The sequence below is a fragment of the Vigna unguiculata genome, chromosome 4, assembly GCF_004118075.2.
Source record: "Vigna unguiculata cultivar IT97K-499-35 chromosome 4, ASM411807v1, whole genome shotgun sequence".
NCBI lineage: Eukaryota > Viridiplantae > Streptophyta > Magnoliopsida > Fabales > Fabaceae > Vigna > Vigna unguiculata.
This window is the reverse complement of record NC_040282.1, coordinates 28,388,103-28,460,191: the sequence shown is the minus strand read 5'-3', so window position 1 is coordinate 28,460,191 and position 72,089 is coordinate 28,388,103. Positions and strand designations below refer to the sequence as shown.

The window sequence follows — 72,089 nt, the reverse complement described above, 5'->3', positions numbered from 1 at the left end:
GTTCATCCACACTAATAGTGAGTGAGCCATAAGTCAATATTCGAATAACAGTGGTGCACTTTGTGAAGGTGATAAACCTCTTCCCCCATTTTGCATCTAACTTCAGCGTGAAGTAGTCATTGTGATTACTGAGGGCCTTTACAATTCTTAGAAAGACATCCTTTGACATGTGAAACCTTCAATGATGTTGGGATTTTGTACGCATAAGATTCTTAGAAAAATAGTCAATGGATCATGAATTTGATCACAATTTCGATGTACAACCTTTGTTCTTTATTTATCACTACCAGTATTATTTCATGTTGGTGTTCAAGTATTAACTTGATGACTTCTTTCATTAGTGTTGTCTTTGGTTGTTCATGTATGCCTTAATCTAATATTGGGTCTGAATTTATGTTTTGAAAATTGAAATGTTTAAAGTATTAGAAGATCTGAGAATGAGATAATATTGCATAATTATATAGTTTCACAACTAGTTTTACAATGACTATTTTTACAACTAAAATAAAAAAATTAGTTCAATATAAAATATTTAAATTTTACAATGATAATTAATTGACGCATATATAATGACTATTGTATTTAAAATTCTAGTTTCTACCTAATATAGTCACAATATTTCTCTTTCGCTTTTTTTTCTATGCATGTTAGATGAGTTCTTTCATATTCCAAACACATTTCTTGCAATTTCTCTAAGTTAATAAATTCATCTAATTTGGTGCTTTTTTTCCTTTATTGAACTTTCTATGTCAAATAGATTAATATGGGGACTTACACTTGGTTGCCCTGTTGGGCGAGATAGTAGTGATGGTGTCACATCTTCATCAATTTGGATTAAAAGATTATGAGTATTTTGAATAACAACCCTCGATTCTTTTTGAAAATTATTCGTAAATCTTGAGTTTCATTTTGTGGTTCATATCTCAACAAAAGCCAAACATGTTCAAATTTACACTTTTCCTTTTTGAATCTTTCATGAAATTCTTATATGTGAATAACATAACATCCTTTTCGACTCAATTACTTTTTCCTTGACTAACTAATTATTTATAACATGCCTTAAACTTTTGAATTCCATAGTGAAGTTTGTTCTATTAGATTGACTCACCGTCCTCTTTTGTGAAAATGCAACTGCCATTGTCGTTGTTGTATGCTTCATCGATCATATTTCAATATTGAATTAAGATTTAATTACTCGGATCATACCCATTTTGGTTCGAAAATTTTAAAATGGTACCCACTTTGAACTTTGTCTCAATTTAGTACCTAATTTTGATTATTGCATCAATGTAGTACCCTCCGTTAAGTCTCCACAATAACATTTGTCTCTTTTTGTGCAATCACCAATTTAAATCCCACATGCTTTTGATACCTAAACCCCCCGAAGGAGTTGTGTACAATCATGGTTTTATGTCTTCGTACGATTCTTGTGGGGTGGGTGGCCTGATATTCTTTGTTTGTATAAAAAGTTCGATATAACCTGCAATTGGTGGAGTGATAACTTTTCTCCTTATTTTTTGAACATCTTTCCATCGTTGAATTATTTGGATAATATCATTGTCACACTTGATTTCAACAAGGTCGTGTAAAATTTTGTTCTTCAAAACTTTAACTGCACGTCTATAACTAATTTCTGTGATGACTTTTCGATCTCCACAACGAATTCCATGCGATAACTTGTCCACAAGCTCAGGGAAGGTGCAATTGTGGCGCATGAACATTCTCACTACTGCGTGAGATTTAAACTTTAACCAATGACCGTAAGGGTACTCTACAACAGTAGCTCGGCGAAGCCTTCCTCCAAAATAAATTAACAAGTCACATCTTTCTATACACATTGGTCTTTCGTCCGTCAAAGAATCACTTCTTTGTAACAGTTCAAGTATTTGGTTCGGCGAGCGTGTGTACGTTACAAAAAGTTCAATAATACAGTTAATTGGAAACTCTGGCTTACACTTAGCCATCATTATGACATCGTCATCACATGACAATTCAATAGCCCGATACATGAAAACTCCATTTTCATTCAAGGTTGGTTGCCTGAAGTATAACTTGTTCATATGCGTATCAATTTTCAAGTCCAGACTCTTCATAACCAGATCAGTTAACAACTGCAATGTACAACAGTATGGGATGCAGAACAAACTAGGAATGGAACCTTCGAAGTGGACCCCGTCATGGTATTCCTTCATTTTTCCATCCTTGAAAACGGCGACTAGATATGAATTGCCGACATTGTATCCACTTTCACCGCCACTGAATGCTTGCATATTTCCTTCTTGTATCGGACGTCGACTGCGAGAAAAGAAAATTACGCCGACTGCGAGAAAAAAATTATGCCATCAAATCAAACCAGTTGTATATTCAGATGGAATAAAAGTTTCCTTATATACCTCTGCATTAAGCGCACAAGAGCAGGATCATTTTGCAGCTCAGCAATGCTATTTATGGAGAATAAAAAATTATTATAATGTACGGTGCATTTCATGGACCAAAATGCCCTTATTTAACGTATAGAAGAAGCAAACCGTATGTACCCTGTTACATTGAATGCGAACCCCTACCTTTTTACTTCCTCTTCCACCTACCTAAACATCATTACACAACTCTTTATTACTCTGGCGCAACGACGAAAATGTAGTTAATCTGCGTATACAACTCACACCAACTGAAATGAATGCGCAAAGACCTTGGCGGTGAAAGGTAAAGCTCCTCATTTATAACATCTTAGTCTACTCCACCAAAAATCCTTTTTACTATCTTAGTCCACTTTCCGAGGGTTACAAGATTGGAACTTTACTTCTTTAACAATTATCACAACATATTATATCATTTATTTGAGTTAACCGATATATTTTGACCGCTACGGGATTAAGGGCCAACAACTTTTTAATTTTGTATGTGTTTGTTATTCTGCCAGAAGAATTTAGACCTCAGACGATACTAATATTCTGTTGTGTAAATGCAAATCTTGTGTTTTTAATAATATAGGGCAAAGTAAGCGAAATGTCGGCATCCGATGTACTAAACCCCATTTCACTTGACGAAATAAGTTTATGGAACGAGGATCTAGTCCAGCAGGAAACATTACCGGATTCTATTGCTTGCCAGACTCAAGAAGATGAATTAAATGAGGTTCCTATGGTTGGAATGATATTTGAAACAGCCGACAAGGTTAAAGAGTTTTACAAGCAATACGCCATCAGATGTGGATTTCGTGTTCGTGTGAGAAGTTCAAGTAAAGGAGAAGACAACGAATTATGCTTTGTCAAATTTGTTTGTAGCCATGAAGGAAATTGCATGTCCACCATCCCTCCGGAATTGAAAAGTCAACCAACAAAAACCAAGAATTGTGGTGCATAGATAACAGCAGTTAAAAAGGGAGGTCAGTGGCACATAAGGAATGTCATACTTGATCACAATCATGACCTAAGTCCTATGAAGTCAAGAATGATTCGCGGCAACAAAAAATTGAACATGCAAGTCAAGCGAACACTCGATATGAATGATGAAGCAAGTGTGCACATTAACAAAAGCTTCCAATCACTGGTTTGTGATGTTGGCGGATTTGAGAACCTTCCTTTTGTCGAGCATGACGTCAGAAATTATACCAGACGACAAAGAAGGGCACTAGGAAAGGAAGGAGACGGCCAAGCATTGATGGCACACTTCTCTCACATGAGACAAATGAACAACAACTTCTACTTTGAAATTGACTTCGATGATAACAATAGAATATCAAATGTCTTTTGGGCTGATGCACGTAGTAGGGCAGCATGCGAGGAATTTGGAGATGTTGTCTCCTTTGACACACCATATCTAACCAACAAATATGATATGCCATTTGCACCAGTTGTTGGAGTCAATCACCATGGTCAGTCTATATTATTAGGATGCGCGTTGTTGTCAGCTAAAGATACATCGACTTTTGTGTGTCTTTTTAATTGTTGGCGTAGGTGCATGTCAGATAAGTCACCTGATGGCATTCTAACTGATCAATGCAAGGCCATGCAAAATGCAATTGACATTGTTTTTCCAAATACTCGTCATCGCTGGTGCTTATGGCATACAATGAAAAAGATTCTTGAAAAGTTACAAGGATATACTTATTACAAAACTATCAAAACCAAGTTGAAGACATTGGTTTACGAGTCCCTAAATGTGCACCAATTTGAGAGCGGGTGGCAACAATTAATGAATGATCATGACTTGGATAACAATGACTGGTTGGTCACACTATACGAAGAGAGAAAACGGTGGGTGCCTTGCTATTTGAAAGGAATTTTTTGGGCTGGTATGTCCACTACACAACGCAGTGAGGGACTCAATGCCTTCTTTGATAGATTTATCAATTCAACAACAACATTACAACAGTTTGTAGTACAATACGAAAATGTGCTACGACACAAAGCTGAAAAGGAATGTGAGGCGGACTTTGCTTCTTTGAACACTACAATCCATGTGCCACCTAGTCCCTTATTGAACGACAATATTAGCAAGCCTACACACATTCCAAGTTTGCAGAAATACAAATGGAATTCCGCACGAAGATGAATTGTGCAATCAAAATGGTGGATGCTACTCCTTCGGGATGCAACTACGTGGTGCTGCAAGAGTTATTATGGGATGGGAAATCTGCAAACAAATATTATGATGTCCATTATGATGCTGAAACCGGCACAATAACATGTTCATGTCAACTTTTTGAGTTTCGTGGTATCGTCTGCCGACACTGTTTCACCGTCCTTGGCCAAGAGGAAGCAACAACAATATCCACGAAGTATATCATTCCTCGGTGGAGCAAACTTATACGAAAGAGATATACTTCAATGAGAGCAGCTTACAACACCCACAGTAAGGATCCAACAATGCAGAGGTACCGGGCATTGTGCAAGAATTTTTTTCAAATTGCTGATGTTGCATGCGAATCTGATGCCGGAACGAAACATCTATTTAAGCAATTGAGGTCTGGCCAAAACCCGGTGGAGTTCACTCCGTGCATTGATGCTCATAATGTTGACACGAGGATGACGTCTTCCTTCCCAGCCCCGGATTCATGTCAACCATCCCATGTCCGCAGCCCAAATGCAGTAAAGCGAAAGGGAAGGCTTCGTACTCTAAGGTTGAAATCCAAAGTAGAAAAGTTTTTTAAAAAAAAAGAAGTCGGTAGTAAAGACGACTAAAATATGCACCAACAGCACCGTAAGTTAATCCTTTATCATTATCACAATTATCTGGCGGTGCATTTATATAATATAACTTGCTTTTTTATAGGCAACACTAAACAACGACATGTGGAATGACATGATAGATGTATATGGTCATATAGAATGGGTATGATTTAATTACATTATCTGTGGACTAAGGTGGAAACAATTTCGTAAATGACAACTGAAATTTAAAATCCAATTTGCAGGACTTGAATGTGCCACAAGTCGGTGATGTTTCATTCAATTCGAGCGTACAAAACAAAGTCGGTGGCAAAACAAATTGCAATATAACCGACTGAAAAAGGTGCTTGTAGTGAAATAATTTTGAATGTCCAAATTAGATCCATGTAAAGGCACTACCATATAATGATTTTATTGAAATTCCGCAGGGACAACGTACAACACAATGCCTATTTTTTTGGTAGATGAGAGCCTTGGGTAGTTGGAAACATGATGACATTGCCAAACAACAGGTCTTTGTCAAGTCTTTGTTTGTCGATGACATTATACTACAACTGATCTTTTTGGGCGACGATGTACCAGTAACCGCCTTTTTATTGTACAATATATGTATTTTACATTACACATTTTGTACCAAATACAGTGCGTTCGAAAAGTTTGAGATTACAGGCAAAGTGGTTCGCAAAAACTATTTGGCTACTGAAATATGTTATTGACCAGAAAGAAAATATGCTTATAAAAACCAAAATTAATTTGGACAATCATTTGTTAAACAAAAGCACCTAACAATAATTGTTTTTTTATGATACAATATATGTGTTTCTACTTAATTCTTTTTGTACCAAGTACAGTGCATTTGACAAGGCTGATATTACAGGGAAAATGTTTTGCAAAAAATGAAAAGTAAATGCCTTTTTATGATACAATATATGTGTTTTTACATCATTCTTTTTGTACCAAGTACAGTACATTCGAAAAGTCATATATTACAGGGAAGATGGGTCGCAAAATTTTGCAGTAATTGCCTTTTTATGATACAATATATGTGTTTCTACTTCATTCTTTTGGTACCAATTATAGTGCCTTGGAAAAGTCTGATATTACAGGAAAAATGGTTCGCAAAATTTTGCAGTAACTGCCTTTTTATGATACAATATATGTGTTTTTACTTCATTCTTTTTGTACCAAGTACAGTGCCTTGGAAAATTCTAATATTACAGGGAAAATGGTTTGCAAAAATGAAAACTAAATGCCTTTTTATGATATAATATATGTGTTTTTTATGATACAACAAAAAATTTTGTGAACCCAATTTTTTAGGGGCATTCCCAGTGTAAGGGGTACATAGTGTGCAACTTTTCATCTGTACCCGTCGATGAAGCTTCATTTTGTCATACATATTGCTTTGTGGTGGAATTGGCTCCTCTGCACGGCTCACATCTTTTGACTACTCTTCATCACTTCCATTTGGGGTGTCCACATTAACTTCTCGGACTTTAACACCAACACTGCGCTTAACAGTAGTCTGCAATGGGCTCCATGCTTCATGTGATTGATGTCCACCTTTGCTATAAAATTGGTCTACAAATGTTTTAACTCTTTCGTTGTGAACATTGGTGGAAGGAGTAACAGGATCACAATCTTTGGTTCTTTCCATCTTCCTCTCATGAAAAACTCATTCTAAAAGGGATAAAGATTGGCGAAGTTCACCTATTTCACATTCATGCTTTTCAATTAGAACCTCAACTTCAACCTTCCTTGTTCCTACATCTACTCTTCCAGTTTGTCTCTTACTTCGACCAACTTCATGACCAAGCACTTCATACGCTTCTCTAACTATTACATGAAGAAGTTTTTGCTTTGACACACAAAGATCAGCAACTATCTGTGAAATAAATTAACAATATTTAAATTAAAATGAGGTACATTCACACAACAATCAACAATCTAACTAAATCAAACCCAAATTACTTACCACATTCTTCTCCAAACTAGTCTTTAAAGCACCGTCACCCACTTTAATATTCATCCTACGCAACAACCTTGAAAATTCATTGCCACCGCCTGCACCCTTTCTCTTCACAAATAGAAAGTGATCAAAACACCAAAGTTGAAAGTCCACAAATAAAGCAAATGTAAATGGACATAAATCATTATTCATCACTGCTTTGCTAATCATGATGTAACTAAATACAATTTACCTGTAATAAATAAACACAACCCACAACATGAAAGTGTTTTCTATGTCTTTCCATCTTCAACACCAATGAAGCATTGCACAAACTCCCAACCAAGTACTCGTAAACTACACGACCCTAGTTATATTGACATAAACTTTTCAAGTCATCAACAATCTTGAACAGTGTGGGGAATACGGTTCCATTCCTATTAGGCAAAAGAAACTCGGATATGCCTATTAAGATGTATAACCTGCAAAAATCATCTACTTCAACACATTCTGAGTGGTTCAAAAGATAGTTATATATCACCCCAACAGTAACCTTCTCACTAAAAATGTTCCTACACAGACTTTCAATAACGACTTCATCCAAATCCACTACATCTCCGATAATCCTCAATCCTAAGCCTAAACAAACATCTAATAACTTAAATGGCACAATTATAGAGTTAAGTAAAAAACCACCTCTTCTTTCTACCCACAAATTGCACAAAACACCAAGAACATTTTTACTTATCTTAACAGAATCATTCAACAAAGTGAACCACCAAAATGGTGTTCTTTGAATACAAAGCTTTTGGTCCTCACTTAAGTTCTTATTCAATAAAGATAAATATATGGTCCTACAAGAATGCCTGAACAAAATCTGCAAAATAAAAACATAAGACCACAATTAACAACATATTCTTTCAACTCAATATGAATAAACATTGCTACCATTGCTATATCTGAACAACTTACCTCAGTACCATCACTGAACTCTCCCACATCACCACCTTCACTCCCTTCACTATCATCACTACCATTGTTATGTTTACTTGGACCACTATCTTCACTCATGTCTTGTAAAAAAAATAAGAACGACATTAATGAAAGGTATTAAATCAAAACATTACAACACACCTCCAATTTATCTTCACTTCAACAACAAATGCGTCAAATTAAATCAACCATTACAACACACATCGAACCAACAATAAAATAACTACCGATATACCTAAATAACTGCAACGGGACCACAACGAACCAACTAACACCGACGAAACAAATCATGTATCGTTCCACCTTCCGGGTCAATGGTCTGCATTTATAAAAAAACACAACCGTCAGTTTTGGACACGCAAAACACCAACGGCTTTACACGGTCCACTAGGGGTTTGCGAATTACCACAAATTATTCCTCACCACCCTAGATTCATAATATAACACTCATTTAACGAAATAATGCACGAACGCGAAGGGTTTGGGCGAAAAGAAAATACCACCTTAAAAACGAACCGCGGACGTTAACCTCGTTCTACCATTCTTCCCTTCCCAAGTTCGGATTTTTTTTAGGGGTTCCTTCCTCCACCTATGAGCAGGCGCACGAACAACACAACAAAGTCGACGAATTAAATTTTTGCACAAACCCTCCTCGTTCTACCTCTTCTTTCGCTGCCTAAGTGCTTTTCATTCTGCTTCCGCTACCAACTTCGCATTTTTGTACAGCATTCAAGGTCGGTTTAGTGAAAATATCACCGCTTAATCAATAGTGAAGGCACTGCTTGGTACGAAAAAAACTAGGTTGAAAGTGGGTTCAAGGGTTACAAGAAAAAAATGAAATCTTTGGGTAACTGAGATGGATAGCGGCTGGTGTCTCCTCACGCGCAAGTGGCCGCAGCACGTTACCCTTTCTTCCGCAGTTGGCTTAGAAATCGTCAGAACCGTCACCTCGTGCCTTCAATTTCTATTTTTCAAAAACAATTAATTTATTTTCCACGTGTCAGTGCCACGTGGCGGGTAAAAACCAAGTTAGAGTATCATTTTCCATAGAAAAATTATAAAAGCATAATATCGGGTATGGATATCCAATTAGGAAAAAAAAATATCGGAATTCAATCTCCATAGAATGAAGAACTGGATGTTGACGTTCGAAAAAAAAAGAAACTATTGAATGTCAACATTCATGACGAAAAAAAAAGACATTAGATGTCGACATCTATAAAATAAAACAAAGAATCACATATGTCAGACACCTGTTAGAGAAAAAATTTGGAGTGGGGTTAGTTAGCATGCATTAAATAGGAGAGAGAGAAAAAATATATTTAATGAAGGGTAAAGTGGGTAGTTAAAGAAGTTTTGGAGGTAGAGAAGAAATGGTTTGAGACGTAGGGAGAAGCCCTGGATACTGACCTTCAGCGTGAGTATGCATGAAGCATACAAAATCTACATGGACTATATCTTAGTAGGCTTTGGGTATTTGTGCTTGGAGTATAGGCTCTTCGGCTTGTATTTGCACCAAGTAGTATAGGTTATTAGACTTGTATTTGGACAACAAAGTACAAGCTAAATTGTGTGTAAATTTGGCCTAGGTGCACATGTAGCCTAAATGTGTTTTAAAAAACTTTATTCAGAACGAAAAGTTTAACTCTAATTAGTTATTTAAAACACATTTAACGCATGTTAAATATGCTAGATCCAATTGTACATGGGAGAGAGAAGTTTGTGCACATTTAGCACATGGGAGGAAGATGTTAGTGCTTGAATTTGAATTTCATTCGGGACGAGCTCTCCCTATAAATACATACATAATTCATACACTTTCTCACTTTTTAATTCTATATAAGAATGGTTTTATAGATTCTCCCACAAGCCAAACTCCCCCATTTCCTTCTTTCGTTTCCATCCCCCTCTCCCTCTCATGAACCCAACCTTATATTTCCCTTCCTCCCATTTGTCAATGACTCAAAAACTTAATAACTAAAAATGTTATCAAGAAAGCTTACATGAGAAATAAAATTCTAAGCTTGAGTGTGAATTATGTTATCGGAAGAGGAAATAAAATTCTAAGCTTGTGAGAACTTTTGTTATATTCTATCTTTGAGAATCACCATTACATATGTTATATGTTCTGGTAAGTAAGAAGTGGTAGTTGAAAAAAACTTGAGTTCTTTATCTCATGAGGAGATTGAGAAGGGATAATAATGAGTGGTTTTTTTATGCACTATGCGATAAAGCCTTTGATTAATGGAACCTTTTGAAATGTTTCCCAAAGCAGAATTAGACGTAGTCCAGGAGATGAGTGTTAATTTTGAAGAAAGGCTTCAATTACCCAAGTGAAGATGATGATGCTTTGGTGATGTTTGAAGATGTTGATGCTTTTGAGTCTACAATCTAGCTTTTTTATTTGTTTATGTTTCAGTCCTTCTCATAAGACATTAACTAAGATTTTTGAATTCAACACACAACCTATAATAATGAGTCAAACATTTTCTAAGAACTAAAATACAGTGTAAAACAAAAATCAATGCTATTAATAGATTACATAATCAATTAATTTGTTCTTGAGAGGTTTCTAAGAACAAAATAATCGATTATGTAGTGAATTAGATTAAAACATGGTGCTTTTTCAGGTTTTAATGTTCCAAGTAAAATAATCGATTAGGTGATAGAGTGCTTTTGTGTTGCATAAGGCCATCAAAAATAAAACTAAGTTTCCCCCTTTAATTAATGCAGTATAGAGGTTACCTAGGCCTGTCCAAGGAACAATGTCATTGAGTTCATTGATTGAAATTTGTTTACTCTTTTTTTAAGGTTGGCGGATTTCATTGAATTTGAAAGCACATAAAATGCATTGAAGCAAAATAAAATGCAACAACATTAAAGTGCAAAATATGGATATAGAAGATGCCGAAATATCAACTAAATTCATAATAGTAAGAAAATAGAAATAGTAAATCAATTAAATGATGGAATGTGTAATTAGTTGACAACAACTTGGATAATTGACTAACGCAAATGCTAAGCTGAAATCTAGACCGTGCAAGTTGATATTTAATTGGTGAAAAGTGTGAAGAACGAAAATCGAATTAAAACAAGTCAGAAAGTAATAAACACAAAAACTAGAGCAATGCAGAATTGAAACAATATTGGAATACGTAAACTGTAGAAGTAGAAGTTGCTGGAAATGAGAAGAAAAATGTAGAAGAGATTAGAAGAACAAAAAGATGAGTCTAATATAGCATTTGAAGAACACTCAAAACAAACTTGGAAAAGAAAACTTGGAGCTCCAATAGTCACCCAAAATCAGAGAAAAAATTTGGAAGCCATCGCAAGTTAATGAAATGGATGTCGACATCCGTTTCACACTTTTCTACAACAGATCTTGACATCCATTTCAATGTTTTTTATTTTGCTTTTTACGAATGTTGCGGCGAGGCATGCGAGGCAAATGAATCACTAAGAATCAATTTGAAGTTGGAGTGCAGAGGTTGGAGTGCAGGTGGTGACAGTGTTGGTTGGAATGCAGAGGTTGGAGTGTTGTGTTTCAATGTGTTATGTGGATGAGGTAATGTGTTGTATACGTGGTGAGAGAGTGCATCGAGTGTGGTTCTAGTGTGTGCGTGAGTGAAGTGAGGTAGTGTGTGTTGTGTGCATGGTGAGAGAGTGTAGTGAGTGAGGGAGGTGTAGTGAGTGAGGGAGGTGTAGTGAGTGAGGTGCAGTGGTGTTTGTGAGTTTGTGAGTTTGTGAGGTAGTGTGTTGTGTGCGTGAGTGAGGTGCAGTGTGCATGAGTTTGTGAGATAGTGTGTGTTGTGTGCGCGGTCAGAGAGTCCAGTGAGGTGTAGTGGTGTGCGTGAGTTTGTGAGGTGTGTGATTATATTAGTGTGTGCACTTCATTGATTGTGTTGGTTTCTTTTGGTTTGTGCTAAGGATCAATTTTTTCTCATTGCATATTTTGCTTATCTACTTGCCCTTAATTAGCTTCTTTCATGTATTAAAATATTTTCTATTTATTATAGCTCATCATGGAAGATCATCATTTTAGTTATTTGAGTTTCTTGGATTCTCAAGTTAATTGTAGTCTCATGTCAGACTTTTCTGATTTCGTTCATGATATATGCGAACAAGATTATACATCTCATTTTACAAATGATGATATCTTTCCAACACGTGAAGATTTAATTAAGTGGGTTAGAGGGAGTGCTTTTAATCTTGGATTTGTTGTTATTATTCTAAGATCAGATAAATATAATGGACAACCAGGAAGAAAGATCCATATATTATTAGGTTGTGAAAGGGGTGGAAAATATAGAAAATACAAATGTGATGCAGAACCGAGTTTATCTGGGACAAGAAAATGTGACTGCCCCTTTAGATTGAGAGGCAAACCCATCTCTCAAGGGGAGGGATGGGTGTTGAACCTAAAATGTGGTTACCATAATCATGATTTTTCATCTACTCTAGTTGGTCATCCCTATGCGGGTAGGTTAAAGTTCACTGAACACTCGTTGTTTGTTGATATGTCTAAAAGTTAAGTAAAACATGCAAATATTCTTCTCACTCTCAAAGAAAAAGATAAGTGTAATGTGACAACTTTGAAGCAAGTATATAATGTAAGATATAGGTACAAACGTTCAATAAGAGGTTCAAGGACAAAGTTACAACAATTAATGTTGATGTTGGAACATGATCACTATATCCATTTTAGTAGATGTGTTGATGCATCTGATGTGGTTAGCGATCTGTTATGGACCCATCCTAATGTTGTGAAGTTGTTAAATTCATTCAATATTGTGTTCTTAATGGATAGTACTTACAAAACCAACAAATATCGGTTGTCATTGCTTGAGATTGTTGGTGTGACCTCAACAGGATTAACTTTTTCAACTGCGTTTGCATTTTTATCTAGTGAAAAGCAAAATAATTTCACTTGGGCTTTGGAAAGGCTAAGAGGTCTGTTTATGACGTCTGAGGGTGGTCCACAAGTCATTGTAACTGACAGGGATCTAGCTCTAATGAATGTTGTTGGTATTGTCTTCCCTGAGTGTTATCAACTTCTATGTCGTTTCCATATACAAAAACATGTGCAGGCAAAGTGCAAAATGTTAGTGAATTCTGTTGATGCATGAGATGTTGTACTGCAAGCATGGGAGAATGTTATGGACTATGAAGATGAGTTAAAGTTTAACGATTGTGTTAATCGTCTTGAGCTTGTTTGCCAGCCATGGCCTGTATTCTTTGAATATGTTAATGACTCGTGGATAATTTCTTACAAGAAATACTTTGTCAAGGCGTGGATGAACAAAGTTATGCATTTAGGGAATACAACATCAAACATGTATGTTTGCATCTTCTTATTAATTAATTTTTTTAATGGTTTATATGATTCCATGTATAAATTATACTAGAGTTGAGTCTGCTCATTGGAGCCTCAAGAAAGTTCTTGGAAGTAGTATGGGAGACCTTTGTTCGTGTTGGGATGGAATTCACAATGTTATTATCTTGCAACATAACGAAATAAAGACGTCTTTTGAAAGAAGTATTAATCTGATGAGTGACTCTTACAAGGCATTGAGTTATAGAAGATTAGTGGGATATGTTTCTAGATCTGCCTTAGAACTCCTTGCTCCAGAGTTAGAAAAAGTTAAGAAAATTGGATTCGATACTAGTCGTTGTGGCTGCATTCTCAGACAGACTTATGGTCTTCCATGTGCGTGTGAATTAACACGATATGACCCTGGGATGATTCCTCTCCAAGAAATTCATGTCATGTGGACTAGGTTGAGCTTCTCACATGTGTCCTCTTCACAATTCGAAGGGCAATTATCTATTCAAAGGGAGGTTGATTTGCTGCTTAATCTTTTCAAAGAAGTTGACATTGCAGGAAAAGTAACCATCAAACATAAATTACTTGACATAGTTTGCCCTTCGATGACATCGATGTTGTCGCCAACGAGTAAAATTAAGACGAAGGGTGCACCTAAAAGTCATTGATCAAAGAAGTCAACCAAACGTGATCCGTCATATTTGAGCATGTTGACACCTTCATTGAGTCATCAAGATAAGACACATGTGTTGCAAAAATAGAAAACAAGCTGAAGACCGAAGCTGTATTTCAAGAAAAGATAGTACCCATGCTAGAACAGTTCAATCCTGTTTTTCATCCTTATATAGTGGATGTTGTAGATGTAGTGGCAGATGGTCATTGTAGGTATAGATGCATTGCTGCATTGCTGGGTATGGGTGAGGAGTCATGGCCTCTAATCAGACATGATTTATACAAAGAACTTAGTCAATGACAAGATGAATATGCAACATTAGTTTAAGGTTATGATCGTTTGGAAGAACTGAGAAAGTCTTTGCTAGTTCATTCACCATCAGGGGTATGACTTCTACATACTAATGTTCAAACTTATTTATTAAAAGTTTTTTATGATTTTGTTTGATTATAATCTAATTAATTATATACAGGCTAATCGAGACAAGTGGATGACTATACCGGACATGGGGTATGCGATTGCTAATCGATATAATGTAATCCTCGTGTGCTTGTCATTGGTTCAGAATTTGACGATATTCCCACTCCGTACATCCCCACCTATTTCGCAAAGTCAACATCGACTAATTTGTATCAGACATTTTTATGGCTCTCATTTTGTGCAGGTGTATTTTTTTTTTAAAAAAAAACTTTACTCATATGTTGACTAATTACATATTTACAAGTTTGTCTACAAGAAGGTTGTCCATTACCGATGGTGGATATCATATCATCTAGCAATTGTTACCCAAAGGCAAAGGGGTGGGCATCATTTTATAGAGATCGGATGCATGCATTCGTAGATTTACACGTAGTTGATCGTAGTTATGTAGATCTTACGGAAGACTGATATTTGTTAATTGTATTAAATATTTGACTGTTGTAGTTTATTTTAGGAAATTTCATATTGTAATGTACTTTTAAAATATACTTTTGTAATTATTTTACTAATATATAAAATACTAACTCCTCTGGCCAAGGGACGAATATATTTTGGCCTTATTGCTAACAAAATAAACGTTTCAATTTGTAATCATATATCGATGAAATAACTTAATATAAAATCCAATAAAAATTTAAATTGTAACATCAAATACAAATATAAAGTAAATCGACTATCCAGACGTAGATGGTCGTCAACCTCGAACTCTACGTCCTCCTCTAGTTTCTTCCTCTTCTGTTGCATCATGAGCTATCTGTAATAACTCATGTGTGCGATCCCAAGCAATTGTGCTCTTACAATGCATTTCATGACATTCTATCATCCGTTGAAGACCGCTGACAACGTGTTTCATGGCACCTCACGATAATACCAAGTTAATGTCAAATATTTAAGTTACTAATAATATGAACAAATAAATTTGTAACATACCAACAAACCACCAAAAGATGATGACACTGACGTCCTCTGAGTTGGTATGTCATCTGGCAAAATTTCGACGAAGTTGAGGCATAATCACAAGGTTGGGTCGGTCAGCCTCAACTCCACGTAAAATGTAAGGATGGGAGACCCTCCGAAACCACTACAAATATTCATCTGAACATGAAAAAGGAGTTGGCGCGTGGACCACCTGATCTACGACAAACTGATCGTGGTCTCTCCACCGATCATCAATAGTCGTAAAGTCCAACATGGGAAGCGAAGTCGGCGGTCGTGGAATAGGCTGCATGAAGCCAAATTGTTGTAGCACACGCTCCAGCAAATGACGGTGTACGAGGATACCAAGCCTGAGGAAGCCAGAAAACATGCCAGATACAACAAGTGGTCGACCAGCCCTATGTGCTCCATATGGGTTCCAAATCACCACATCATATGTCAAGGCATCCAATTGGACTCTAACATAAGCTATAGCAAAAGTAGCACGTCCAGTGATATAACATCTGGCACGGGGTTTGGTCTCCACATATGTATCTCGTAATTGCTTCCTTCCCAATATAGGGAAGTGCTCGTATATCCAAGCTTGTATCAAATAACATTTCATTTAACTATTCTGATAAAAAAGAAAAACAAGTAAAATATTTAACAAAATGTAATATAAAATTGTACCTGTAGAAGAGGTAGATATCCAGCTAATTGCTTTATATTGGCAAAGCTGGCATCTTCTAGCTACTCATATAAGTAGACAAGAGCAACAACTCCCCAAGCATATTTGTGGTAGGTAGGGAGATCTTTAAATAGCTTGAGGTAATGAGTACAAAACATAGGTGGCACTTTTATTAGCAAATATCGTGCACCCTACGAGGTGCAAAAGATATGCACGTGCATCAAACTCCCATAGCTCGTTATCACAACAACTATCATACAACTCTATCAACCATCTAAGTCTGACCTGTCCACCACGACTTTGATTCAACTCATTGCAAGCCATGGTCCAATCAACACCAAGAAGTGTCAACAAAATCTCAACTAAATCTTCATATTCAAGATTTTCAGTGGAGCAAAACTATCCAGTGATGGGAAGATGAAGGACCGACCAGACGTCATCTAAAGTGATGGTCATCTCACCAATTGGTAGATGAAAAGTATTAGTCTCGGGATGCCATCCCTCCACGAAACCCAATATTAATCCAACATCAGGATATTGATATAAAATATCGCATAGAGGCGATAATCCAGAAGCTACCACAAAGGGGAGAACGGAAGAGTGAAGAGGTCCTAATTTTTTCCCTTTTTTAATATGGGAGACTACTTTCACAACTCGATCCTAAGAAAAAAGCAAAATAAAACAATAAAAATACATAACAATAATAAAATAAAACATTTATAAAAAGTTCTTACTAACCTGATCATCCCATATGATCCGTGCAAAATGATCCTGGTACCGAGTCAATAAAGATGTATCAGAGGGACCACCTGGAAATCTTGCACCATCGTTATCAATCTCTTGATCCTTATCATGAGGAACATCGGAAACCTCATGCTCAGCGACATCATCCTGAACAACATCAGCCTCGTGCTGACTCCTTCTACGAGCTGAAGCAGTCAGTCTCCTCCGTGCAGCACCCTGTGTAGAACACTCGGGTGCATCGTGTGAACCGCGTCTAGATAAATTACCTCGTGTCCTAACCATATCTATAATTAAAAGTATCAAATTTTCAGTAACCAAAAATCACCAACAAACAACAATATCACTCAAATTCAAATTAACAATAACATATACTAATGCATCACGCACAATTGATATGCAATTGAAACACCAAGAAAAAATTATGCAAATGTTGCTTCTGCCTCTCCGCCATTCGTCTTCATTTTTCCCAGCTATGCACGTCACTAATACCTTCCATTTCTATGCACGTCACTAACGCTAAGGTGGCAATGGAGAATTAGGAGGTGTGACCAAAGAGAGGCCATGATTGGCTGTAGAGCCAACTTCAAAACCCACAAATTCTTAAATAAATTACAAAATAAAACAGAATATAAAAAAAAAAACATGAATCGAATGTCAAAATCCGTTTCAGACTTTTCAAAACAGATCTCGACATCCGAAACGCTAAAAAAAACATGAAACGGATGTCGAAATCCGTTTCAAACTTATATGAAACGAATCTCGACATCCGGAACGCTAAAAAAACAAAAAAAAACATGAAACGGATGTCGACATCCATTTTAGACTTTTATGAAACGAATCTCGGCATCTGTTTTGGTCAATTTCAGACAAAAAAAATTTGACTTGCGCAGTTCATATTAAACATGGATCTTTGATTATATTTTCTAAATAAACAACCTATTCATGCATCTATTGCACACAACACGTTCAGTAAAATCAAATTCAAAAATACATGGTATAGAATAACTTAACTGGATTAATTCTTGGTTGTTGGCAGTGTTGTTGGCAATGGAGTGTGCAACAATGTGGACCTACAGACTCAAACGGAGAGGATAGAGGGGTGCACCAATACAAAACACAAATAAAGGTTGTGAGTGTGAGTGGAGGAAGGAAACGAGAGTGTGAATGTGGAGGCGTGGAGAGGAAATCGAGAAGCCTGTGAGTGTGAAAGAAGGAAGGAAACGAGAGTGTCAATGTGGTGGCGTGGAGAGGAAACCGAGAAGCCTATGAGTGTGAGAGGAGGAAGGAAACGAGAGTGTCAATGTGGAGGCATGGAGAGGAAACCGAGAGTGTGAGTGGAGGGCTGGAGGAGGAAGAAACAATAACTAATAAAGGCTGCAATAAAGGCTGCTACGTTTAGGGTTTAGGTCAAACTGAAAAAGCAGTGCAGGGAGGGAATCAGATTCCTTTTTGGGGTGCGTTTTGGGGGTGCAGGGGAGTGGTTTTTGGGGATGGGTTTTGCGGGTGCAAGGTATCATGCTGTTAAATGAAGAGAGAGATACAATTACTTTTACTTTTTACCATGGACAAAGATGGAAATAGATAAACTTTTGGGGGTACTAAAGAAAAACATATTGAGCTTGGGTCCATTGGGAAAAGAGGTGTCAAAGGAAATAAAGGGGAGTGAGGATGTTAAAAAACATAAGGCTATTAACTCAACATGCAAATGAAGTTTAGAAAGAAAAACAATGGTATGGATATTAAAACATGAATTGGACCTAATAAAATTAAAAATAGTTTTAAAATAAAATTGGTGGTGCTGGAATAAAGCTTTCACCCCAATTTTTGGAAAAGTTGGGCCAAACAAAATGTGTCTGGTTTATTTTGTTTATATATCGTTTTTCTTCTTGTTGTTGCTCTTTCTTTACTTATTCATTTTTCATCATTAATTTTTTAATAAAAGATTTTTTTTAATTTGTGATTAACTTTACTTAATTAAACTTTTTTGTTATCTTTAATTTTTTTTTAAAAAAAATCACCCTTTTTTATTTTTTAATTTTTAGGATTAAGTAAACTCATAGTTTTTGAATTTATTTGAAAATAATTTTTATTTATCCGGATCAAATTGGGTGTTACAAATGTAAATATTTGTATATGCATATAAAGTTTTCTATAATTATTTGACAATATGGTAAATGATATGCTATCAAATGATACACTATATTTCTTTTAGTTGGACGATTTCCTAAACGTTGTCTGGTATATGCTTAACTAGTGTAATATGGATGATATGACACTCGGTTTTGGGGTGTTAAATTTGACACTCCAAGAAATAGTCCAATAGGAATTTAAGAGTCTTGTCAAACTATCCTTAGAAGATATAATCAATCTTGAAAGTTCATGAAGATATAATAAAATGTGATGTCTAGAAATACAAAAGGGAAATCTTTGGCCTTCGGTGTCTAAAAACGAAAGAAGATTCCTCTTCCCAAAGTGTCAAATTTAGAAGAAATCAACAAGGTGAATAATTGAAGACATGAAAACTTTATTGATAAGGTTCATGTTATGATTTAGCTTGAAATATGAATTAGCAAACAATCTCCATTAACTATTTAAGAATTTTAAGATTGGAACAACAACTCAAAGATGTTTTCCACTGAATTTGAATTTAATTCATAGGATTATGCAAAAGTGATAAAGAACACAAGAAGTGCAATAGAAGAACACAAGAAAAATTCAAGGATCGAAAGGAAAAGAGAAAGTTTAGAACACTTAAATGGATGGAAGAAGGTGAGTTATAAATGAAGTCATAGTCTCTATGATAAGTTCCAATGATGAATCAACACTTGAATCCTAGTAGAACAAGATAAGATTCTAAAACTTAAGACCACTCCCTTAGAGATGTCTTAAAACGTCATTAATTTCATTAATCAACTAAAGTAAAATTGCAGAGAATGAATATGGTTATTTGTGGCCAAAGTAAAAAAAAAGTTAAAAAATTAAATAAGATATAAACGTGTCTTAAATTAAATTCTACTATAACCTAAAAGCAAATGGTGAGAGGTTTGAAAATTCAAAATTTTAAAAATGAAAATAATGAAATTCTCCTATTGGCTAAAAGCAAGAGGTACATTTTTCATGCTTATTCATGTTTGGAAAAAGGTTGTTTAACACCATTTTGACGATCATTTGATAATTTTTATAAGGGTAAAATAGTCTTAACAAAAGTTAATTTTTATATTTTTAAAAGAGAGAGAAAGTGAATAGTTATGAAGGATAGTGTCAAATGATAGTAAAAGAAAGTATGGTGTCAAAATACCAGTGTTCTTCATGTTTATCAAGCTATATTGATCAAGTTAATTTTCTCCTTTTGTTGACCCTTTTTTTTTTTGGTTGACATTATGCAAGGAGGTTTCGATTTGGTTTGGGCTTGTAACGTGTTATTTTGGGGCTTCTCCCTGCACCCCAAAGCATTTCTCCTGTACCTCCAAAACTTTCTTTATTCCCACTTTTATCCTTAAATGAAGAAAGAGAAAAAATAGTAAAAAAAATCAACTGCATTGCACTACTGCACCCAGTTAGCAAATCCGCTTTTGTTGTAGGCCTATGCACTCCCAAAGAATATCAATTCCATGTGTGTCAAAATGGATGACAGAATCCGTTTCAAGATTTTAAGAAACGGATTTCACAATTCATTTTGCTTTTTTTTTTTTCGTTTTGTAAGAAACGGATTTCACAATCTGTTTTATATAAATTAAATTAAATTAAAAAATACTTAAACTTTAAATTGAAAATTTATTCATTGTATTATAACTTTTTCTAATTTATTTAAAGTATATGATTTTTAAATTTTAAATATATTTTTAAATTTTTGTTTTGTTTATTTATTATGTTTTCATATATTTTAATATATATCTAAAAATAAAGTAATATATATATATATATATATATATATAATTTTTGAAAAATAAATATAATTATAAAAATAAATAAAACTAAATGATAATTAAACTTTAAATTAGATAAAAGAACGAAAATTTTAATTTTATTTTAAATATAATGCTTTTTGAATTTTAATTATTTTTTTAGTTTATTATTTTTTATTTTAATCATATTTACATATTTAATGTATATTTTAAAAATAAAATAATATATTAATATTTTTTAACAAATATTTTAAAATAAATATATGAAACGGAAGTTGAAATCCGTTTCAAAAATTTAGAAATTTATAAAACGGATCTTAATATCCGTTTTAATTTTCTTTTAGATGACCATATGTGAATATTTCTGCATTGAAGGTTACACCAAATTCAACAGAACCATTAGGAGTGAAGGTGTTGAAGTCAAGAGGGATATTCCCTGAAGCATACTGGTATTGGATTGGTGTTGAAGTCAAGAAACCAAGCTTGAATCAATCTACATGAATTTGCCAGTGCAGTTGCAGTTTATTAACATAGGAAAACAAAACATTGAAGCTAGAACAGTGCTTACTTGCCACATCTTGAAAATATAGACAAACGAATTCCTTTTCATAAGTAGCGGGCTAGCTTGGATGGGTTGTGGTGGTGGAGGTTCAGGGAGGATGTGGAAAGTTTGGTGGTAATGGTGGAGGCGAAGAATTGTGCCCTCTGTCATCTTCATAAATTGCCATTGTTGGAGAGGTTGAGGAGGCGGAGGGCAGAGACGGACGAGAGCGCCGGAGGGATGGGGCCGGAGAATTTATTGTTGGCGAGCGAGAGATTGGAGAGGAATGGAAGGTGAGCTATGTCGACAGAGAGTCCCGGAGAGGTTGAGTCCGGTGAGGTTGAGAGCGACGACGTGGAACTTGGTAAAACGGATTTCAAATTCCGTTTCACACCTTTATGAAACGGATTACGTAAGCTGTTTCAAGAAAAAAATTAAAATATTTGGGAAACGGAATACGAATTCTGTTTCATAAAATTGTGAAACGGATTTTGTAATCCGTTTCAAAAAAAAGTTCGAATTTTTTTAAAACGGATTACAGAATCCGTTTCATTATTTTATGAAACGGAATTCGTATTCCGTTTCCCAAAAAAGTTAAGCTAATATTAAGGGTATAATAGTAAATTTTAGGGGTGCAGAAGAGCCCGTTATTTTCTACTTGCAATCCTTGACTTGAACACCCTCTATGTTTCCTTTGTAGAAGCCCGTCTAGATCTTTACTATTTGCACCTCATGAGGTTTTATTATTTACACTACCGAAAAACAATATTTCATAATACAATTCTAAGAAATACTAAACAATTTTTAGTTACAAGAGTATTTTTCTTGTTTTTCATTCATGAACTCATCATTTTACCCTCTATTGAAAAGTTCTCTTAGTATAAGACCTAAAGCACAATCTACTTACCATGAGTAAATTGTGTGATATTGGGTGTGATGTTGCTTTCAACAAGACCAATATAAAGTAAAAAAAAAATGTGATGGAACCAATTAATTTATCCTAATCAAAAAGGTAATTTAAGTGAGATCAACATGAACAAGTTCTCATCTCATAAAGTCTCGCACCTCATGACAATTAAAAAAGACTTAGATTTGATATAGAAAGTGTGGTTAAACAAGTCTCAATTTACTTTTAAAACTCAAAAACACAATCTTATAAGGAGTTTGTCGTTAGTGTCAATCAAAGACAATATTTTGATTGATGCATGTATAAAAGGCAAAGAGGTTAAAGTATCTTCCAAAATTATCTATGTAGTTTCTAGACAAAGATCTCTTAAAGAGTCGTAAAAGTGTTAAAGAAGTTCAACTCCTAAATGGTAAACTCATCACACTCTAGGTTGCTTCTAAAGTTGGTAAGGAATGATAAATCATTCCTCAAATGATAAAGCTCTCATTATTAAAATAAATATTTTAATGCATTATTATGTTGGTGGATTATAACACAATACCTTATCCCAATCTCTACGTGCAATAATCGTCATTTATTACATTATGTAGCAATCACACTCATAGCCTTAAGTTTGTTTATAATACTAAATTTAAAACTAAAAATAATCTTATCAACTACTTACATTGCAAAAGTGTATAAAAGAGTGTAATTAAAATGCCTTGAGGTGCATGCACATGAGCTTCTATGATGTTGCACTTAGCTTACATTTAATATGTTATATCCAAAATAGACACAAAAGGCATAAGAACGTTACTAATTAGTGTACATCCAATTATGTAAGGTCAACACAATAGACAATAAATAAAATTTACAAACTATTCTACTATTTATTTAAAGTAAACATGAGGTTTCTTCTTTAAGTAGCAAAATTATGCAACAATGTGATCAAGCAATGATATAACAAGTAGTTATGATTGATGTTTGCATTCGAAAATGTTTATTGTAATATCTTTGTTAATTAAGTGTAATTTGTTTAATAAAATTTGGGCTACTCATGTATATATATGGAGAACAATAAAATTGTTTCCTCATTCGACCAAGCTACTAATGGCGTATGTTTGCATTTCCACTTGTTTTGTTACCCATGGGATGATTGAGTTGAATATCCTAAAACCCATACGTGTCATGTTCACCCTCATTCAAAGAAAATCCAAAGTATACTTAAGTTATTTAAGGCATAATAAATTAATGAGGACACAGATACACATATATGAGTAATGAATGAATGATTGAAAAACCAAACATACATCATCCATATTGTACAATAGTATATGTTTATGCAATCTCCAACACACCAAACATATGTATATACAATGGTATGTCACCTTCCTTGCAAAAAATAGTGGCATCCTCTTAACACCATGTCAACATTGAAATAAAATTGATTTATCGATTCATAATATATTTAAGGGTTAAATATGTTTTGTATCTCAAAATTATTTTAAAGAATTGTATTTCGTTCCTAAACTAAATATATACATATTTCGTCATACACTTTATAAAAGTCATGTAAAACATCATTTCTTGAAAATGTCACTTGAAGATTATATTATAATTAGCTTCATTTGTCCACTAACATTCCCCGAATTATTTATTAAGAATCATACATGTTTTTCATAAAGTGTATGGATAAAATAACTATATATTTAATTTAGAGATAAAACACAAATTTAAAAATAATTTAGAAAGAAAAGACATATTTAACCTTCTTGGATTTATTTATTCAAAATTTACATTATACAATTTTTACTAATCTCCCTTAAAATTTATGATTTTTTTATTTTATTTTTTTTGCTTTGCTATGTTTGCTTCCAACAAATTGAGGTGTATTAATTTGAAAAACAACTACCTATTAGCTTATACTTTTGAAAAACTTGGATCAAAGCTTTAAAGTAGTCTTTCATGGATATAATGTTAGATCGAATATAACCATTTTAAGTGTGGTTAGACTCGGGTTTATTAAATTTATGGTTAGCTCGACTTGTGTTTGTACTGATATATAATGTAATGAATACTCTTTTAGTAATTTAATACAAAATTCTTTTTTCAAATAAAAATTATTTCTAATTTGACTTCTTATTAATTATTATATTTTTTTAGTTAAAATATTATATTTATTTTGAAAGGTCAATAAATCAGTAGTACATATATTGTTATTCTTCATATTTGGTTGAGAACCTTACTCTTAAATTGAAGTTTGTGAGACAAATGAATTATTATTCAATGTCTACTTTATAATTTAAAAGAAAAGGTGGAAGTAAAGAATAAATAATTCCAAAACTGAAAATATGTAAAGAAGTCGATAATATGTTCAAAAGCAGAAGATAAGATATTTTATTAAACTTTTATTTAGTTAACTGAATCAATAAATATATAGTGACTAGGTGTATTGGAAATATAAAATAATTTTAACTTGGAAAAATTTAATGTTGAATAATCAAATTTAATTTAGTAATTGTAAGTATTTAAAAGTTGTTATCAAATATTTTAAAAAAATAAACCTTAACAAATGTAAATGATTTATTTAATGTTTGAATTGTTGACATTAAATAATTAAGCTCAAATTTAATAATTTTAATTTTTTAAAATTATTATTAGTAATGATGTTTTATATTTTAAACATTGAAAAAATTATGAATGTTTTTAGAGAGTGAAAATATCATGGGATCTTATTAGTAATTATAAATGTATTAATTTTGATAATAAATAAAACTGAATGCTTAAGACTTCAAAATTATAAGAAATATACAAACAAATTTTTAATCAAATAATAGTTGAAATTAAAGAATCAAATTAATGTTTAATAATTCTAATTATTTATATTTTTCTTCATTGTTACATAAACTTTTTCATAGTACTGGTGTGAATATAATAATTTAATAATTTTCTGTTTTTAAGAGTTTTTTAATTCATTGTTATAATAATTTAATATATTTTCAATATCTTTATTTTTTAATTTTATTATATTTAAAACTGATTTACATATTAACTTGTGTTTTAATTATTTTTAAATAAAATAACCGGTAATTTGTTGACAGAATAAAATTTATTTATTTGACAATGATTCAAACAAAAAATATACAATATATTATTATTGAATTAATTTAAAGTATCTTAAACACTGAGTGAAATACAAGATGATATTTTATACATTTATGAAGTTAGTTTGAATGTCTGACCATTGACGGTATACATTTTATTTATCTTTTAAGTACAAGGATTTTTAGAAATAAAGTAGATAATTACTTGAAACTATAAATAGGTTGCATATTATTATTAAATTAAAAGCTTAATATGAAAATCAGTTTCAAGCATATTTAAATTAAAATTGTTAAAAACTTAATGGAATGAAGAATAGTTTTTCTAGTAAACATTTTTAAAATATTTTACCAATTTATAGGGTTGACGTGAAATGTAACCACAATAATATTTCGATATATATTTGACACATTTACTTATTAGTTATTTTTTTAATTAAAAATTCACTTTTTATAAGTGAAACACTTTTTTTTCTAGAAGACTTGTATTAGCATGTTTGATAGAGATTAACACTTAAATATTAGAAATGTTATTGGTAAATATTTTATTTTGTATTATTATTTGTATTTGCTATAAGAAAAGAATACTATAATATGCTTTAGCTTCTTACTATAAGAAATCGTCTCGTCTTATCTAGGTGAAATATATAATAAATGATTAAAAAAATTAAAATTAATTTTAATTGTAATGTAATTGTTACTTTTATGGTAAACATTATTTATTTAGGTAAATGTTCTGAACATTACTTTTAAGAGTGGATGACAAATAGTTACTCCAATTATGTAATTTTAATTAGATTTATTACTAGCTACTTTTATTACCTATAAATACAACATATCTAAAATATATAACAAACACAACAACTCTTAAAAAAAGTTGAGTATGTTGTCCAATGTATATTCTATACGTGTAAAAATTTATAATTTTAAGCCATTAAATGGATTAAAAAATCTAAATTGAAGTTGTATAGGAAAAAATTAACAAACAAACAAATTTCGTGTTTCTGTTTAAAATTTATTTGCAGGTATATATTTCTTATGGACAAACCAGAAATGCATAACATACACATAAGGTATTTGAATATGAAAAGGCAAAAATGTATATTCATAACTTACCTTCTGTGTATAGGTACTTAATCCAAAATCTGTAATTTTCAGAACACCATTTGAATTCAGAAGAAGATTCTCTGACTACAAAATACATTGAGTATTGAATATGAGTCTCACTCAAGAAGAAAAATAATTGATTCCTGCTCACACTTATATGAGTTATGAATCTGTTAATTAAATTAGTTTAGTGGAGAGGATTGTGGTAGATAATGATAGATCTTCAAATCTCTGTGGTACACCCCTCTACTATGACAGTAATCAACTGCATTGATTAGTTGGTGGAAATAACTTCTTGCTTCATCCTCTTTAAGTCTTCCACTTTGAGATTATGCAAGATGCAAGGAAAATCTCAATGTACTAACAATTATTATTCTAATAATATCACCTCCAAGAGATAAAAAAAATGTGAAAACAGTACGAATATATATATATATATATATATATATATATATATATATATTCTTAAAATCCAGCTTCATCCATCTGCAACAGTTAGTAAGTGTGTGGATTAATCTTTATTCTAATCACAATGTGAAATAAACCAAAAACTCAATAAGAAAAAAACTTATAGTGAAGAAAAAACTCAGAAATTATTGCAGTGCAGCAATGCTACATGTGTAAGTCCTAGTTAGTAAGGCATAGATGGGGATGGATTAATCTTTTATTTAATCAATTTGTTGTAGCAATTTTTTAGTGTCCATTACATTTTCAATAAATGAAGATTAGGGAAACGACATATTCCCTCTGCTATCAAGTTTCCATATCAGTAAAATGTGAGAGACTGTGAAACACCTAGCTATTCTAATGTCTCAAATAATAGCAGCAAACACACAAGTTCAGACTTCTTTTACAAGTTTCCATATCAGTAATATGCTATTCAAAAGTCAAAGTAATATGCTATTCAAAACCCAACTTAGTTACACACCTTAATTCAATATTTTAACTCCCCAAAAGTTATTTACCTCCACTTAAAACGCTTAATGACCAACACCAACCAATTCTGAATCTTCACTGGACAATACAGCCTTCACTCTTGGTGTTCAAATTAAAGAGCTGCAGTTGAAAAGCATGTCTTAAACATCAACAAAGCCTCCCAGAACGTGCCTACCAGAATGTGCATCAGGCAGATAGAGAAAGCAAGAATGACACAAAATCAATCGAATTTAATCATCCCAACACACACAAAAAGAAATCCTAATAGGAAAAACCCAAAACTAAGAAAGAGAGGGATAAGGAGTTACTGGGAATTGAAAATGGAAACCGAAATCTCTTTGCTCCCCTTGTTGGCTCGTGGGGTGACTGGAACGGAGAAGTGAGAGTGTTGCTGGAAGGGGCTTTGAAGGTGAGAGCAAAGGCGATGCTCTTGGACCAATGTGGTGTGCGATAGGTCGTGGAAGAGTGTAGAATGACTTGAAGAAGCCCTTACAGTGAATGCAGAAGCAAACTCACAGTCACAAACGTTGTTTATGGTAGATTGGGGAACGAGCTCGCCTTCACATGAACCCCCGATTCCGCTTAACCAATTCCAAACCTTCTCGCACTCACTATAGAAAAGAGATGCCAAACACTGAGAAATGATGCAATGGTTGTGGCACACTGTGTTGCGAACGAGGGGGCAACGAGTTTATGTTTGACAAACAAAATGGTGGAGCCAAAATAAAATTGAGAAAAGAGGAAAACTTCACCGTGAAACATAACCTAATTAAAGATTTTTTTTATTTTATTTAAGAGATGTATGCGTGGGCCAGTCGACGCCAATTATTGAATCCATATGCGTCGGCCAAGCCGACGATAAAAGCAATTACTCTTTTTTTTTATATAAATACTATAGAGTGGGATGTGCATAGGTTTAGCCCACGCTCTTTCGAGTCTCCATTATGGCTGACGTCATTTTTGGAAGCTAAATAGTGACATTCTTGTAGTGTTTACTGATTCTTGTAGTGTTTACTGCTTGCATTGTGTTGTTTTTAATTTGTTGTACTAATTTTACATAATTATTATATTTAATTAATTTGGTTCATGGTCATAAGAATGAAAAACCCTGCGATAGGTGATTTATTATAGTTAGTAAGTAACCATACCAAAATTGCAGTATGTAAATATATAAATTGAGCTAAGTCCAAGAATGTTTAGTCACCGACTTGCTTGAGAATTAAATTAATATATTGTATAATTATACTTTTTTTTTATTGTTCATTTGGCTATTTTTAATTTTTGGTATGTTCGTATTATAATTATGCCACTAAAATTTTGTGAACAATGGAATTTTAATCGTTCAAAAGAAAATAGTATTCAATTAACTTTGTTGTACACAAACTTTTGGTATTTTTGTATCATAATTTTATGCTACTAAAAATTTTGTGGAGAATGGTGTTACTTGAACGTTTGTGTTGGCACTTGATATCAACTAATACATGTAATCATGACTGGTGTTACTTGAACTATAGACCATTTCTTGAGTGAAATCAGTCCAAATAATAAATTTTGAGTTCAAAACATATAACATGTACTTAAAATCAATAAAAAATATCCACTTCTTAAATTTATACCCATAATTTACAAATAATTACCATATTATTCTCAAGGTATACTTTTAAACTTCTAACAACTTAAATAAACACATGGATAATCATGATCCAATAAATACAATTATACATTCACCTTGCATTTCACATATGCATATCAATACTCAACTATAGTAAATACCAAAATTAACTCTTCTTACCTAAATATAACATACTATGAGCATGTTTCCTTACACAAGAAATCTTACTAAACTTCTAGTGAGTTCCAAATATCAAATCATACACCTATAACATATTTTAATAACAAACATCAAAAGAGAAGAAAAATAGATTAAATTCTTAATAGGGAGTGGACTACTTAGCCAAATTAAGAATATAATAGATTCAATCCTCGTATAACTATCTAGTTAAATATATACTCTCTCATCACAACAATACCCTAATTATCTCCTAATCTTAGAGAGAGAAGAGGAAATAGGGTTTACAAAAAATAAATTTCTTGTGAAATACATAATAAACATCTATTACTTATTTATAGACTAAGTGTTGTAGTTAATTGGTGCAAATATTGTTCTTAAATTTATATTCCTTCATTCATCTACTGAATCTGTTTTCAACGTATTAATACAACACTAAATTAATAAATGTTTTTTAACTAGAATAATATGTGAGTTTTTTTTCTTTTATTTAAATTAGTTTTCCTAATTTTACATGTTTTCTAATTTAATTTAATTTGTGTATGAAATCTTTTTGATTAAAGACATTGAAATTTCAAATTCATTGTTGTATTTAAAAATACTAATCACTTGTCATTTGTTTTTCCTTATAAATAAAAAGTTCATATCTTATCCTTTCATAATAGCACATTAAAGTAAATCTTTCATCGAGAAAAATTTAGTTTACTTCAAATACTTGGAACAACTTAATAACTACAAATATTATAATAATACTTTAAAAGTAGTTTTCTACATCAAGTTTAGGCTTAAAATATGTTAGATAAAAGTTCAACATGATGCGACAAATACAAAACATAAAGTTCATTTATGTCAAACTTTTTAAATGATGTAAAAGAATTATGTTAGATAATATCAACAATAGACATAAATGTTTGGTGTGAAAAATATACGTCTTAAAAAATTTCACATAGTCTTGGAGAATAAGTGTTGGTGACTATATAATGAACTCTAAGTCCATGGTGTGTTTTTTTGCCTCATTCAAAAATATTTTAAGATTGTATTTGACTTTTATTATTCTGTTGTAGTAGAGTGTTGTGAGGGTTGGGTTAAATTATTGTTTTAGAGAGTGTAGGTGTACTTGGGGTAAAAGGGAGAGTGGTTTATGTGTTATACAAATTTTTACAGTGTTATTCTCTATTTGTCTTTAGACAATGATCGTGGTTTTTCTTCAGTTTTGTAGGGGTGGGCAAAAAATCTAATATTCTTGATCCAATCCACTTTTGCTCTGATCTAATCTATTTAAAATTCATTTTATTAAAAATCCAATCCATTTAAAATTCATTTTAATGGATCTGGATTTCAATCTAATATACATTTCATATATCTTATGGATTCGATATCCATTCTATAAATCAAGATTTTAAAATATGGATAATCCAAAAAATCCAATCCAACTTTTCAATTTAAATTTTTAGTTGGGTTAGGCTAAAGGTTGAGATGAACTAGGCTAAATTCACACTCGGACAGACCTTGCTAAACAATCTAAACAGACCAAGCAAGCCCGACGACCAAAACGGGCTGACGGGCCTAAATACATGAACGAGCTAGGCAAGCCCTACAAACCGAACGAGTCGGTCGGGCCCAACGACCCGAAAAAGTCAAGTGAGCCCAATGACTCGAACGGGCTAGTCGGGCCTGGTGACTCGAACGGACCAGGCAGGCCCGATGACCCGAACGGGCTAGGTGGGTCCGAAGACCCAAACAGACTCCATGATCCAAACATGCAAGGCATACCCGAAGACTCAAACAAGTCGTGCCCAATGACTTATACGGACTAGGCAGGCTCAACGACCTTGATGGATCGAGTGGGCCCGACGAACCTGATGGACTGAGCGGGCTCGACGACCCGGACAAGCTGAGTCAGCCCGATGGCTCGGACGGACTGTGCCATATGACCCGTACAAACCAGGCAGGCTTGATGCCCGAACGGGCCAGCAGGCCCAAAGACCCGGTTGGGTTGGGTTGGGTCGGCCCTACGATTCGGATGGGTCATGCCCGACGACCTGTACGGACTGAGCAGGCCCGAGACCTTGATGGGGCGAGCGAGCTTGACGACCCGAACAAGCTGAGTTGTGTTGGCCTTAAGGACACAAGTTTTAGAAAAATCAATTTAAATTTCTTTTGTAAAAAATGGATTCTAGATTTTGAACTTGATCAAAATATTTGGACTAGATTTAAATCTTGATCCGAATATTTGGATCTAGATTTTAAAAAAAATCCAAACTAGTTTTGCTGAAAAAATGAATTTGGGTCGAAAATCTAATCCAATTATTTGGATCTAAAATGGATGTGGATTGGATCATTAAAAATCTAATCCATGCCCACCCCTACAGTTTTGGGGTTTCCACGTTATATTTTTATGTATCCTTAATTTTATCTTATTTCTATATTAGTAGGATGATTCTTGAAATTAAAGACTATAATGTTCTTAATTGATAATGTATTTTCTCCAACAATAGATAATATCAACAATAGATGTAAAGAATAATGAGTGTTTTTATGTTGAATTATATTCATTTATTATATATGGACTTCCAAAAGGGGTTAAGTGCCCACTTATATCCAATATGGTCAAATTTAATGTAATTTTTTTGTCACCATAATCAAATTCAACATAAATTTATGTCAACTATATCATATTTAACATAAATTTAAATTAACTATACATATATAATTAACATAATTTGTTGTATTATTAAAAAAAAAACTTATTATTGTTTCAATATCAAGTCGGTTGACATAATATCATTAAGATCAATAATCCTATTCAAATCATTTTTCACTTTGGTTTCTAAAACTCTTTCATGATTTTGTCTTCAAATATTTCTAGCAGGGTCAAAGAGGAAACTATATTTAAATTATCCTTAGCCTCAACTTCTAACTAATATAAGAGTGTTGGAATAAGTCCCCTCAATCGAGAGCTAAGGGATTTTTCATCCTCATAAACGACACCAAAGTTTCCTCCTCAAGTCATTAAGATACCATGTTTAAGATCAATCACCGCATTCGAGATATTGTCTATTCTGAAGTCAAGAACTTCTTTACAATTTTGTCTTTAAAAGACACATCAGAGGATTATACAAAAGAATGTGTATTCAAGTTACCTTAACCTTAACTCCAAAGTAACGTGAGACTATTAGAATACCAAAACAATTATATTTTGACTTAAATGTAAAAGTTGAAATATAAAAAATACTAAAAAGTTATATCAATCCAAACTTATAATATAAATTATAATATAAAATAATGTTGGTTTCAATCAAATTACACTAAAAAGTCTTTTAAAGTTATGATTAAAAATAGGTTTTGAAAATGATTATACACAAGTATTTAATAAAGGTGTCATGTAAATTATATCGTTCAACAATAGTTCCACCAGTCATTGTTTAAAGGACATTTAACGATTATTTTTGTTCCAACCATTGTCGTGAGTCTTTTAAAGTGATAGATTAGTATAAGTTGTCATCATAAAGAAAAACAAGAGTTATTGAAAGTAAATAGGAGTAACATTAGGCTAGTGAGGGTGGTGGCAATAACAAGTGTGATGTCAAGTTCAACATTTGTAAGAGTTGCAACAAAGGTTATGGCACGATATGATAGCATATATAGCTCAACATACATTTTGTAAGTTTAAATATTCTATCTTTAAAAATAAAAATAAATTTGGTTTATGTATTTTTTTTATCTTTCAAAAATTAAAAATAATTATTTTTTTATCTTTAATATTGTCTAACACTTCATAACTACTCAATGCATCTTTGGAGTAAAGTTACCTTAAAGAACAATTTTTTTTTTTTTTCTAAAAGCAACATAAGTGTGACTTCTCCTCTGTAATGTAATATAATATCAACAAGTGCATAAAAAATTAAGATCAGTTTCTTATTTATCCTGATAAATTATAAGGACAAAAATAATAACGTCAAGTCATGAAAAAAATACTAAAAAAAAGTAAAAGAAAACTTTTTTTTATGAAACTAAACCCAAAGTTAATTTATAAATAAGAACTAAAAATAGTGTTTTTTAAAAAGTTAAAATATGAAAAAAAATAATAATAAAATCACATTGCAAACGATCATTATTATAAAAAATAATGGCAAAATTAAAATGAATTACACTAATTAGCCAGTGTGATGGCATTAATAGCTTCTTTATTTGTGTGTAATTAGAGTCAATAACTACACTTGGCATAAAGGCAAGGATATTGATTCACATGCAATGTTGTTTCCTCTTTAAATATATGTATTAACATAAATATTTAATTAAATTTATTCACCTTATACATATTCTTTGCTGGCATTTGGCCTTTTTTGTTGACCCATTTTGTTTAATTAAGGGTAATAATTATATTTTGTTGCAGATACTAAAATAAGAGGATGAGTAGTGTTGTTGGAGGAAGAAAGAACAAGAACAAGAAAAAAGCAGAAGATGGAGAAAAAGTGACATCCAAGGAGGAAGAAGAGGCCTTAAGAAAGGATGCTCAAGAGCTTAAGACATGGGTGTGTACATATATTTTCCTAAATTCTCAAAACAATTTTTGTTTCTTCTTTATAATGTTATCCTAATTTTTCAAAACAAATGGGATGTACAATACTTTTTTTTATATAATTTATTGTTTATTCAACATATAAATTTGTTCTCAAAAGAAATGGGTATCTACCTACCTCCTCTTTGTTTCCTCATCATATAATTTTGTCCTAAATTTTTAAAATAATTTGGTATGTATATACCTTTTTTTTTTCTTCGCCATATAAATTTACCCTAAATTCTCCAAACAACAGATATATACATACCTTTTTCTTTTTTCTTCACCGTATATTTTGTCCTAAATTCTTAAAATATATTGGTATCACATTTTCTGCCAATTTTGTTTTAATTTTTTTTTTAGAAAATACTTATAAATTTTGTTATGAAAAAAAATTTGCAGGAAATTGTTACCAATTTTTTTGTAAAATATTTTATATAAAATACTTTTCGCAACAAATTTTGTAGAAAATATTTGTAAATTTTATAATTTTGTAGGAAATGATTATCACGTAGGAATTATCTATCAATTAAAATTCTGAGAGAAAATGGCAGAAGAAAGTCTTTTTCTTTCTTGTAATTTCTTTTAACAAATTTACAAGAAAAATCTCATATAATATGAGAATTTCTAGCAGTGTATACTTTTTTCTTTTTTCACCATATAAATTTAATCTAAATTCTCAAGAGAAATGATATATATACCTTTTTTTTTTTCTTTTCACCATATAACTTTATCCTAAATTCCCAAAATAGTTGTATACACTTTTGATATTTCTTCAACAATTTATTTTTTCTTTATACTAATTTTTTTTTTATTGTTTGATAGATTGATATGATAGAGACCATGGACGACCAGCAGCTAAAGGGGTATCTAGAAGATCATGCTGGAGAGATTAAAGTGCCAAAGATTCAAAAGCCCAAGAAGAAGGTAATCAAGATTTCTTTGATCTTGTTTTAATGATGAAAACAAAATCCATTGGGAGCAATTTTGAAAGAAAACAAAACTGTGCTCAAGTCAAGTTTTTTATTTTTATTTTTGGTAAATTACTGTTTTTGATTTTATATAATATTATTCTTAGTTTTTAATCCTTGTAGAAAAGGCTATAATTTTTTTTAAAATAATTAAGAAACATTAAAATGATTAAGAGGCTTTCCATAGGTAAGGGGAAAAAAAGGACTGTTGGAGAAAATCTAAGGAAAAGATAGGGACATAAGTTCAATTTACTCTAATTTCTTACCCTCTATTTGAAATTTTAATAAATGGGTCGATTTTAAAATAATCTAAACTGAAATACAATGAAAAAGTCAATATTTTCATTCTGATTACTTTTAGTGGGTCTCTTCTTTTAATTATACTTTTATTTATTTATCGGATTTGAATGAGAAATACTATTTTTTTTCATTTAATGATGTATCTTATTTTATGATAATATATATTAATTATTATGATAGTTATCTTTAAATTGTAAGAAGATATATTTTATTGGTTGGTATATTAAAAGAGTAGTTGATGACAATTAAAATCATTTCAAAATAAAATTAATTGTAAAACTATTTATGAATTTCATTATTTTCTTTTATTGTGGGGCACTTACTCCCAAGTTCATTAAAAGAAAACAAGTTTGAAAACTGTGGCATGTTTCATTACTTTGAAAATAATAAATGAAAGTAATTAAAGTCATTAGAATGATGAAAACGGTTGAAAACACTTCTAACATTTTAAAAAAACGTTTCTTTGTGTTTGTTTATCAATAAAAAAACAACAAATATAAGATAATTTACATTAATTTACACATTTCTTAATCAAATTCTTAATTGTTTATTGATATTTGAACTATCTAAAATGATAATAAAAAAAAGTTCAATAATAATAATAAGTAAAATTTAAAGTTTTTGTTTTGGTACTATGTTGTAGGTTCAAAGCACTAGGAAGCCGAATTCTTCGAGCACTGGGAAGCCGAAGCCTTCTGGGATTCTGGCTTCAGTTTGGAGGTTTCACAAGAATTAGTACCAAAATAATTTCTGATTAGTTTTTTAGAATATATTTCATCAGAACCTGTCACAAAATCTGTTTCATTTTCAATCTACAATTTTTATAAACTCTTCTTAATTTATCTATTCCTAAGTTTATTTCGAATAAAATATGTTTCAATTTCAGAAATTCTGAAAATTTTAATTACAATAAAATTGAAGGCGTTTTATTAATAATTTTATATATATATATATATATATATATATATATATATATATATATATATATATATATATATATTAAGAACCTTCTTTTTGTGTAGACTTGCTCGTTTTTTTTTCTGTGCGAACGTTTCCATTGAATATATTTATGGTGTGTGACATGAAATAGTGAATTGGTGTTTTTTCTTTCATTTGACATGGTTGGATAGTGTTCCATGTTTCATCTCAAATTAAAATAAAAATAAATTAGTATATAAACAATTTAACGTCATAACTAATATATTAATTATTTGTGTCTAACCTTTTAATTCATTAATGTATTTGTGAGCCATTAAAGTTCACAATTAAATATATAGTAGTAAAATAATGGACAGTTTATATTATACGTTTAATTAGTAATTTACTTGAGATAGCAATTGTTACAAACCATTCCAAATCAAAGTTTTGCAAGCAAACACACACACACACAGATCTTTCGATATTTGAATCGTCTTGTGAGTGTTTGTCTCAAATATCTAAGTTTTTCCCCGAGTTTTGTAAGAACACATATCGTCTCATTCTCTCTCAACTAAAATTTGGATTTACATTTATGATATTAATGTTGATGTTTTAATATATTAATTTTTTTAATATATCAAATTGTAGAAAATAATCTGTGAGTTGTCTATCTATCAATGAGGAATATATATAAAATACAAGAAATAATTTAGGTTGCCATTACAATTGACAAGCTATGATTTTGTCTGACCTTTAGGCAATTGACACTACAAAATATTCTCAAAATAATAATTTATTGGACACAATAATATCTATCACACCCCTTTAGTCAAAGCATGAGATTGACAAATGTTTAGACTATTCTGAAAATCATCAAAAAAGTATGTATGGAAGGACTTTGGTAAAAATATCAGCAATTTGATAGCGGATGAAGAACATAGATTTCTCCATGAGCAACTTTTTCACGTACAAAATGGATGTCCATTTCAATGTGTTTTGTTCGTTGATGTTGTACAAGATTACCGAATATATAAATGACACTCACATTGTCACAATACATTATTGTAGCTTTTTGAATTGAGCAATGAAGCTCAAGAAGAAGGTTTCGAATCCAATAAGATTCTAAAACAACATTAGCTACTCTTTTATATTCAACCTCAGCGCTAGAACAAAATAATGTAGGTTTTCGTTTAGATGACCAAGAAATCAAGTTATCGCTGAGGAAAACACAATGTCAAGAGGTAGATTGTCTAGTATCCGAACATCCACCCCAATATGTATCTATGTAAGAGAGGAGGTTGTCAATATTGGATTTGTACAAATGCAAGCCAAAATCAATAATACCCTGGATGTAGTGTAAAATAAGCTTGAGAGCATGCATGTGCTCTTCCTTGGGATCATGCATAAAAAGGCATATTTGTTGCACCACATAAGAAATGTTAGGCCTCGTAAAAGTAAGATATTGCAATGCTCTAGCAAGATGTCTATACTTAGTAGGATCCTCACAAGGAAAGTCATTAGACGCACCAAGTTTGGGTTTTGTGTCAATTGGTTTGGGACAAGTTTTGCAATTAGTTATCCCTGCTCTTTTCAAGAATATCTTCTGCATACTTTTTTGTGAGAGAAACATATTGGTTGTAGTACGGGTAACGTCAATCCCCAAAAAATAACTAAGTGGACCAAGATCCTTCATAATAAACTCTACACTCAGGAATGACATAATGTACCTTCTAAGAGAATCAGAGGAAGCCACTAGGATAATATCACCAACATACAACAAAATATAAGCAATATCATATTCCTTATTATATATGAATAAAGAGTGATCAGATTTACAATGTTGGAATCCAAGTGTGGCCACATAATCTGCAAACCATTGATACTAAGCACGAGGAGATTACTTTAGGCCATAGAGTGACTTCTTTAATAAGCAAATATAATCAAGATGAGATGAATCCTTAAAACCCATGGGTTGATGCATATAGACAGTTTCATTAGGATTGCCATGTAGAAACACATTTTTGACGTCCAACTGATGAATGTGTCATGATTTGGACAAAGCAATGGTTAAAATTGTTCGAATTGTCGCTGGTTTCACTACCAGGCTGAGCGTTTCGTCACAGTCTATGCCTTTTCTATTGTGACCTGCCATCACCTACAAGGCGAGCTTTATGCCTCTCAAAAGAATCGTCAGAATTGCGTTTATGTTTAAACATCCACGTAGATTATATTTACATTAAGGGGACATGGTACCAACTCCCATGTCTTGTTTTGAATTAGAGCATTATATTCAACAATCATGGCATATTTCCAATTTGAGTTATGAAGAGCACTCACTGAATTCTTAGGTAAAGGTGAAATAGAGTTGGTGGTTGAAACACTCAAATTATGTGAATATTTTCTATTTGGTTTGACTTTGCCTTGTTGACTACAAGTGGTCATGGGATGGGACCTAAGATTTGTAGGCTGACAGGTTCAGGTTTGAGAAGATGGAAGATTAATTGGTGAGGTTGAGAGGGGATTGATGTGAGGGGATGGTGGCGAGTGAGGAGAAAGTGAAGTTGGCTGGGAGCTTAGGCCTGCATGTGATATAGGTTGTGGAAGAGGAAGCAATGTTGTGTTAGTTGATTTTGCGTTACACTATGTTGACAAAATTGTTTAAAAGAATCATTAGCAAATTCCTTTCCATTATGACATTGTAAATTTTTAATGTGTCTTTCAAATTGTGTTTTAACTTGATTTTGGAAAGATTGAAAAATAGAATAAACTTGTGATTTTTCAGAAATGGGAAAAGTCCAAAAAAATTTACTAAAGTCATCGAGAAATAAGACTTAATATTGATGGCCAAACAAGCTGGGTATTAGTGATGTCCAAATATCACTATGGATAATATCAAAGGGAAATTCAATAAAAGACCAAGAAGCACTACATGGAAATTTCCCATGTTTACCAAGAGGAAAAGAAGACGATCAAAAAATTCCCAATCATGGTCCTTACGGATCGGATCATCCATATAATATACAAAAACGATCTGACTTTATTATAATTTATAAAATTTTGATGACAAAGAGAGTTTAAAATAGTAGCTCCGGGATGACTTAAAGGATTCTGTCACAAGGTGGAAGACAAAACTGTAAAGGTTGAAAGAAAATTTGATGGAGAGATTCTTTGATACCATGTAGGAAATCATCAATGAGTTGTTTCTCTATTGATGAAGAATATATATATATATATATATATATATATATATATATATATATATATATATATATATATATATATAAAATACAAGAGATAATTTAGGTTGCCATTACAATTGACAAGCTATGATTTTGGCTGATCTTTAAGCAATTCATACTACATAATATTCTAAAAATAATAACAATTTATTGGACACAATAATATCTATCACAAATAAGTATAATTTAAAAACATGAATATCAACAAAATATGAATAGAAAATTTGAACTCCAAACAAGAATAAATTAAATTTGGATCATTTTATTGTGTTTTATTATTTTAACTCCTTTTTCAAATAGTTTCCAACATATGAACAAGATTTTGCTAATGAGTGTTTTCTTTAGACTTGGATTTCATCAAAATAATATTTAGAAATTTACTATTAATGTGTTTGGTTCGGTGTTGGAATCACTTTTGGAGATTCGTGTATAAAAAAAAGCAATAATTAGTCGTTTCTTTGTCCACAATTCAATTTGTGTAAAATCAATTTTAGAACGTGTATTTCGGAAAAAAGATCTCTTGTTATCGTAGTTGACTTTTGAAGTCCATTTGACACAATTCGTTTGACAGGAGAAATAATATTTTACGTTGTTATGGACCTTGACAAATGAAAATGGAAGCATTTTTATAAAAGAGAAAGAATTAAAATGGAAGCATTTTTATAAAAGAGAAAGAATATCAAATGAGAGTGTTCAAATATGTGGTGCCAATGTACTACTATCTATGTATTTAAGAGAGATATCACGTGTCAAAATCAAACAATTTACAAATTTCAGTTCTTAATTATCAAATATGATAAGTAATTTCTTTTGTTTTCCAAAATACAAATATTACTAACATATCATTATTGATAAAAATGATATAAAATTTCTTTTCTAAACATTGTTGTAATATCTCATGTAATCCCAACTTCAAGTGTCAGAAGTTTGAATTCATAATACTTTTTGTTATAATATTGTTGACCTAAACTTTGTTATTTCTCTTAACTCTCAACCTTCCTCAAGAATTTCTTATTTACAATTGACGATTTTCAAAAGAAAAACTTGTAAAATAATTAAAATTGTGATGCTATTCAATTGTATTATCTCATGCTTAAATATTTGCTAACTTTTCAATAATTGTATTAAAAATCATATTTATTATAAATTTTTATCATTCAATCATTTAAAGAAAATATAAATTAGTGTATAGAAATTAAATTCAATCTATATAAATTAAACCATGTACAAGTTTTATTATTTCTAGTTACAACTTTTTCTTTTTATTTTCAATACCAAACAAAATTAAATAGTTTATAGTTTATAGTTGAAAGAGTGTGAAAGAGTGAAGAAGATAACAGAAATTGAAATGGAGAAGTTAAGCGTGAGCCACATGAACGCTCGTTTCGCATTTCCCAATCGCTCTTTCGATTTTCTTCAATTTAAGCACTCGATTTTCTTCCTCAAGTTCCCCAATACGAACCAGAATCCGAACCCAAACCCGAACCTCCTTCGATTGCGCAGGCTCAATTGCTCAGTATCCGACGGCACCGTTCCGTGTAAGCCTCGTAATTGTATTGTATTTTCCCCGCTGTTTCTGAATCAATTTGGGCAGTTATGTAAAGGGTTGGGTTGTGTTTGGATAAAGTTTTTGTAAAAGAGAAGTTTTTATGTAAACTAACTTAAAAATGTGTTTTTTAATGAAATTAGTTGAGAGAATTTGTATAAATTAGTTTATGTATTTGTGTTTATTTTGAAATTAATATGAATAGGTTCTTAATTAAACAATGTTGTGTAAAAAAATAAAAATTAATAAAGGTGTTGATGTTATGTTGTCATTCTTGTTATTCAGCTTCTGTTGGTGCCACGGACTCGACTCTTGTGGTGAAGGTGAGACTGATCGAGATTGTGATATGAAGACTATGGGGTTGTTTGGATATGAACTGAAAGTGCTTTTGAGAGCTTTTGTACTGAAAATGTAGAGTTTTTTTTTTTTTTTTGGGTACAGAAACTTTAAAAGATCTTTCTGGTTTTGTATCCAAACATACTCTAAGTGATCTGCGTAGACAGAATAGAAGATTGTTTTAACTGTTTCTTTAGTTTTGGTTCAGAAGAAGGCAGCAGAGGTGTCTTCTGACCTCAAAGGGACCTCCATATTTCTGGTTGGTAAGAATACCTGTCACTTTTCAGTTAAGGACCTTGGATTGTTTATACTATTTTTTTTTTCTCTTTTGAGGTTATTTAAAGTTATGTAATCTAAAAAAAGAGTAGGTGTATAGTAGCAAATCCTTCTGAAGTTTGCTAATATCCACCTTTTGGAATGATTATCTTAGCAAGATATAACTTCAAGGAGAAAACTTGGATACAGATACAGTTACTCAAGTGTTTGTATTGTTCTCCATACAGAATTGGAGTTAAAAGTAACCTATTGTAAATCTTCGTAATAAAGGTTTGTATTAAAAGATTATGTAATTACTTACTGAAAAGAAAAACTTTAATTATGATTGAAGAACAACAGAAGCAATACCTAAGAGATTGTATCTAAGTTTTATCTTTATAGTATCTCGTCTTTAAATTTAAAAGAGATAAAGTAAGACAGAGGATGGAAAGCTTGGGATTGAAAGATTTAAGAACTCCTCCATCTAATATTGTTTAGAATTTTTTTCTTCTTTTATAAAAGTTACACTGCTTAATTTTTTAAGAGCTTTTTCAGAAATGTGTTCGAAAACCAAGTTCTCTTTTTATGGATAGAGAAAAATTAGAAATAAAGTTGGATCCAAACAGTACTTTATGTGACATTTAGTAAGTAGTTTTATGGCTAACTCAACTTCAAAAATTCTATATTTTTGGCAAAGGAATGAAAAGTTCTCTCAAAACCAGTTTGGGAAAGCTGCTGGCTGATGCATTACGGTATTATTATTTTGACAGGTATGTATTTGTTTGTTATTTAAAAAGACGGAGTTTCCAGTTATTGGGTATAGTTGATGATTATGTACTCTGTCCAGTGATAGTTTGGTGGAAGAAGCTGTAGGTGGTGCTCTGGCTGCAAAATCCTTTAGAGAGAGTGACACAAAAGGCTTCTATGAGTCTGAGGTGATTGTTTGCAGTTTTTACTGTCTATATATGGTGAATTTTGATTTTAATCCTAAAACAAAACTCATTGGTTTTTGGTTATCATAGATTCAAAATGGTCTTTATCTTTTAAGGATGACAAAGCATGTAGTATGAGTGATTATTTTGAATGATATGAGATATGACACATCTAGATACGTGACACGCCATTAGAAGAACTACAAAAAGAACAAGTTATGAAGATAAAAATCAACAAAATATGTACTGTTACTTTGTAAGAGCTAACAAACATGCTAGACTTTGATTGTGTGTGACCTTAGTATGCCAAAAGGGTTGACATCTTTCGTTTCTAGCTGAGTTTTCTGGATACAGATGCTCATTTCCATCACTTAACTGTTGAGTTGGAATATCAAATGCTTACGTTTTACATTTCAAATGCAGACTGAAGTACTGAAGCAATTATCTTCCATGGGTCGACTAGTGGTTTCTGCAGGCAATGGAGCTGTGATAAGTCCAACTAATTTGTATGGATTTATAACTACTAGCTATTTGTGCTCACAACCCATAATCACTGTAGTCCATTTTTTCACACATACATGCAGTGAGCGATTAAGAATTGTTGGGTGAAGATCAAGCAACTCATCTTTCCTTGGTAAATCATACTGATATCTTGCATTTGAGATTTGATCCACTTGATCTCCATCCAACAATTTTTATTATTGACTGCATGAATGCATGAAAACACCAACCACAGGATAAATAGTAATCTGCCGAACTCCATGTTCACCTCTTTACTTATAATCATCATCATTATTATTACTATTATTATTATTATCATGACTTGCTCTTAAATTGACAATAGGGCACTTGTGAGACATGGAATTTCGCTGTGGATAGATGTGCCTCTAGATCTTGTGGCTAGGGATGTAACAGAAGACCAGAGTCAATTTACTCCATCTGAAATATCTATTTCAGGATCATACCCAGAGGTTTATTCCCTGATGTGAAAAGTGTTGTTACACTAGTTTACAAATTTTCTTTCATATCTAAATCCCTGATCATCAATGCCTCTGAGAACTGATGTTAGGTAAAGGATGAACTAGGTGCTCTATATGATAAATACAGAGCTGGATATGCTACAGCTGATGCTATTATTTCAGTTCAAAGTACACAACCTTCCCTCACTGTTTTTGCTTACAGTTTTTGTGTAGAAAGGGGAGATGGGGGTGGTTTGCAATGCTTGACTGAAGTCCTAACATCTTCTTTCCTTTTACAGAAGTAGCATCTCGGTTGGGTTGTGACAACTTAGATGAAGTTACAACAGAAGACTTGACTTTGGAGGTTATATTTTTTATGTAAACAATTAGAGCCATGCCATGCTAACTGTTTCCTTATAGGAACTACTAAATGAGCCTAATTTTTGTTACAATGAGTAAGCATTCTTAGATTTTGAATGGAGTGGTGAATGAGCCTAACCATTTTGACTTGTCCAACCGTTATCACTGAATCTTGACAACAAATTTGGCAACTTTTTTTTTTCTGGTTGTGTAGCATTGTTCTTATTAGCTATTGTTCTTAACCAATTCCAGGCTCTCAAGGAAATTGAGAAGTTGACCAGAGTAAAGAAGATGATCGAAGAGGCTGCAAGACCATTTTAATCAACCTTCACATTCTACCTTCCTTTACCTGTAATCAAACGGGTCAATATAAAACATTTTTGAATCTGCTACCCTTGGTTTAGCATCTCAAATTTCAGTTTTCTTCCATGAAATTTGTGTCTTCATTTTGTTGTTGTTTTAAGATTGGCACTGTAGAGTGTTATTTGAATATGAAAAAAGTTTACTCCTTTCTGTAGCTAGAATGCAGCTTTTTAAGGCTGCTATCATTTTTTCTTATCAATGATCAGTTGAATTTCCAATTCACTTACAGCTTGAAATTGAATCCAATAAAAAGAATATTACAAAAAGGGTTAGTAGAAATTAATGATTCAAAAATCAATTATAAAAGATTGTATTTCAATTAATATCACTGTATACTGAAGTGCGTGTTTTGAGAAAAAAATATTAGAAAGATCTAATCATAATAACATACTAGTAAAATTTACATGAGAGAAAATAAATTAATGTTGTTTAAAATATTCATTTATATCCTATGTGAGTTTAAATTTATACTTGGATTTTCATGTACAAATAATACAATTATATCAAACTATACTTTGTTGTTGTGAAGTCTAATTCAGTATTTTAGTTTATTACAATATTTTATTTTTTTTTACATTATTGGTTTTTGTTTTACTATTATTTCACTAAATATTAGACTAAGAGTTTTACTTCGAGTACGCATCATGTCTAATTAACATTTATTCTTTGTCTTTCATTTCTTATTCTAATTAATTCAACAACTAAAATCAAACATTATCTACTCATTATTAAAAAAGAAAAAACTTTCAAAAAGATATTGAAAAGAAGGTATGTTCGTAAACGATACATAGTTACAAAAATAAAGTTTTTCTTTTTAGGGTTGAAACAACTGAAAAAGTTTATGATGAAATTAAGAATTGGGAACAGAATTTAGCATGCAACCAAACAAAGAAAATATTTAATATTCCCCTTTTCACCATCTAATTACTTCTATTAAGGAAGTTCATTACTTCAAGATTAAGTGATTAATTTGAACCCACACATTCTGAAAAAGACAGCTAGAAGTCAAATTTCATATACTAAAGGCAGGAAGAGAAAACAGATAGAAAAAGATGGCATAGATCCTAACGATAATTAAAATTACTAAACCAATGCATTATTAGAGTAATTAAATTTTGTTACATTTTTTTCTTATGTATTGATATTAATGTTGTAACTAATATAACTGTTAGTTATTCAATAAATTGAATTAATATAAAAATTTGTCGTGCCATTTCACACTTTTGCTGATAAGAAACAAAAAAGAGACAATTTACTTTTCAAAACTAAAATCGAACTGTCTTTTTACAAAATCTAAACATATATTTTGTACTGTATGACCCATTGGTCAGGCGGACCAAGGTCAAGTGGCCGCAAGCCGTCCGCTACAGGTGGATCTCACTTGGAATGTTGATGTAGCAATCTCTCTAGAGTATTTTAAGGGAAGCTCACGACCAAGGTTCCCCGTTCTCCGGATGAAGTCTCAGTTCTGAACACACTAAATCGGCTACCCGTCGGTTAGACAGACTAAACATCCCCTCCGTTTTCATTTCCAGTTGCACTTTGTCTCCACCTCTATGGAGACCGTCATTCGTAAGGGTAACCGACAGGACACACGACCCCCGGTCAGGCGGCCATACCAAAACCTGGATCAGTAACTTAGAAGTAAATTAAGATAATAAAGTCAGTAATCAAGTTTAAAAAATAATTTGGCCATGATTAAAAACCCTAATCACGGGCCCATACTGAAAACTATAAATAGAGACCAAGGTAGGTTGGTAAGGATCTTTAACTCGCATTTATTACAATATTTATTGCTACCCGCTGATCGACCTTAACTTAAGCATCAAAACTTTTTAGACAGATATTTCGATCGCCCTACTGACCAAACGGTGAAGGAGAAAGATTGCACTAAACGAAGGATTTGGTCAACCAACCGAGAAGAACACAGAGAAGAAGGACTTGAGGAAATTTTTGACTGTTGATAATCGGTGTTTTACTCTTACACCGGAAACATATTTCATTATTAAATCTAATACACACGTAATCTAAAAATTGCAACTATAATGATAACAACATTCATTTTTGTTTCTATTATGATTATAGATTATTTAACTACACAGATATTTCAATAACTTGCATACAAAAATAAATCACTTCCACTAATTGTATATAGAATTCAACACTCCTCTTTTATTTCATTTTTACTTAAACAAATATATAGTTTCACTCTCTCGCATGACTTGTGTAATAAAAAAGTCATCCAAAACTTTTATTTTTATAATTATTTTAATGATAGAAAAGTTGGTTAACTATCTTTAACAAAGTGAATCATGTTTATTTGATCTATTCCAAAAGTTTACTTTTAAAAAGAAATCACATCCACTCCGATTAAAAAAAAATCTCAAATTAACTAATAATTAGTGTTTTATTTTTAATAATCAATTTCTAATTATCCTAAACCCTTAAAAATAGCTGTTTCCTACCTGTCTGGGGGTCGGTGGTTGCATTTCCAAACTTCCCTTCTGACATAAAAACACAAACGAAACAAAGAAATAAAAATAACATAAAATAAAAATAAAAATATATAAATAAAATGTTTCAAACACACTTTTTCTTCTTCTTTCTTCTTTCTTTCTTTCTATGTGATGAATGAAACTCTGGCCTGGTTTGTTGTTAACCAGGTCCTCACCAACTCTTAAAATCTTAACACCTTTTTCCTAACACGTTCCCTCTTCCCTTTGAATTTCTCGTTTTCTTTCCACAATGAACGACCTTCTAACGGTAACTTGCATTTTCTATCTCATTTTTTTTTTCATTTCTTCATTTTTGATTCAACTTGTTCTTCGTTCTTTCTCCTTTTTTTTTCACGCATTATGGATTTTCTTCATGTGGGTTTTTGTTAGATCTAGCTTTGTGCACAATGTGCAAACTCAAGATTTCAACTTTTTTTTTTACTTGTATCCTCTGTTTGGTTTTTTGCTTGCCGAGAAAAAAAGAAAGAAGATTATTGGGTTTGGGGAATGTGGATTCTGAAGCATTTTAAAAATGGGATTTCATTTTCTTCATCATCATTTGAGTTATGTTGAAATGCAATTTTGGTGAGTTTCATGGAGGAAATTTAATTTAATAGCTCTTTGCCTATGATGTTTTAGCGTTTACGGTTTCGTGATCTCTAGTTATCTGTGTTGCGATTTGTTCTGTTTTAAAAGGGAAATAATAATGAAAGAGGTTGCCATGGATGGTGACAATTAAATTAATCTAGAGTTAAACATGCAATTGGTTTTAATTTTCAATGGTCAACTATCTTGGAATTGTTTAAAATAAAAGAATGAATTAATAATGTATAAATGATTTACGATATTTCAGTAGCCTCTTCTTGCCATTGACAGATTCTCATTAACTAATCAGATTAAAGTGGAGGTTCTTTATGGTAAAACAGTAACTTAAAAGCTATTCCTTTAGGAAGTGATGTCAGGGGTCTAGGCTTATAATTATGTTGCTAGCAGATTAAAAATTTTATACTTGTAAAATCAGCACTTTTGGTGAAACATTTCATGCTTTCCCAATCACCAGAATTTTATACCTGTAAAATCTGCACTTCTGGTGATGTGAAGGGTATATAGGCTTATCTGATTTTTTTCATTCTAATACACAATGAGTTTGAAACTATACTTCACTTCTCTCCCAATCCCCATAATTTTATTTTTATGTTTAAGTTATTCCTTACAGCTTATATAAAAGTCAACATCTTAGAGACACCATGATGCCTATAGAATGTTCTCTGATTTTTTCATTCTGATATACAACGAGTTGAAACTATACTTCACTTCTTTTAGCTATAAGTTGAAGTGCATGCAACCATTCACATACAACTTAAATAGTTGATATGCTGCCCGCAAAAGCTGCATTTTCCACAATGAATATCATTTAATAATCCAACTACATGGTAATAATTAATTAATTATTGCCAATCCACACAATAAATTATGTAAAATCTGACATTCTTTTCTTGCATCTGGATAGCATTAGTTCCATGTTGTTCATTGGGGATAATGTGTTTATTGGCTTGGAGGACTCAGTTTGGTATCTTTGAACTTTCTGGGTTACATGCTAATGCTCACAAAAGTTCCATTGTTTTGCCCTACATAGAAGTTGTTTTCTTTTCGTTACATCACAATTTTCTCAATACAACAATAACGTTGTTCTATGCATGGATGAAGTTGTGGAAGTGTTTAAAATCTGTTGTTGCAAACTTGCTGATTCATTAATCCGTTGTGGAAGTGAATTCAGTCTATCCATTGACTGTTACAGATTTTTCACGGGTCAATGCATGAATCCATCTCGTGTTAGGTCTTAGAATGACCTGTCACTACATAGATCTTAACAGTAGTATAATATACTTAATAGTCACAACGTCTTGTAGGTAGACCATATTCAAATTTTGAGATTATTTCTGTTTGTTATGCTTTGAATTTTAAATGCATCTAAGCTCAATACTACTTTTTTGGCATGTAGAATCTTGTGTTATTTTGTCTATGCGCTAATTGTTAATATAGCAATAACTTTAATGGCTAGTTTATTGAGGATGTGCTGATTGCAACTTCATTCTTAGGGTTGAACCGTTCATAGTAATTTGATGATGTATTTGTTCTCTCAGGAATCATTTGACATCCCACGTCACAGAGGTGGTGACATTGAGTTAGGAGAATATGCGAGGAATTCAGGAGAACTGGGCTTGGAAAGTTTCTTCAGAAAGGTGTTTATTTATATATGTGTGTGTGTGTATAAAAACATTATTCAGCTCATCTTTCATTATTTCTCTCCGTTCCTTAGCTTATTGGGCCTAAGCATTCATGTTCAATCATGTTGCTAATCTCGTCAATTGATTGGTTCTTTCTATAGGTTCAAGAGCTTGATAAGCATTATGCTAAGCTGGATAAGCTTTTGAGAAATCTCCAGGTAATTACAAACTTGTCTAGTAATTGTTGGCTTTTGAAACACTTGAAGAACCAGTTTTGATCCTGTGAAAGTAGTATGCAATTGGATGCCAGTATAATGAATTTATTAAGTTTCACTGAAGTATGATAATTATAAATAAAGAAATGGACAATAGCGGCTTGATATGTTTTTGTGTAGATGGCCTACTAAAATCAAGGTTAATTTCCTTTTGCTAATCTAACAGCAGAACCATCTTTGTATACCCTACTTTGATACCTGAATTCTTACTTCCTGGTGTACTATTGTGTAATTCATAAGGGCTGAAGAATGAAGAGTCTAGCTGATCAGAAAATTGAACTCTATTATTTACCCTTGTTGGAAACCACCTACTTCATCTATCTCATAAGCACTTCTAAGCTCAAATATAGTATAATCAATTCTTTTCATCTAAGAAATCTGGCAAAGTGAAAAGTCTAGATAGTGTGCCTCCATGCTTCTTTATGAGATCCTCGTACTCTACCTTATATCTACTTCCATGTGATTTCAAATATCCCCTCCACGACTCCATTTTAGCGTTTATTTCGTCTCTGGATTCTCCAATAAGGATCAGATCACATCTACAAAAAGCATGAATTTAGATAATAGTTCCTTGATATATTCTATAATTATGTCCAAAATCAAGGTATGGAGAAAAGGAGCCCACAGTTGACCCTTGATGTAATCATATTCTTAAAGGGAAATCCTCTATTATACCATTGTGTATTTGTGCACTAGTTTTGAACCCATCATAGATTTCATTGATGGTATGAATATAAACAACTTGAATTCATTTCTTCTACTGTGCGCTCCTTAAGGCATTTCGAGTCAATTGGTTGGCAGAAAAACTTACGTAGATTTACAAGTTTAGACTAAGGGACAAGAGGAGGGATGGGATGACATGGTCAGGAAAACCATTTAAGAAGGATAAAAACTATGTAAAACTAGAATGACTAATGTTGCCTATCATTTTGTAGTTTGTGTAATGATTTTTTCTAAGATAGTTGTGTTGAATTGTAGTCAGCATCCGTAACAAGTGAATTGAGAAATATGAAAAGGAATTAAACAAAAAGCCACTTTTGCTTCTGTTTTGGAATTTGGTAAGAGTCCACCTTAGCTAAATAAATGTTACATGTTTGGTCAAATTACTAAAAGTCATTGTGCTTACTTGTTGGTTTATACTATGACAAAAATTACTTGAAATTTGTCCTCACCATTTTATTCAAACCTTGTATGCAGGATGCCCGTGAGGAAGCCAAAGTTGTGACTAAGGCTTCTTCCATGAAGGGTTAGTATAATCTTGTTATATTGTTATTTTAAACAATCTTATGCATGTTCCATTGCCCTTTTGATTTTTTGTTAATTAACATAAAATAATTAAAGAAAAATTATGGAGTCATGCACCCCTCCTTTAATATATTTTCTTAAAAAATATTACAGTGAGACTGATAGCGAACCTAGAAATGAAAAGAGGAAAAAGAGTAATATTCTTTATTGAATAGACGGAAAAATACACAAAATAGGAGAGCACTCTCTCCTCCAAGGGTTTTCCCTTCACAAAAAACACTTCCTACCTCCTCTCCTTTCCTTCTTTCCATTTATCTAACTAGCACTAACTAACACCTCAAGTATCTGATTCTAACTATCTTAACTAATTTCTCTTTTCCATTTGTCCTAAAAGAGACACTCTCTAATGTGGAAATTACTTATACTTTTGTGACTCATTGAAACTTTAGAGGAATATTTCTTGTAGGTGTTACTGAAATTTTGTATTGTAAAATATAAATTAAATATACATGTAGAGAAATAGTTTGCAGGTTATAGTCCGAAATTATGATATTGATATGAAGAATTTGCTGAAGTGAGACTATTTCTAGATGTTAAATTGCTCATCTGATAAAAGGACAGATTTGAACTTTGTTGTTCTGGGGGATCTAATGAAGTTCATGGGTGTTAAACTAATTAATGCGGCTTAATCCAATGATTATCTGCAGCTATAAAGGAGAAAATGGAGAAAGATGTTGATGAAGTTAAGAAAACTGCATATTTCATAAAGTCCAGAATTGAAGAATTGGACAAAGAGGTGTCTACTGAATTCCTTTTTATCTGTTTTATTCAATCCAGTGATTCTTGGTGTAAATCTACTCATTCATTCTGTGTTGTAGAATTTGACAAACAGGCAAAAGACTGGATGTGGAAAAGGATCAGGGGTTGACCGCTCAAGAACAGCAACAACCATGTCAGTAATAATCTGGCTTTTTATTTTATTATTGCTGCCTCGTAACTAAGACCAACTTTGGAAATGGAGTTTCTCTTTTTATTTGTAGTTTAGTATATAGTTCTCTCTCTGCTTTCATAACTTTCGAACTATTCTTTTCTCATATTCTCTTGCAGCACAGATATATGACCATTTAGATACTGAAAGTTCTACTTGATAAATACAAGTCTACAAGAGACTCTAGGACGTCAATATTCCTCCTCCAACAATTTCTGTCCCTTTCGAAGTTTAAAATATTCTCTTGTTTTTCATCTTGGATGATATTCAATCAAATAATATGAATGTACGTTTCTTAATGTGATAAATAAACCTGGAAACTAAGTAATGCTTAAAGAGGATAAACCAAAAGTACAAGAAGACACTATCATCACCTCAATCTAAATGCAGAAAGTCAATGTAACATCTTTATATTATGAACCAAGTTTGTTATAGGTTACTTTTGTTCAGGAAGTTGTGATACATAATCCTTGAATATAAGTGGAAGTTTTTTTAATTTGGTGTGCTCGGCTCATGGTCTATCTTAACTATAACTAGAGACTACGTGAAATTTTGCCATATATTTCATGGCTTTCAACTTATATGAATATGCAACCTATGCTGAATCATAATGAGTAAACCTGAGTATTTTTCCGACTAGGATTATACTGTTAGGCTTCTGAATCATTACATTTCGTTTAGTGTTTTATTGGACCCATCTCATCTGTACTTTGTATTATATTATTTTGCAGTTCTTTAAAAAAGAAACTGAAGGATAAAATGGCAGAATTTCAGGTGGGTTTGTCTCATTTTTTGTGATGTTTTTATTCTCCTGTCCTTTGAATTCATCTGAATCCATTTTTGAAAATCTTTGCAGACCCTAAGAGAGGTCATCCATCAAGAGTATCGTGAGGTTGTTGAGAGACGAGTTTTTACAGGTTTGAGTTGTTTACTCATTAGTGGTTGCATTCAATTTTATGCAATTATGTACCATTAATTTCATTGAAATGGAGTTAATTTCTTCTTGTTCTTTGCTTTTCATGAGTTCAGTTACGGGCGCAAGAGCCGATGAAGAGGTGTTTTTCTTTTCTGAATTTTTGTTAATAGATGGAAATGTCTTTCAGAAAATTTTCTTCTAATCATTTAACGATGTACAGACAATTGACAGATTAATTGAAACTGGAGATAGTGAACAAATTTTCCAGAAGGCAATTCAGGAACAAGGACGAGGCCAGGTTCATATATCCTTCCTGCTTTCTCCTTCAAATCCTCCTCATATGCCTATTTAACTTCTTATACTATCCAAATATCAACATCTAAACCCACAAACCAACAAGGAAGATCAATGTTCCTCAACATGTAATTTTGCTTTTGGGGTTGGGAATGGGTGAGGAACATTGATCTTCCTTGGGATATACGCAAATTACATGATATCAGGAAATCTACCCTGTCACCTTACAGTCCTCATACATGAGTTATCTTTGTAGATAATGGACACCTTGGATGAAATACAAGAGCGACACGAAGCAGTTAGAGATGTTGAGAAAAAGCTTCTTGATTTACAACAGGTATTTAATCAGTTTATTCAATTAATCTGAATGTGATTAGGACATTTGATATCCTGATAAGTACAAATTACATAGTTAAGTCCTATGCTGCAGAACCATTATTATATCACTAAAACAAAAGGGGAGGTAGTGGGTTGAGATTATTTTGAACTTTGAAATATTTATCCTATGTTCATGTGATGATGCATTTAGTCATATTGCGCTGTAAAAACTGATGTTATCACTTCATTTCTGAATGAATTTCCGGTTACAGTTTTGCTGTACGCACATTTTGGTCTTTATTTTTATTTTTTCATTTCTTGATAAATTCACATACGTGTTGCTAAAGTGAGTCGTACATACTTTTACGACACGCATACATACTTTTATGACACACGTGCCAGTAAAATGTCCAATTTGAAAGACAATTTTTTGTCTTTGACATGATTTTGACATGATTCCAACACAATTTTAATAACCACAAATTCAATGATTTTCTAAAAAACCCATAAACTTGTAAACTTATCACATAAATTTCTATTATGATTATAAAAATAAGGAAAAAATCTTATATTGTCACTATTTTCCACTTTTTTGGATATTTAAGTAGATAGATTAAATTTATTTTTGTGTTAGTTGACAATGTCCTAGTTCAAAGTTTGAAACTAATATGTATATACATGCCGTGTCTCATGTCCTATGTTTGTTCAATTTAGCTGTATTTTCGTGTCCATCTCAGTGTCTGCAACCAGGCTTCATAGGTGGGAAGCTAAAAGTTGCTTTTGCAAGCTTATTAGGATGCCATTAAAAAATAGTTTAATTTATTTTTAAAAGTGTGTTTAGAATAATGCTTCTAATGGACACACCTATATGCCTACAAAATATGTGGAACTAGTGATAGGTAGTTCGCACTTTAACTTCTTTGTCTTGGCAGATATTTCTGGATATTGCGGTGTTAGTGGATGCCCAAGGAGAAATGCTTGACAACATTGAAACACAGGTATTTTGTTCTCTTTTCATATAAGACCATAGATATAGTATTGTTAATTTATATCAGTTTTATTGTTAGTAGGATATTAAGTATTAAGTATACTACTAGAAGCTGTTAGAAATTGTTAAAAGATTCTTGACATTTCTATATAATTATTATTATAGGGTTAAAGTTCTCTATGTATAGAGGCTGATGTCCTGTTTTAAAAAGAATCAACTGAATAAAATTCTTTTTTTATATTAATCTTTTCATGTTGGTATCAAAGCCATGAGTCATATAAGAGAGAGCTTGAAGATACCTTCAATCCAAAATCTTAAGACACCGACTTTGTGGGCCTCTTTTCTTATATAGTACTGATGCTATTCATTTTTATTCCTCGCTTGATTGAGTTTTATTTTAATCGAAAACCATTCATCCAACAAGGTGAAGGGTGCACTAGAAAAGACCTTAATTTTTTTTTAATTGGGTTTGAATTTTGTGATGAAAGTTGGTTTGTGTTCTTGAATCAGGTTTCAAGTGCAGTGGATCACGTGCAGCAAGGTAACACTGCCCTTGTTAAAGCCAAGAAACTTCAAAAGAACTCTAGAAAATGGATGTGTGTTGCAATCTTGATACTTCTCATTTTTATTATAATCATCGTTGTCTCTGTCATCAAACCATGGGTTCACAAAAATGGTGCATAATTGCATAACTTATATGCCATCATTTTCTTTTTTCCTGATCCATTCTTTTGCTTTGTCATGTTTTAAAAGCATTCTTTCCCTGTCTGTCTACTTGAAAGAAAGAAACATTTGACCAAACATGTAAAATGATGAATTGAGTTGTACATGAAAGAAAATATATCGATTACTATCTTCTATCACCTTCCAACAAAAATAATTGTCTTTCATTTATGTCATTTTAAAAATTTTAGATGACATTTATCATTATTATTTCCTATTTGTACCCTTGATAGAAAAGAAGAAATACTGTTTAAAATGGTAAAGTAATAAACAACAAAAATAAATAATAAGGTAGCCTTAAATTACTTGCTATAACATTAAATCACAAATAAAGAAGGCATGCAGCTTTGTCCTGCACCTTCATAAATTTTTTTCTTGCACCTTAAATATTTTTATTCTTGTGTAATGAAAATGTAAATTTTTTATTTTAAAATGTACAATGTATTTTTTTATTTTATATTAGAAAATGTGTAACTCAGAATATAATTTTTTCGGAAATAATATTATTTTAATCTTTAAATTTTGACGTGAAATTAAATACATTTTAATTTCTAAATTTTAATGATAAAATAAAAGTAATTTTTTAAATCAAATTATTTTAAATTTTTTTATATATAATAACACGTTTTATGTTAATATTTAATTTATTTATACTGTTATATATATGTTTTTGTTTCAAATGTCAAATCAAAAGCATATTTTATTATAACTTTAAAATATAGTTAAAAGTAAAAGAAAAAATCATTTATACTCACATGATAAAATTACATATGTTTTGATTGTAGTAATAATTTGTATTTGTTGGTTACCACTAAAATAAATGTTTACATTATCAATAGCAGTATCCATCTTCGTTATTCTACGCATAGTTGTTATATAGGAAAAACAAATATAATGTCACAATCATAGGGGCTTAGAAAAAAATAAATAAAAACAGAAAAAGTAGCTTCAACCGTGTTTATAACTTTATTGGAAAGGGTTTTGAATAGGTGGAATGAAGTTAGGAATTAGGGTTAGGGTTCCTTTGTTTTCATTATTTATACTTCACCCTGATTCAACATAATTGAAGCAAAAACATGTATTGAAAATTTAGATCTCAATACAATAGAATCTATCATAACCTTAATTTTAGGAATATTAATTAAATGCATTTGCTCACGTTTGCATTCACATCTATATTATGTTTGTTTGTTTGGATGGGTAATGAACTTTTATGAAGAATTTTAAATGCTTGAAGATTTAATAAAAAAAATCTTACAAATAGTAATTGGAAAACATTTTAACGAACTTTTCTTCATCTTTACATATTCTATAACATTATTTTTATATTGTGTGAGAAAATATTATATACACCACCTCTACTGTGTGATAAGATTTAAAATATTTGTTCTAAAATTCATTAACTTGTGTGTAACCTACACTTTATGATAACAACCTTTATGGTTTTGAATAGATTAAGAAAACATTGTTGCAGTGTTAGATGGGCATGTTGTTGAATATATTAATGTTTATGTCCTTTTCTTTGTATATTCTTCATTTGGGTCTAACATGGAATTCAGTGTAAGCACTTAGGTGCAGGCAATTACTTAGTTTTTCTGGAAAAAAGAAAAACAAGAACTGTGTTGATTAATTAAAAGTGAAAAAGTTTTAGGTTGGCTTCATTGTCTTTCTTATCCAATTAAATAAACAAAGAAGACAATGACAATGTCTTGTGTAACACAAACATTATTGGATTGGTTGAAAATGGTAAGGACATGAATATGAATATAAGATTGAGGAACAACGACATTTTGTCACTCACATCAACACAACTTACAATAAACGTAGTCTTAACGGCATTATATATATATATATGAGATATTTAATTCAATTTTAAGTTTTTTTTTCTTAATTGAATGTTTTTATATTTAAATTGAGTTTTTGTTATTTAACTATTTTTTATTTGGATGAGTTGATTGTTATTTTGTTTTATCTTTTGTTTACTTGTTTTCACATGTTAAAAAAATGTAATGTTTTGGATTAATATAAAATTAATATTACAATTAATGTAAAACGAGAAGTAAATTTTATTATGTTATTAAATAAAGAAAATTATAAGAAGATTTTTTATCCATTGTAGTGATGGGTAGTTCCTGGTCACTCGTTGTTTAACCATATTATCATCTTATATATTATCATCACATTTAAACTCAATAGAAAATACTTAAATATATTAAATTAAGTAAGTTTGTATTAAATTATAATTTATTAAAGTTACATAAAAGTTAATATATATATATATATATATATATATATATATTAATAAATCTAAATTTAAAATTAAAACAAACATTAGATTTTATTTTATTAAAATAACGTAAATGTGAACACATAATGCAACCATGCCTGAGTTTTCTTTGGTATATATAATTGTGTTATAGTTATATATCGAAATTTGAAGAATAGAAAATTGTTAATATATTGAAAATGAGATAAACACTGAAAAAGAAAAACCCTTATTTTCTCATATGTGATCGTTGGGGAAGTTAAAAAATAATAACTAAACATTTTTCTCTTATAGAAGACAGAACAATTAATTATTTGTAATATTACTTGAAAACAATTGAACTCTGAATGAAAACATCTTATTATATGAAAAAATGTATAAAATATAGATACAAAAAGAAGAGAAAAAAGAGAAATCAATAAGATGATTAATTTAGCAGAATAACAAGAGGAAAAACAACTATTTCAAAGAGAGTTATAAAACTTTTGGGACAAAATTGTGATTTTTTTCTATTTTATTTTAAGATTCAATTTGATTTTTAATTTTCAGAACTTTTGTTGTCTTGTTCCTCTAACAAACAATAATACCATCATTGAGGGCTAAATAGAATAATTTTTAAATGAGACTTCGTTAATATTTTGAAGGGTTAATTACTAGGATAGTCTTTCACTTTGGTAGGAATATCTCTACTTAATTTTTGCTTTTATAAAAATTTTAAGTGTGTTCAAACTTTTGAAAAAGTATTTCAATTATATTTTTTTTTTCAGAAAAAAATTATTAATATTGTTAACGGCATATCACATGTCAATATGTGATTTTTTTAATTTTTTTTTTGTAAAATATTTTGTTGTCATGTGTCAGGTCTCTAATGTGACACATTACTACCATGTGTTAGTGCGACTGTCAATGACGCTGACACGTATCGTCCTGTCACATGACACTAACAATGTCATGTGTCACACTAGGGACTTGACACCCTAACAACAAAATTTTTTTTGAAAAAATAAAATAAAATAAAATAATTGCATATTATCAAGTGACATGCCCTTAACGCAGTTAATAATTTTTTCTAGAAGAGACTTAATTGAGATATTTTCTCAAAAGTTAGAACACAATTGAAATTTTTTTAAAAGCAGTGATCAAGTTGGCACACCCCACCAAAGTGAGGACTATCCAAGTAATTTAGCATATTTTAAACTTAAAAAATATAATAAAATTACAATTGACGAAAAAAATAACTTTAACATTCTCAAAATTTTCTATTTTTTTTTAAATCACCACATAAATGCTACACTAGAAATTGCAAAGCTCACGCAAAACAAAACAAATATAGTATTGATTTTGAAAACTAAGACATCAAATTGATTTTTTTTTAATGTTAAAAAAATAAGATGAAACAAATTAACAAAAAATTAACCAAAATTATATATATTTATTTGGATTGTGATGTTGGTAAGATGACCTAATAATGACTTGGTCCACTTGCCAAACATGACCTTTTGGAATGGTAGTATATGGATGCATTTCAAGAATCCTTTAGGAGGCTCCATGTGGAAGCCATTAAGGCCATCATCACCATCTTTCAACTCCTTGACCTAGCCAAAGCCATGGCAAGAGGGGACAAAAACTTTTTTTTTTAATATATTTTCATCACTTGCTTTTCTCTCATGCTTTGTTTGGACATGCTTCCATATTCCTAATGGTGAGCTATGATCATTGTCAAATTGGGCATTCACAAAATGCCATATTTTTATTCACCATCTAACATGAAAATGACTTTTATATACAAAGACAAAGTGAGACACATTAAAATAAGATGCAAAGATTGAAATAGTAGGGTGTGCAAATAGTTTACCTTTTTTAATCATATTATTGATCCAAATCAACTTTGTCTATAATTTGTTTGTGGTGGAACTAGCCAGGTTCTTATCACATTATTTTTCATCCATAAATCATATACAACTTGAAAAATTGCTTTTAAGTGAACCGAATTTGTTAACTCTTGCACCAATTCTTGCAAAATATGCTAAATACTCAATCACCATCACTAGCCATTTTATAGTATTTTTTAAATTTGGAAATTTATTCGACTATGTTATTTATGGTGTGAAACTTTTACAAATCCGAAATTCATAGAGATAATACTTATAAAACATGAATTCAAACTATATAAAAATTTAATATTATCTCTAAACCAAAATCTTAAAATAATTTTTTTTATTCAACTTTTTTTATCTTAACATAAATTTATACAACATTTACTATTTTACTCTTCGATCTCTTTTTTATAAATACAAAAATTAACTTTTTTTTAATGATGAAAATATTTCTTAAAGTGAGTTATCAACTAGTAAAAATAGAATGACTTCAGAAAAACATTTTCCTTAAATTAATTTATTTGTGAGGATGCAAATTGACAACAAACGCGACAGGAATAGCGGTCATTCCGAAAAATAATGATAAATTAATTTATTCATCATACATTATTCTAAACATTTTTGAAACTAACTACCAACAATAAAAGAAAATACAAGACATGTTCATCATGTAATTAATATACTAAGTCAACTTGCGAAAACGCTTTTGCAACTTTCTTCAACCATATATTGTAATCTCCGAAACTTGCAAACAACAACAACATGAAAAATTGAGGAACCAGACCAAAGAAAACCCGAACCTGTGTTTTTGTGAGGGCTAAGGAATCATACTTTCCAATGGAAATTCAGTTCCAACATCCAAAGCATCAACACTTGAGACCAAAAGGGGTGAAACTCAAAGGCAGAAACAACAAAAGCAAGAACAAGTACGTTGGAGTGAGGCAAAGAGCATCAGGAAAATGGGTTGCAGAGATCAAAGAAACAACACAGAAGATAAGAATGTGGCTTGGCACGTACGACACTGCAGAAGAAGCAGCTAGGGCTTACGATGAAGCTGCATGTCTCCTTCGTGGATCCAACACTCGCACCAACTTCATCACACGTGTGTCCTCTGATTCCCCTCTTGCTTCACGGATTCAGAACCTTCTCAACAACAGAAAAGGAATCAAAGAACAAGAACAGCATGGAACAAGGGTCAACACCGACCAACAACATGAGTTGAGTCTATCAGAAGAAGGGGTTTCTACCCTACAAGATGAGGAACCAAAGTTCCAATCTTTGCTGGAACAAGTGTCTATATTCAGTGTTCTCCAACAAGATTGTTTTGTAAAGAAGACATGTGTGAGAGATCAGGAGAAAAAAAGGGTTAGCAGCACAACAAGTAGTGGTAGTAGTACTAACATAAGCAATAGTGAGACAAGTGAGAACTCACTTTCTACAACAACCCAGAACACACAAGTGTTTGATGATGATTATAGACCTGATTTGAGCAATTTCATGGGGTCTGAGTCAGATTCTCAGGAAAATCCTTCATGGGGTTGTGAACTTTTTTGTGATCATTTTCCCTTTGGCCAAGTAAACCTGCCTGATATAGGTGGCTTGGAGCTTCCAGAGTTTGAAAGGATGAAGGTTGAAAGGCAAATTTCAGCTTCACTTTATGCAATGAATGGTGTGCAAGAGTACATGAACACAGTTCAGGACTCTAATAGCTGTGAAGCTATCTGGAATCTTCCTCCCTTGTGCTCGTTTTTATGTTAAAAGTATGATCCTGCAAACTTTTCTTCCAATATATGTATGCAGATTTTGTTTTCTTCTTTTAAACAGGAAAGAAATAGGTTCTGAAGATTGAAAATTTCATAGGAACTTGAGTCTTTATTGACATGAAGTTATCAAGTTGAAACTACTTTAAACTTCAAACTAAATACACTAAATGTTGTTTAAATGCTTTCCAAATATGAGGAATCTTTTTCAGTCATTTTGTGTAAGAAATTTAGGCTTTGATGGATATGTATTTGGCAAAGCTATCACACAACTCACTTTAATTGGATTGTGAAATTCGAAAACTTTTTTTTCAGAGAAAAATAACTTTCAAATTGTATAATCTGGTTTTTACTTTCAGATTGCACAGTTCAAAAATGCTCAGATTATATAACGTAGAAAGGAAAAACTGAGATTTATTTTTTTGAAGTGTGGGAAGAAAGTTATGGAAGTGCAAAAAGAAACTCCCATCATACCAGGATTTGTTGGGTCAATTCGCATCTTCAATTTCCATATATGCACTAAAGCTTAATATTTTTTTCTTCCCGCACTCCAATCATTACTAAAAGCACCCTATATTAAGAAAAATACTATAAAGCCCTCTCTCACAGTGCACCACACCGCTACTCTGTTGTTGTCATTGCGCTATCACTGTTGTACCTCCATTCTCCACTATCCAAAATTTGTTTCACAAAATCGTTTTGGAAGATATTATATACTTTTAAAAGACTTGTTCTAGAAATTATGTTCACTTTTCAGAGTGAAGTTTAAAGTTTTGTAGTTGATGATAAAATATTATTAAGTACACAAAGCATTAGCCAGTGCAACATCCAACAATTGATTTTGCACAGAAATAAGCATGAGATTTCAAATGCCATGATAACTACACTACATTGTACATGAATTAAACAATTCTTCTCAAGTCTGAAACACTGTAATTTGAAACAATCATAAAACTGCAGACACCATACAACAAAAAGAAGCATAAAACAATTAAGAAGGACAACAATACTACATATGACAAGACATAAAACATAGTAAGATGTAATTGGATTAGTTTTTCAGTAACCTTCAGCTTCATCATCAACACCTTCATCTCCAACTTCCTCATAGTCCTTTTCAAGGGCTGCAAGATCCTCCCTGGCTTCTGAGAACTCTCCTTCTTCCATGCCTTCACTCACATACCAATGCACAAAGGCCCTTTTGGCAAACATAAGATCAAATTTGTGGTCAATGCGTGAGAAAACCTCAGCCACAGCTGTGTTGTTGCTAATCATACAAACTGCTCTCTTCACATCTGCAAGGTCACCATCTGGTACAACTGTTGGAGCCTGGTAGTTTATACCACATTTGAAACCAGTAGGACACCTGAAATTAGTCATCAAAACCATTCATTCAGATCTTGTGAAAGACAAATACAAGTATAAAGGGTTAAATATGTTTTTAGTCCCTAAACTTGAACACGAAATTGAAATTCGTCCTTATTTCAAACTTTGATACACTTTAGTCTCCAAACTTTAAAAATAATAGATGCAGTACTTTTAACCCAACAAACGTTAATATATTTTAACTTAATAAACAATGTTTCAAGAATGAAGAGATATAGTCCTTTTAATATAATGATATTAATTTTTTTGGCTTGTCAAATGGTGTTTAGGCTGACATTTGAGCTGGAATGTGTCATATGGTGTAAACAAACAGTTCATATGTCAAACTGAAATATCGTTTAATCAAAATATAAATAAACATGAAATCAGAAAATTTGATCGTACTGATAACCATTTTGCATCTTAATCTATACAAAATCAAAAGACTCAAGTATGGAAGGAACTAGAAAGACTTGCCAGAAAAGTCTACATGAATGATCATAATCAGATAGTGATGAGCACAACAGAAAGAACAGAACAGACAAATACATATATAAATAAGCATCATAGTATGATGATGTTCTTCTAAGGAAATGTACTTACCAGTCTACAAATTGAACTTGTCTCTTTGTCTTGATATTTGAGACGGCAAGGTTTACATCTTTTGGCACAACATCCCCACGATACATGAGGCAACATGCCATGTACTTTCCATGTCTTGGATCACACTTGACCATCATGCTTGTTGGCTCAAACACAGCTCTGGTGATCTCAGGCACTGATAGCTGCTCATGGAAGGCCTTGGCAGAAGATATAACTGGGGCATAAGATGAGAGCATGAAATGGATGCGTGGATAAGGCACAAGATTGGTTTGGAACTCTGAAATGTCCACATTGATTGCACCATCAAATCTCAAGGAAGTGGTCAAGGAAGATATTATTTGAGATATCAAACGGTTCAAGTTGGTGTAAGTTGGTCTTTCTAGTTCTAGTGATCTTCTACATATGTCATATATTGCTTCATTGTCCAAGAGCACAACTACATCACTATGCTCAATAAGAGCGTGGTTGGAAAGAACAGTGTTGTAAGGTTCAACCACTGCAGTAGATACCTGCATGTTAATAACTAGTTAACTCCATGCCACTACAATAAGGACAATAACTTGAAGTGTCCAAAGCAAAATCTCTTGGAGCATGGAACAAAATCATTTGTTATTGAGATAAATTTGGAATTTGCATCATTTACTTCTCTTTAGCACTTTCTGACAAACTCCTCCTATCATCTCTGTTAATCCCCTTATGAGTCTTTCGAGGAAATTTACCAGAAAAATAAAACATCATTGAGATTCACATAAATGATTAATAAGACTTCCAACTCAAAATCTTGAGAGAATGAATTTATGAGTTTTCTTCCTTATAAGGTGTTCAACCTTTTTATATATATCTTACTTTGTGACAAAAAGGTTAACTCATTTATACAAGGAAACACAATTCCTTAACAAACGTTACTATGATACCATTGTTATGAAAAAGTTAACCCGTTCATACAAGGATACAAAATTCCTTAACACACTTGAATTTCCAACCATATAAGATAAACAAAGAGGATTAATATGATTAATTCTTAAGGTTGTAACAGAAGGCCACATGATAAGTTTTAGAGTAAAAAGAAGTTTGATGATCCAGAAGTAGAAATAGTTAGTTTCACTACACCTGAGGAGAAGGGTAAATGATGAAGCCAAGTTTAGACTTTTTTCCATAATCTACAGACAAACGTTCGAGAAGCAATGATCCCAAGCCAGAACCAGTGCCACCACCAACAGCATTGAAAACCAAGAATCCTTGCAAGCCAGTGCAATTGTCAGCTAATTTTCTGATACGCTCAAGGCACAACTCTTCAATTTCTTTTCCAACTGCAGCACAGACACCACACCAAATTAGTGATATAGTTCCAAATAGATAGAACAGCATACCCAATTATTTTTTTTGATGATGCTGATGACCTGTGTAATGTCCCCTTGCAAAGTTGTTAGCAGCATCTTCCTTGCCAGACATCAATTGTTCAGGATGGAAGAGTTGTCTGTAAGGACCACATCGTACTTCATCAATTACCGTAGGTTCTAGGTCAACAAACAGTGCCCTAGGAACATATTGCCCACTTCCAATTTCACTGAAGAAGGTGTTGAAAGCATCGTGTGTTTCAGTAGACCCATCACTGCAAACACAAGTATATGAATTAGTATTACCACAAAGAGGAAAAAAATATTTGAAGCAAGGAAAATGTTTTCTGAAAATGGAAATCTTTGAATTAATACATCGAGGAATTTTTTTTCTTATTTTGGTTTCTGGGTTTGGAAGGTGAAGTTCATATCAACTTCACGTTTTTAGAAACCATTTCATTGACACCAAAATGCCATTGGTTCATGTATAATTAGACTTGGATGAATGCTCCACTCTTATTAATTCAAATTATTATGAATGTTATGTAAATGGAGAACTGTAGTAGATTGTATAGAACGAAAAATTGAATGAACGGATTGTAAAATTGTAGAAAATAGCAAATGCAATATGGATAACATTTAAGTGAAGCAAATGATTCAGCTTAACTGAAATGTTGAAGTGCATAATAATGTTAAACGTGACTTTCATAAAAAAAAGAGAAAAACATTTGATGGAGGAAAAAAAAATTCAAAAGTAAAATGAGGAGCTAGAAAAAGACATCTTCTAAGATGAAAAACATGAATGAGGAGATAATGAAAATATATATGAAGGAGATTATAAACAAAGAAAATTTAATTATTATGCATATAAGTAAATAAATTAGAAGTAATTACAAAAGAAATTTGTTGTGCAATATAGGAGGAACATGGGAAAATGTGGGAACATAGAACGACAATAGATGGAGCAGCTGACATACTAACATGTCGGACAATACGAAGTTTTAAATGTGAAAACAAATCATTTGAATTCTTTGTTGGATATTTTTGACTGTATTTTTACTATACCTTCGAAATAAATTGATAGACATTGATTTTGATTTTCTAAAATATATAAAAAAAATTAATATATCAACATTAGTATACTTTTAATATTTAGCAGAAAATAACACAAAAAAATCAAACAAACAACTGTATTAAGAAACAAGCTTATTGGTAAAGGATTTCTAGTTGTTTCAAGGAAATGGAAAAAATAACAATATCCCAATAATAGTTATGAATGTGTATTGATCATGGAAAAGAAAATTGTGGAAGGAAATAACCAATTTTAGAAAAATTGATAGAAATAATAGAAAATTGAATCACATTCTGAGATTGATTTTAAAGAAATTGGCACATATGTTATTTGAAAATTGAAAAAAAAAATGAAAATAATGTAAGACCTGGGCATTGTTCCATCAGGTTGAATGCCATGTTCAAGGCAATATAGCTCCCAGCATGAATTACCAACCTGAATTCCAGCTTGTCCAATATGAATGCTTATTATTTCTCTCATATTCCAATACTTTCTTTTCTTCTATGATTGTGTTTAACAATGGAAAACACTAATCAAAAACAATAATCACAAATTTCAAGGGAATTAAACTGTTAATTGCTGGTGGGAAAATAGTCCATAAATCAAAGAAAAAGAAGAAAAAGGAGAAACTCTGATTTTTATCCCTTCCTCTCTCTCTCTCTCTCTCTCTCTCTCAACGTAGATGTAATTAGGGCATGAAGTTCCAATCAAATGCTATAAGCATTGAGTTTTACAGATGATTAAATCCTCAAATTAAAGAACGGTTTTGATTAATATTAACTGGGAACCAGTCATTTGGCACCAATTGATTGAATGAGTTCAATTTATTTTTATTCTAAATATTCAATTTTATTAACGTATTTTTCATTCATTATGGTTTGCGTTGGTCTCACTAATTCGAGAACAAGGAGAATCAAACTTATTCATTTAATGAGATTCAGATGAGTTTCATACAAACGAAGAGTAGGTCAAATACAATCATTAAATTATTTATATATTAAATATATTTTTTCATTTATGATGATAAATTTGAAAAAATGACAATTAACTAAAGTTATTTAGATAATGTTTCTAAATATACAGTAGATATTCGCTTAAGTCTGCACTCATTTAAGTTTGTATCCCGCATAAATCCGCATTTGAAAAGGGAAAATTTCGGATCAATAATTTTGTAATTTTATTTTCAGAAAAAATACATACAGTACTTTGATGACTATTTTTATTTGTTTACATGTGATTGTCGATTGATCATTTTGTAAGATGTGATGAGGTGAAGAACATACCTTAGCTTGATTTAATTGATCCAATGATAGATAAGGAAATCTTTCAACTCACTCACATTGACTGACATCAAGATTGATAACACTTTCTAATGATTTGAAGATAACATTGTGTTGGTTAATTTCAACTTTGTCCAGACCAATTACTTATATTTTATATTGTTACATTTTTTTTATATAGAGAGAGTATATGAATAAAATACAATAACAAGTTCCTCAACATATCTTTTATATCTATCACATATCTCATATTTTCACACTCTCTAAAAATTTCAAATACCTATAATATTTCATATTGTTATTATATGATTCGTAATATTCCATATCGTAATATGACTATTAAAATTTCATAAATCCACATCCCAATTAAGTCTGCATCAAACTCTCAAGATCAAAATGCGGACTTAAGTGAATATTTACTATAGTTGTTATATTGTACTGTATAACGAATTATAATTGAATGATAATGTTGAAAACATTATATGCTATATTATGATTAAGTAATAATATATAAATTGCATAATTAATTCATCCAATTAAATTCATCTTAAAAACAAAAGTATGTGTTTGTTTTATTTGTAAAATCTTACATAGTTAGTATTTTCAACAAGTATATGTTACCAGAAAAGTCTAGTAATTGTTCGGAGGAGTATATTTTTTTTCTCATAAGGAAAAATCTTCTTTTTTTCATCTATTGATATATGAACTTTTAAAATTTTAAAATTTTTAAGTTTTAAATATTTTATAATTTTAAATAGTTTTAATTGAATTTTTATTTGTTTTATGTAAGGTGGAAGAACCCAATTTTGATCTTATCAGGTGACCTGTGACAATCATACTCTCATGACTTATCACTCACATTCTTATATTTTTTGAATGTAACATCAATATCCTTTCCTAAACTTATATCAAAACGGTATATATATATACTTTCAATTTTATTTGTATTTTTTACACTTATGGTAGGTACTGGTATTAAAAGTGTCCATCAATTCAATGAATATTATAAATTGTTTGTTATTGAGTTTGTTTCATAGATGGAGAGAAAATTGAAAGAGAATTTTGAGGAAAGAAAAAGGAGAGCAAAGACATAGAGATGAAAAGAAAATGTTTAATGAATATTAGAAAAGAGATGCTCAAACTATAATGGAAGAGACATAAATAGAGAAAAAGAAAGAGAAAGAAATTAAAGAAAATGAGTTTAGAGAAAAAGAAATTAAAAAAAAAGAGTGAGAGAGCAAGAAATTGAAGAGGAGTTGAGAGAAAATAATTGAAGAAAAGAAGTTGATAGAAAAAGAAATGGAAAAAAAGGTGTTGAGAGAAAAAGAAATTCAAGAAAAAAATATAGAAGAAAAGAAAAAGAGAGATTACATTTCTTTGGTAGTCTATGTTTACATCCGGGTATTTAGCTTTTCTTTTGGGTGCCTTTTCCTCTTCTTTAGACGTGAAATTTCCTATATCAGGGAGCCTATGCCCATACTGTAAAATCACTCTTGAAGAATACTTTGAAGTTCCTTTTGTTAGCTTTGAAATGGTTGAAATGCCAAGAAGGGGGTTGAATTGGCTAGTTAAAAATTTAGGCTATCTTTGAAAGCTAAAAACCACCTTTAATTGAATCAATTAGATCACCAAATTAGGATGCAAACACTACTGAACTGTACACTTTCAATCGGTCAAAAACATTGTTAATCGATTGATTTTACTAAACAGATTTTGTTGTGGTATAATCAACTGATTGAAACAGAAAAATAGTCGACTAAAATACTGGGAAAAGTGCAGAAATGGAGATTCGAGTTTTAAACCAGGAATAGTGCACAAGAATGATCAAGACAGGTTCTAAATGATTATGCAAACATGCTCAATGCTGCAGATGTCATGAAAACATGCAAGAACATGAAAAAGATGATTAAAGCACAAGTTCTTTAAACTTTAAAATGAATATGCAAGAGAGAAAGGTTAGAGAAGAGAAAAGACCACGAGATTTTTATACTGGTTCACTCAAACCTGAGTTACATCCAATTTATCAAGGCAACCTGAGCTTGACTTTGCACTATTTCAAAAGATTTACAAAGTATCCACCCTTACACATTCAAAATATGCAAAAACCACACAAAAGACTCTTGAATCACACAAAAGTTGTGACACCCCGACTACTACACTAAATAATTATTATTTGATAAAAAGATATGGAATTAATTTTTTTTCCATAAGATTATCCTTGAGAGAACATTAATAATAACATAACTTCATATTCATATATATAGTATACATCTCTATAATTGTTCATGAAATGTTACAAAAATATGTATTTGTAAAATATTAAGAGTTCTACATCAAAATAGAAGATTTATCTATATCTTTAATATCTCCTAAAGATATTAATAGAAATTATCCATGAGTTAATCTTCAGAAGATCCACCAACAATATCCCGAACAACTCTCATTGAGCAGGTTCCTCTTCTGCTCATGCAACGGGTACATATGAAAGAAAAATATGAAAGGATTGAGGTCTTTATAAGCCTTAAATATCAATCTTAATAAACTCAACAAACAATGCAGACACCGGGGGCCTAGATTTGGACCTATAACCACCAAACTTGATCTTGTTTTACCAGACATATGGATCCATATTCCACTTCTGATGATCCAATCTGAACATCAAAAGTTGCTTTGGGAAGTGATTAGGTAGTTGAGTATTTCTCATAAAATATTGGTACAATCATAATTATTTCTTTCTCGAGAATATTAGCCATTCATCGGCTCACAAAAGAGATATATACTCACTACCTAACCTTGGCGATGCCGAGCAGGTATCGGATAGTCCCAAGTTTGGCCTATGAATATCCTAGTCCAGGGCGCTATTCTAAACTATCCAGATATTCACCTACTTGGTAAAACTTTCTTAGACCCCACCATGGTCCCTGCCTTTCATCTCGCAGTGTACCAAACTGTGACTTCCCAAATACAAACACTTTGACACTGGTTTAATCTCAACTTATTGAAACCAGACTTAACTCTTACTTAATTGACATACTCTTGGATATTTTCAAAGGTCATAAAATGTGATGACTATCAAATCATGTCATTGTATAAACTATACACAAAGAATATAAAACAACGATAAAATGTACATGCAATTTTTCTTCTATCAAAACTCACTAAAAAAAATAATAATAATATTTACTTTCACTTCACATTTTTTTTTATTATAAAATAATGATAAAGTAAGAATCAAAGCAAGAACTTTAAATTAGATAAGGATTATAACGTTATAAATAAATAAAATAACAAAATATAAATTAAACGGGACCAGTGCGTAACTGGAGATATATTAATTGAAATAAATAAACAGGACCAATGCATAACTGGAGATAAATACAATAAAATAAATAAATAGGACCAGTGCGTAACTGGAGATAAATAAAATAAAATAAATAAATAGGACTAGTGCGTAACTGGAGATAAATAAAATAAAATAAATAAATAGGATCAGTGCGTAACTGGAGATAAATAAAATAAAATAAATAAATAGGACCAGTGCGTAACTGGAGATAAATAAAATAAAATAAATAAATAGGACCAGTACGTAACTGGAGATAAATAAAATAAATAAATAAACAGGAACAGTGTATAATTTAAGATAAAATAAAATAAATATAAGAGGATAATAAATGAAAATAAGTTAATAGAATAATATATGAGTCAAAATAAATAAAAGATTAATATAAAACCCATGAGTTTATCAAGATTAATATAAAAAAAGCTTAACCTCACTCCCCCTTACCTTATTGATTGAAGAGCACACTAATAATATTTGTAGAAGACTAGGATCTCTTTGAATCTTTGCTCTAAACTTTCTTTCCTTATTTTTCTCTTTTTCTTTCTCTCTCTTCTTTCTTTCTTTCTCTCTCTTCTTTTCTTTCTTTCTTTCTTTCTCTCCTTCCTTCTCACATTTTCTCCTTTTTTCTCTTTCTCACGTAACTTCTCATTCCTTACTTGATTTCATCTCCAAATACATGTATTTATAAGCCACACATGTGCTTATCCTTTTGAAATCATCATTACTTTAATTAATGAAGGGATAATGTTTATCTCTTCATCTTATCCTCTCTCTTTTTTCTTTTTTTTTTCTTTTTTTTCTTTCTTCCTATCTTCTTATCCTTTCTTCTTCTTTTCTCTTTTTTTTTCTTTTCTATATTATTTTTTTTTATCTCTTTTAGAAAATTCTTCATATATTATTATTATTTTTACACACAGCTATTTAATAATATTTTTAATGCTTAAACTACATCATAATAAAATACAAAACGTTAGTAAAAATAGAAGATTTTCTAATTGTTTTATTTAAAATAAATAATATAGTTTATTTAAAAAAAAGGGATGTTACATTTTTCCTCTCCTTTTAGGAATTTCGTCCCTGAAATTCACGTGATTGCAAAAAGATGGGGATACATCTCTCTCATATTACTTTCTAATTCCCAAGTTGCATCACCTTCATCTTGTTGACTCCACAATACCTTTACCAAAGGTATGTCCTTTCCCCGAAGTTGTTTAATCCTTCGATCTCCAATCCTTACAGGAAGCACATCATAAGTAAGGTTTTCTCGTATTTGTACTACATCAGGTTCTATCACATGAAAATGGTCATGAATATATTTACGAAGTTGAGACACATGAAAAACATTGTGAAGTTTTGAAAGGTTTGGAGGTAAAGCAATTTGGTATGCGACAGAACCAATTCTTTTAAGAATTTGATAAGGACCTATGAATTTGGGTGTAAGTTTTCTAGATTTGAGAACTCTACCAACCCCAGTTACAGGCGTAACTTTCAAGAAAACATGATCTCCTTCTTCAAACTCAAGGGGTTTTCTTCGTTTGTCATAATAACTTTTCTGCCTATCTTGAGAAGTTTTCATATTTTCCCTGATCATTTTAATCTTCTCAGTTGCTTGTTGAATTACCTCTGGACCCAAAACTAAGGAATTTCCATTCTCATACCAACACAACGTGGTTCTACACCTTCTCCCATATAGAGCCTCATATGGAGCCATTCCTATGCTCGAGTGGAAACTGTTGTTATAAGTGAACTCTATAAGTGGTAGAAATTTCTCCCAACTTTCAGTTTGTTCTAAAACACAGGCTCTCAACAAGTCCTCTAAAGATTGGATAGTCCTTTCTGATTGTCCATCAGTTTGAGGGTGATAAGCTGAACTAAGCCTAACTTTTGTTCCCAAGGCTTTTTGTAAGCTATCCCAAAATCTAGATGTAAAACGAGGGTCTCTATCAGAAATTATGCTAGAGGGTACTCCATGCAGCTTGATAATTTCTTTTATGTACAAATGAGCTAACTTTTCTAAGGAAAATCTAATGTTAATAGGTAGAAAGTGGGCAGATTTTGTTAATCTATCTACAATGACCCAAATTGCATCATGACCTGACACAGTCTTTGGTAAACCTGTCACAAAATCCATGGATATGCTTTCCCATTTCCATTCCGGTACATCTAAGGATTGTAGTTCCCCATAAGGCTTTCTATGTTCAACTTTTGTTTTCTGACACACTAGACAACGTGCAACAAACTCCACCACTTCTTTCTTCATCCCAGACCACCAAAACATTTTCTTTAAGTCTTGATACATCTTTGTAGTACTCGGATGAATACTTAAGCTACTCTTATGAGCTTCCTCCATTATCAACTTTCTCAACTCTTCTTTTGCAGGTATGCAAATTCTATCTCTAAACTTGATGATTCCATTTGAATCCTTGTGAAATTCAAATTCCTTTCCTTCAACTTTTGCTATCAAATTTTCTTGTAAAAATTTATCTATTTCTTAAGCTCTTTTTATTTCTTCTAAGAATTCACTTGATATTTTTAACATTCCTAAGCATATGCTATTAGGTCTAAGTTTTACAGCTAAGTTCAAGTCTCTGAATGATTCTATCAGATCCAATTCCTTCACCATCATCATGGATGCATGTATAGACTTTCGACTCAAAGCATCTGCAACAACATTTGCTTTCCCAGGGTGATATTGCAACTCAAAGTCGTAATCTTTAAGAAATTCCATCCATCTACGTTGTCTCATGTTTAGTTCTTTCTGATCAAAAAGGTACTTCAA

General features: G+C 31.6%; 7 protein-coding genes across 10 annotated transcripts; 5 read left to right on the top strand and 2 right to left on the bottom strand.

Moving 5' to 3' along the window:
- Positions 1-3,501: 3,501 nt before the first annotated feature.
- LOC114180676 (protein FAR1-RELATED SEQUENCE 5-like) lies at positions 3,502-4,554 on the top strand. The gene has a single exon (XM_028066978.1). The coding sequence runs from the start codon at positions 3,502-3,504 to the stop codon at positions 4,552-4,554; it is 1,053 nt and encodes a 350-aa protein (XP_027922779.1).
- Positions 4,555-13,070: 8,516 nt separating this feature from the next.
- Positions 13,071-14,103, top strand: LOC114180675. Its single transcript, XM_028066977.1, has 3 exons — positions 13,071-13,137; positions 13,255-13,447; positions 13,518-14,103. The coding sequence occupies exons 1-3, from the start codon at positions 13,071-13,073 to the stop codon at positions 14,101-14,103; spliced, it is 846 nt and encodes a 281-aa protein (XP_027922778.1).
- Positions 14,104-15,669: 1,566 nt separating this feature from the next.
- On the bottom strand, positions 15,670-17,217 carry LOC114180674. The gene is made up of 5 exons (XM_028066976.1): positions 16,930-17,217; positions 16,653-16,851; positions 16,477-16,559; positions 16,194-16,253; positions 15,670-16,092 (listed from the first exon to the last, which is right to left on the bottom strand). The coding sequence occupies exons 1-5, from the start codon at positions 17,215-17,217 to the stop codon at positions 15,670-15,672; spliced, it is 1,053 nt and encodes a 350-aa protein (XP_027922777.1).
- A 23,283-nt stretch (positions 17,218-40,500) lies between these two features.
- LOC114181406 (probable inactive shikimate kinase like 1, chloroplastic) lies at positions 40,501-44,011 on the top strand. Of its 3 annotated transcripts, none has more exons than XM_028067854.1 (10): positions 40,501-40,727; positions 41,021-41,058; positions 41,283-41,334; positions 42,024-42,096; positions 42,174-42,261; positions 42,682-42,764; positions 43,103-43,229; positions 43,328-43,406; positions 43,517-43,581; positions 43,830-44,011. In XM_028067854.1, the coding sequence occupies exons 1-10, from the start codon at positions 40,538-40,540 to the stop codon at positions 43,896-43,898; spliced, it is 864 nt and encodes a 287-aa protein (XP_027923655.1). In that variant the 5' UTR covers positions 40,501-40,537; the 3' UTR covers positions 43,899-44,011. The 3 variants fall into 3 exon arrangements, with proteins under 3 accessions (XP_027923655.1, XP_027923656.1, XP_027923654.1); XM_028067855.1 differs by having other exon boundaries at positions 41,280-41,334; positions 42,180-42,261; XM_028067853.1 differs by having other exon boundaries at positions 41,280-41,334.
- Positions 44,012-46,525: 2,514 nt separating this feature from the next.
- Positions 46,526-54,411, top strand: LOC114182432 (syntaxin-132-like). The gene is made up of 13 exons (XM_028069298.1): positions 46,526-46,703; positions 48,580-48,678; positions 48,825-48,881; positions 50,136-50,184; positions 50,891-50,979; positions 51,062-51,135; positions 51,903-51,945; positions 52,028-52,088; positions 52,201-52,226; positions 52,308-52,385; positions 52,638-52,718; positions 53,632-53,697; positions 54,198-54,411. The coding sequence occupies exons 1-13, from the start codon at positions 46,686-46,688 to the stop codon at positions 54,369-54,371; spliced, it is 915 nt and encodes a 304-aa protein (XP_027925099.1). The 5' UTR covers positions 46,526-46,685; the 3' UTR covers positions 54,372-54,411.
- A 4,836-nt stretch (positions 54,412-59,247) lies between these two features.
- Positions 59,248-60,528, top strand: LOC114182355 (ethylene-responsive transcription factor ERN1-like). The gene has a single exon (XM_028069220.1). It carries the CDS (start codon positions 59,391-59,393, stop codon positions 60,309-60,311), a length of 921 nt encoding a protein of 306 aa, XP_027925021.1. The 5' UTR covers positions 59,248-59,390; the 3' UTR covers positions 60,312-60,528.
- Positions 60,529-61,163: 635 nt separating this feature from the next.
- On the bottom strand, positions 61,164-65,266 carry LOC114181541 (tubulin alpha-3 chain-like). 2 transcript variants are annotated; one of them, XM_028068016.1, is made up of 5 exons: positions 65,058-65,266; positions 63,682-63,893; positions 63,392-63,591; positions 62,282-62,790; positions 61,164-61,679 (listed from the first exon to the last, which is right to left on the bottom strand). In XM_028068016.1, the coding sequence occupies exons 1-5, from the start codon at positions 65,168-65,170 to the stop codon at positions 61,373-61,375; spliced, it is 1,341 nt and encodes a 446-aa protein (XP_027923817.1). In that variant the 5' UTR covers positions 65,171-65,266; the 3' UTR covers positions 61,164-61,372. The 2 variants fall into 2 exon arrangements, with proteins under 2 accessions (XP_027923817.1, XP_027923819.1); XM_028068018.1 differs by lacking the exon at positions 65,058-65,266 and adding an exon at positions 63,994-64,123.
- Between the last annotated feature and the right edge of the window lie 6,823 nt (positions 65,267-72,089).

Bases quoted from the DNA above. Each gene is read 5' to 3' on its own strand.
- LOC114180676 (XM_028066978.1), top strand. From the start codon at position 3,502: ATGAATGATGAAGCAAGTGTGCACATTAACAAAAGCTTCCAATCACTG.
- LOC114180675 (XM_028066977.1), top strand. From the start codon at position 13,071: ATGACGTCTGAGGGTGGTCCACAAGTCATTGTAACTGACAGGGATCTA. The intron at 13,138-13,254 runs GTATTGTCTTCC...TTGTACTGCAAG, and splicing joins AGCTCTAATGAATGTTGTTG to CATGGGAGAATGTTATGGAC. The intron at 13,448-13,517 runs GTATGTTTGCAT...AAATTATACTAG, and splicing joins GGGAATACAACATCAAACAT to AGTTGAGTCTGCTCATTGGA.
- LOC114180674 (XM_028066976.1), bottom strand. From the start codon at position 17,217: ATGGTTAGGACACGAGGTAATTTATCTAGACGCGGTTCACACGATGCA. The intron at 16,560-16,652 runs GTGAGATGACCA...TTGAATATGAAG, and splicing joins TACTTTTCATCTACCAATTG to ATTTAGTTGAGATTTTGTTG. The intron at 16,093-16,193 runs GTACAATTTTAT...TGGATATACGAG, and splicing joins GATATCTACCTCTTCTACAG to CACTTCCCTATATTGGGAAG.
- LOC114181406 (XM_028067853.1), top strand. From the start codon at position 40,538: ATGGAGAAGTTAAGCGTGAGCCACATGAACGCTCGTTTCGCATTTCCC. The intron at 41,059-41,279 runs GTGAGACTGATC...GTTTTGGTTCAG, and splicing joins ACTCGACTCTTGTGGTGAAG to AAGAAGGCAGCAGAGGTGTC. The intron at 43,407-43,516 runs GTACACAACCTT...TTCCTTTTACAG, and splicing joins TGCTATTATTTCAGTTCAAA to AAGTAGCATCTCGGTTGGGT.
- LOC114182432 (XM_028069298.1), top strand. The intron at 51,136-51,902 runs GTCAGTAATAAT...ATTATTTTGCAG, and splicing joins TCAAGAACAGCAACAACCAT to TTCTTTAAAAAAGAAACTGA. The intron at 52,089-52,200 runs GTTTGAGTTGTT...TCATGAGTTCAG, and splicing joins TGAGAGACGAGTTTTTACAG to TTACGGGCGCAAGAGCCGAT.
- LOC114182355 (XM_028069220.1), top strand. From the start codon at position 59,391: ATGGAAATTCAGTTCCAACATCCAAAGCATCAACACTTGAGACCAAAA.
- LOC114181541 (XM_028068016.1), bottom strand. From the start codon at position 65,170: ATGAGAGAAATAATAAGCATTCATATTGGACAAGCTGGAATTCAGGTT. The intron at 62,791-63,391 runs GTGTAGTGAAAC...ATTAACATGCAG, and splicing joins TCATTTACCCTTCTCCTCAG to GTATCTACTGCAGTGGTTGA. The intron at 61,680-62,281 runs GTAAGTACATTT...GACTAATTTCAG, and splicing joins CAAGTTCAATTTGTAGACTG to GTGTCCTACTGGTTTCAAAT.